The sequence below is a fragment of the Notolepis coatsorum genome (assembly GCF_963971535.1).
Source record: "Notolepis coatsorum genome assembly, chromosome: 20".
Lineage (NCBI taxonomy): Eukaryota > Metazoa > Chordata > Actinopteri > Aulopiformes > Paralepididae > Notolepis > Notolepis coatsorum.
In genome coordinates this window covers 8,224,960-8,297,048 of record NC_140184.1, presented here as the reverse complement: position 1 = coordinate 8,297,048, position 72,089 = coordinate 8,224,960, and the positions used below count along the sequence as shown (strand labels likewise).

The following is a 72,089-nucleotide window of genomic DNA, read 5'->3' as shown; positions in this document are numbered from 1 at the left end:
CGAGATGGGCTGGGGTTACTGGGGATGGACATTAAATGTACTGCGGAGGGTTGCGTGATAGCCGAACGGGAAGACCAGTACTATCAGATGGTACAACGTATTGACAGTGAACCACCAGAGATCTATTGTCTAGGGGGATTGGACCAAGAGCTACTTGGCCCCGCCTTACAATGGGAGAAATTTATCACTGCCAATATGCCTGAAGCAAGGGATCCAAAGACCCCCTATCACTGCACTCTGCAGTATCATAGAGATGCAGACTCGTCACAGACTAAGGAGTGGCTGAGGGTGCAACCTGACAAAGTACAGCTGAATGCTACCAATATCATATTGGGGCCACAGGGAGCAGCGTTACGTATTGCACGGAGTGACTATCTGAGTAAAGAGCACAGCATAATGGATAGTGTTCCCCATGTGACTTTGAAGGTAATCAGCTCATGTGATCAACAACACATAGGCGAAATGATGAAAAAAGCTGAAGGGATAGAATTTGAACAGATGAAAGAAAACAAACGGATCTGGATAAGCCCTGATAGAAGGTTTATTAAGATCATGGTTCAAGGCACAGGGATGGGTCATCCCCGAACTGTGCAATTATCCCAAGAGACACTGGGAGAACTCCCTAATGCATCAAGCCTCCAAGAGGACATGATGGAGGCGGTGCCTGAGACGCTGTGGGCAAAGAACAGCACTGACATTGGACTAATTAAGTCCGCTCAACCTGTGAAGGTGGAGCTTAGACCTGGGGCCACCCTGCCTTGGAAGAAACAGTATCCATTGAAGGAGAAAGCAGTGGCTGGAATCGAGCCACAAATTAAAGGACTTTTAGCTGCGGGAGTCTTACGGAAAACAACTGATCCCCAGAGCAACACGCCGTTGCTACCCGTGGAGAAGCCGGATACCTCTTACCGGCTGGTGCACGATCTGAGAGCGATCAACGAGGTGTTACTTGACTATCCGTCCGATGTCCCCGACCCCCATGTGCTATTGACATTTATCCCGTCGAAAGCCGAGTACTATACAGTTATAGATTTGTGTAGTGCATATTTTAGTGTGCCCTTGAGTGAGGAGTGCCAGCATTTTTTTGGGTTTACTTATAAGGATGAACATTATGAGTATACTAGGATCCCGCAGGGACTAAAACATTCGCCACACATATTCAACAAAATCCTAAGGGAGGATTTAGAGGGGTTGGATAAAGTCATGACCTCTAGGGTCATTCAGTACATGGATGATCTGATACTGTGCGCGGACGATCAGGAAACATGTCATCGCGATTCCGTGGTACTGTTGCAACTGTTGGCGAAAAACGGCCACAAAGTGTCGTTGAAAAAGTTGCAATATTGTAAACCTAAAGTGGTCTATTTAGGACAAACAATTTCACAGGGCCATCGGGCTATTTCAGAAGAACATTTGGTGGCCATAAGGACGGCACCCAAGCCTGTGACGGTACGACAGCTAATGGGATTTCTGGGTATAATGGGGTACAGCTCTCCGTGGGTCGAGAACTATACGGAAATAGTGAAACCATTGAGAGAGATGCTGAAAGAAACGGGCGTTGATAAACTGAGCAGTAAAGTGGTATGGACCGAAGATGGCTCACGGGCATTCGAAACAATCAAGTCCCGACTGTTAGAGGCGCCGGCCTTGGCGTTGCCTAACTATACCAAGAAATTCGTACTATACGTCTCTTCTTCACCAGATCAGAAGCAGGCGTGTGCGGTGTTGGCTCAGGACACAGGGGTGGGGGCGCGACCACAGCCGATGGCGTACTACTCAATTGCCTACTCGGAAGTAGAGATGGGGATGGCTCCATGCTACCGAGAAATGGCTGGAGTGTATACGATGTACGAAAAAGCCGCAAGTATTACGATGGGATATCCAGTGGATATCATGGTGAGGCATGACTTGAAGAGTCTGTTGGAGTCCGGTAAATATGCACTGACGATGCCTCGCATTAAACACTACTACAGACTTTTGGAACAGGAAGATGTGACGCTGGTCAGGTGTTCCGTAACGAACCCGGCAGCTGACATCCCTACGCCTGAAGATGGAGAGCCCCACGACTGTTTAGTCGAAGTCGAGAGGTACTCTAAACTCAGAGCAGACTTGCAGGCATTTCCATTTGACAGTCCAGATCTGGAATTATGGACTGACGGCTCTTGTTATCGTGTTGGCGAGGGACTAAAAGCAGGTTACTCCGTGGTAAGGTCACAGGGCGAAGGATTTGTGGTGGAAAAAGCTGAAGCATTATCACAACCTTGTTCAGCCCAGTTAGCAGAATTGGTCGCACTGACGGAAGCATGTAACATGGCAGAGGGCAGAACTGTAAATATCGTAACAGACAGCGCCTATGCACATGGTACCGCCTTCTTGTTTGGCACAGTGTGGAAAGGGAGAGGATTCAAGAAAGCCGACGGAAGCGCCATAAAACATTGTAGTCAGATTAAACTTTTGTTAGAAGCAATTATGAAACCAAAGCAGGTTGCGATAATCAAGTGTGCTGCTCATCAGTCAGACGAGTCCAAGATGTCTCGAGGGAACAGAAGAGCGGACGAAGCTGCCAAGGAAGTGACAGGGGCTGACAGAGCAGGCAAGGTATTGGTTATCACACACGGAGTTGAGTTGGAGGACAAGATAACCTACAAAGAGATTTTGACTTTCCAGGAGGAGGCTAGTCAGGTGGAACGGAACCTCTGGATAACCAGGGGAGCTAGTCAGGATGATTCAGGTTTGTGGCGCGACGCCGGTGGATTTGTGGTGGCTCCTGCTGGCCTGGTCGGACTGCTGATCCACACGGCGCACGACTTTTGCCATGCGCATAAAGGAGAGGTAAGGAGAAAAATCAGAGAATATGGCTTTTGGGCGCCAGATTTGGCCAGTCAAATTGATCATGTGTTACAAAGGTGTGTAATATGTTTGAGAAACAATATACGTAAGGGGATTAGTGTGTCACCAGGACATATCCCCACGCCCAATGGCCCAATGCGAGACCTTGTAATTGATTACATTGACATGATTAAGCCCATTAATCAGAGGAGATATATCCTTGTCGTTGTCTGTCGTTTTTCAAGGTGGGTGGAGGCGTGCGCCACCCGGCACAAGGATGCAGCATCTGTGGCTAAGTTCCTGTGCCAAGAGGTAATTCCCCGTTTTGGTTTACCAGATAGAATCTCGTCGGACAATGGAAAAGAGTTTGTTGACAAAACTGTACGTTTAATACTCCAACACTTAGGCATAAAACAGCGATTGGGGGCCGTTTATCATCCGCAGAGCCAGGGGTTGGTGGAACGCATGAACGGGACACTAAAAAACAAATTGGTAAAGATCTGTCAACACACAGGCTTGAATTGGCTAAACGCTCTTCCTTTAGCTTTGATGGCTTGTCGTTCGTGCGAACTTCGCGGTCTGCGTTTGACACCGCACGAAATGATGCTAGGTCGCTGCATGGTAGTACCAGGTTTGCGCGCGACAGGCAAAGGTCCGAGTTTGGACATCCTGGACAACGACATGCGTGAGTACGTAAAATACATGTCAGAGATACACAAAAGTATTCTGGTTCATGTCTCCAGTAGACAGGAGCATGAAACCGGGGATGAGGTGAATAGGCAGACTACACCTCAAATCATACCAGGCGACTACGTTTATGTCAAAGTATTTAGACGCAAGTGGTTTGGCGCGAGACGGGAAGGGCCATACAAAGTCGTTCGAGCCACTGAGAGGGCTTTACAAGTTGAAGGATCGCCTATGTGGTTTCACGTTACTCATTGTGTAAAAGCAACCAATACGGACCAAGAATGGGAACCTGAACCACAAGACCTTGACGGTAAAACCGGGGCGTCGCAACCATTACACGAAGGCGAAGTGAAGGCGGCGCTAACCCCAAACGATGGGGAAAACCCGGATGATTATGGCGAGCCAGACCGAGGGGGCCACGATTGGCCACCAGTAGAAGATGAAGGTTTTTTACAGGAACCAGACAGAGGAGAGGATTATGAATTGGAACATAATAACTTCTCCTCTGTGGACATGGAGAAGGTACCAGAAGAGCCAGAGGAACCAGTGCTTAGCACAAGCCCGGAACAAGATACTCGACCACAACGAGTCATCAAGAAGCCTAAACGATATACATAGGCAAAGGAAGGGATAGTGTAACTGATAGGCCTTGGAGAGGGCGTGTACATATTAATTTTTGATTTTTGGTTTTTCATTAGCTAAGCTCTCTCCTTTTTTAGAAATGTTTAGATAGTAAATGCAATGTAAGGTCTTTTCTTTCAGAGTGAATTGCACAAAACAGACACATTTGGATAAAAAACACATAAAGTATAGTCTAAAACCTGGTAATTGGTACGATCATCTTTTTGTATAAAGGGACGGACCTAGACGGAAGTGATATTGATATAACTGATAACATTGTATATAACCTGCAAAATGAGTGGAAATTGTTAAACGGTGTGCGTGAATAGAGAACTGTGTAAATAAAAGATGGGTCCATAGTCGGTCAGTGGGGGAGGGAGTAATGTGGGTGTTGAAAGCAAATGATACTAACAGATATGGAAAATGAGTCAGAAGGATTCTGGAAAGGTTTGGCTCTGAGCGAATTAGGTTAAACAGTAAGGTTAAGGTAATTGTAAACAGTTTGTTTGAGGAATTACTAACATGTATCTTGGGGATTATCAATCCCCAAACCGGGGAAACTGTAGTAGAATTCCAGCCAAACTGGTGTTTATTGTACTGTATATCATGAAGCACAGAATGGCGAAAACACAGAGGTAAAATACATACACGTTTCTTCCCCCGCTCCTAAAGTACAAGAAACGAGACACCTCTGACTTAGTAATGCAGCTGTTGGTTCAGGCTTCCTCAAATCTCTGTGGAGGGGGGTTGAAACAAGCAGACGCTTATTGAGTAAGAGATAGTGTCTCGTTTGATCCTTCCTGGGAAAGTCAATAACATGGGTGATTTTACAACCCAGGGCCCTAGGCCATCTGGTCCAACAAAGAAACTGCCATGGGAAGATGCCAGTTTGTCTCTGCTGAAAACAAAAGATGTAAGATCAAAAGAAAAGACCATTTGAAACCACATCGTGACGCAATTCGATGTAAAACGTCACGATAAGGAGTTAGCCAATGAGAATTGAGAGTAAGTGTCCTCCAATAGGAACACTCGAGGAGAGGTTGGAAAACGCCCGCTTGCCGTAACATTAGAGGCGGAGCCTAAATTTGATATTAGCAGACTCCGTGCTAGTAGAGGCACAACAACCGACCCGAACAGAGACCCAGGAAGCGACAAAGAACACACACCCTTTTTCTCCACAACAGACTGAGGAAACCACGCAGCAGAGAGACGGCCGCAAAAACCTACCATCTGAAGAAGCCGAGACGAGACATGCCCATAGATATTGAATATTTAGCCTAAAGTCTGGTGAACCTCGGCATAGTGAGGTCTTCCATCAGGTTTTATTGCAATTGTTCTTTCAAATCTTTGATTTGTATTGATTGAAATCCTTTTTATTAAACACGGATTCCTTTTCAAACTGCTCAGAACTCGATTTCTTCAACCGCCGCGCCGTGTTCTCTGAAGGTGTACGAGCAGAAAACCATCATATACATGGTTATCTGCATTTGTAGCTAAGTAGTACTTCAAAGAGCTTTTTAAGGTTTAAACACAGCGCAGAGTACGAAGATTAAGCTAGGAAGTTACTACAACTTGAATGAACATTTATTTAACTCTGTCTCTGCCCTTAAAAAACGAACTAAATAAACCGAATGGAAAATAAATAGTTGTATGGCACTTAACAGCAGCATTTATCAGGATACAGTAACATTATCATCTGATATAACATAAAATCATAAATACTTGTATAAATCAAAATAAATAAATAATGTTATAAACAAATGTGCACAGGTAATCAAGAACTGAATGAAAAATAAATGCACTGAACAGAGGCATATTTCAGTAGCAGCATCTTAGAGACTTAGAACAACAACAAAAAAAGGCTGAACGGTGGTGTAGTGGTTAACACACAGCAAGAAGGTCCAGGGTTCGATTCCTGCTTGGGGACCAGGTTTCCGCGTTGCTAGGTACCCAGGTGGGGTATCTCCCAGGCCTTTCTGTGTGGAGTTTGCATGTTCTCCCCATGCTCGCAAGGGTCCCCCCCCCCCCCCCCCCCCCCCCGATAAGAGAAACCCAATGGAAAAACATGCACAACAGACTGCTGATGCTTCGTCCCTGACGAAGACGGGCAGGAGCACTTGGATTGGTCCTCGGGCGCGGTACCTTGCCTGTCTGCTCCCGGCTGCCCTTGGGGAGAAGGACGACGGGATGGGTCAAGCGCAGAGCTCAATCGCATCGCCCCCTAAAAAAACAGTGCATGTGTGTGTGTCATCCATCACTGCATGTGATTGCATGCCGAATAAAGACTTCTGAGTTAAGTCCTGCATTTTTTTAAGTAACTACTGCAGCATGTCACCAAATAAGCAGCAACATTACGAGTAAACAACAGTAATAAAATGCATTCTTCAGTCTTTCTCAGCTCTATTCAGTCTCAGTTCAGCTCTCTTGTCTTCCTCAGTTTCAATTTACATTTTTGGTGCAATTATTCCTTTAAACCAGGTATGCCTACATATCTTTCACCAGGCCATACCCATATAATCTCTTCAATCCCATTGAATGGATATTTTAATTTCTTTTGCTAATGGGACTTTTGATCGACTTAGTTGAACCTGGTACGGGGAATAGGGCCCAGATAGAGAACATTTCAACAACAACAAAAATTAATATCTCTATTTTGACCTATTTCTGAATCCTGCAACGTTTTTGGCTTTTGTGAGGAATGTTCATTTCGGACACAATCCGACAATCCAGTACCGGTCCCGAAATGACATCTGGTCATAAATCAATATTTTTTATGATTTTTTTATGGCCTTATAAATACATTTGATTTGATTTGATTTAGAGTTGTAACTGAGGGGTACAATTCCCTGACTGTATTACTAGATATGATACTTACTACCACTACCTTTGTACTTAATATTCGGCCACCCAGTACTCGGCATAAATATATTATGATGAACACTGTCACGTAGATGAAACGGATCCAACACAAATGTACGAATTAGAAATAGGTCTTTATTTCTACACAGCAATGGTGTGTAGAGCAAGCACTTAATCAAATCAATCACATTTATGAATGGGAATTAGTATGCACTTTTATGGCAAGAGTATTCGTCGGTATATCAATAGAGAATGTCCAATCTCTGAAGGCGCAGGTGGTACATATACGACCTGGAATAGTTTAAGGAATAACAGCAATGATACTTTAATGATTACAGACTGGATACACTAGGGGGGGTTAATCCGGTCGCTTGTAAGCCGACAGGAGTAGGAAGGGGGGGGGGGGGTAGAGTCCGGCTGCCTCATCCGGCCAAGGGTATCCCAGGTGAACCCACTGTAGTGCCGTTCAATGCGCCGGCGATCCTTGGACCGCAGATGAAAGCAGATGGACTCTTTGTGGGCCGGCGTCCTCCGGTCCACGGAGGAGAGACGTGAAGCGACCTCGTCTTGCAGAGCGTCTCCTCACCTTGCGTCCTCTCCAGGGGGGGGGGTTCCAACACACGGCAGCGTCGGGGGTCTTTATCCATGGAATAATCAACGTATACAAAGCATAATCCGTGCCTGGGAAGGCGGGCTGTCGTCGGTAGAATAATCCGGTATACAGGTCCACTCGCTCGTCGGCTCTGGGGCTCCTCGGGTGCAATCTCACATGGGGTCGATCATCCTGGATAAGCAGCCAGTTTTCTGCCCGAAACGATGGGGTGCTGACTACGGTAGTATTCTCACCGCACGAAGCACTATATATTAACAGACTATTATTAGCTTAATAGACCACGTCCAACTCGACGATATAGTGCCAAATATGACTATTCAAATATTAATACACACGATGTCTCAATACCGATGGTAGGCCGAACTTGGCCTTACTCCCACACGTGGCGTCGCGGGGAGGCTTTACGTCTGTCACTCTATTGGAGGGTAAGAAACTGGACTGAAAAAAGGAGGTCCTACTTTAGTAGCGCAGTATATATACGCACTATGAACAAATAGTACCGTTAGTGGTGCGGTAGCCAGATTCCTACGCGGAACTAGGACTTGTTCGTACATGTTGAGCGGTACGTTTGAACTGGGTCTGGGGGGTATGGCAGCCTGGCACCAAGGTCTCGACCAATAGTAGAATGGAGACTATTATGGGATGTTCAGTAGGCTAGAATGGATATTCAATGCATATTGTACAAGGAATATACAAGGGATATCAGGGAATATTAGAGAATATACAAATACAATTAAATATATATATATAATAAATATATATATTCGGTTTAATCTGGCCCTTCACAACAGCCACCCCCTGATTGGTCCCAGACCTAATCAGTTAAGCAGAGACAGATTAATCGCGTTGTCTATTTACACATAAGGGTTTGCTGTAGGGGTCAGTCAACTTCACAAAGTCATAGGGTTATAGGGTCATGGTCATCATCGATTGTGTCTGGGAGTCGGGGCAGTTCTATGAGCCTCGCCACGGGACGGGTGTAAGTGCGACCCTGGACGAGCACTTCAGCTGCTCGGACCTTGCCGTCGGCACCGGTGATCACTTTGCTTACGCGGCCGGCCGGCCACATAGCTCTGGGCAGTGATTGATCAATAATCATGACGACTGTTCCTTCTGTCAAATTGTCTCTCTCCTTTACCCACTTCTGGCGGGTCTGTAGAGACGGTAGGTAGTGCAGTAGGAAACTGCTCCAAAACTTGTCGGCTAATACTTGGCTGTACCTCCACATTCGTCGGCCGTTCGCTTCTTCAGGCCGGTACATTGTCTGGGGTAATGCAGGATCTAGCCGCCCCATCAGGAGTGTGTTGGGGGTGACTGGGTCGATATCCGCCACATCACTGGAGACATATCCGAGGGGCTTCGAGTTAAGTACTCCCTCAATCTGTCATTAGGACTTCTTCCGCCACAGTCTGGGCCCCAAGTACTGCGTACAGGGCTGTCTTTATGGAGCGCACTTCTCGTTCCCAAGTGCCACCGAAGTGGGGTGCGTTTGGGGGGTTGAATTGGAAATCAACCTGTGCTGGAGCGAGGTGGGTCTTAAGTTCTGGGCCCATAGCTTGGAAGCTCTCTCTCAGCTCTCTTTCGCCGCCTTTGAAGTTTGTCCCATGATCGGACAATAGGGTAGACGGTCTTCCTTTCCGTGATGTGAATCTACGGAAGGCCATAAGGAATGAGTCTGTGCTCATGGTCGGGAGAAGCTCGATGTGTATCGCTCTGGTGGTCATGCATTTGAATACAATACCCCACCGCTTCTCGGTTCCTCTTCCTTTCTTTATGTGCAGCGGGCCAAAGCAGTCCATACCCGTTGAGTGGAATGGCTTGTCACCGATTCGGAGGCGACATGGAGGAAGGTCAGCCATCCTTGGTATGCTGGGCTGCGCGCGCCACTTGCGGCAGTCTAGACATGTTCGCTGGAAGCGTCGTACCGCTTCTCTTCCTTGTAGGATCCAGTAACGACGTCTGATTTCCGCGAAGACTCTTTCTGCTCCTGCGTGATGTACATCCTCATCGTATTTCTTTATAATCAGCTCTGTGACCTTGTGTTGGCTGTTCAATACGATCGGGTATTTAATGTCATCCGGTAGATTGGGGGCTCTGCGTAGGCGACCACCCACTCTGATGAGGGTATGAGCGTCGCTCTCGGGGGCCAGATGAATTAATCTGCTGTCGGATGGGACGGGCTTTCCTCCCTGTAGACAGGCCAATTCATCGGGGAACGAGTCTCTCTGGGCTCGCTGCAGTAGAAGCAATTCTGCTTCCTCGTAGTTAGCTGCTGACATATCAGCGGGGGACTTGCACTCCGGGTGGTACCGCAGGAATGTTCTTTGTTGTGCACTCTCTATGGACGTGCAATCGTCTATGTTAGGGTCGGTGGAGGCTACGGTGCTCAATACACAGAACACAGACTTCTTATTTTCCACCTCCTCTGGACTTGCTTCCCTCGGGATAGGCATGGGCCACTGTCCTTCCGGGAGTCTTAGGAATGCGGGGCCGTCACTGTAAGCATTGTGACGGGTGAGGTCATCCAGGGGCATCCCCCGGGTGATGACGTCAGCTGGGTTCTGTTTTGTATCAACGTAGCGCCACTCTGTTTCTCCGGTTAACTCTTCGGTTAAGTCTTGAATCTCGGTGACTCTGACTCCCACAAAGACTTTGTACTTGCATGAGTCCGATTTGATCCAGGCGAGTACTGTCGTGGAATCTGACCACAGGATTGTTCTAGACACCGGTATGGTGAGCTCACGTTGGATGAGCGTGGCTAGGTGCGCTCCGGCTAGGGCTGCGCAGAGCTCTAGACGTGGGATAGATTGTTGCTTGCGTGGGGCTATTCTCGAGCGGGCGAGGACAAATGCTGTGTAGATCTCTCCCCCCTTTTCTTGGGCCCGCAAGTAGGCTACTGATCCGTATGCGACCTCTGAGGCGTCACTGAAGACGTGTAAGTCCATTTTACATGTCTCTGGCCTCACCGTGGGTGGGAAGTAGCTTCGGCGCATATTAACGCCTGGGAGTGAGTGGAGCTCCATCTCCCACTCTCTCCAGGTGGATGCAAGGTGTGCGGGAATGGGGTCGTCCCAGCCCTGGTCCTTGTCCCACAATGCTCGTACAATCATTTTTGCCCTGGTGGTGTACGGTAGAATACATCCTAGTGGGTCATATTGTCGGGCGAGTGTTGTGTACACACTCCGTCTGGTGGTCGGCGCCGCCGCCGGCCTTCCCTGCTCCGTAGTCAGGGGCTTGTGTCTGTAGTGAAGCGAATCTGTTTTGAATCGCCACACCAATCCCAGGGTCATCTCCTGGGCTTCTCCCGGGATTGTAGCCATCCAGGTCTCGCTGCTGGCTGCCTTGTCCTCGGAGGAGAGGCTGCGCAGTACTTGCGGATCGCTGCTGGCCCACTGCCTGAGATCAAAGCCGCCTTTGATCAATGAGGCGCGGAGTTTAATCAGGAGAGCCTCGGCTTCTTCCTGGGTTGAAAGGCTTTGTAGACAGTTGTCTAGGTAGAAGCTGTTCTTTACGCTGTGTCGGACCTCTTCGTCCGCTGCTGGGTCCTCTGCTACATGTTTCTGTAGTGCAAATGTAGCACAGCAGGGGCTGCACGTCGTTCCGAAGGGGAGGACTTCCCATTGGTAGATGGCTGGGTGCTCATCTCCTGGCTTCTCTCTCCATAGGAACCGTAACAGGGGCTTGTCCTCCTCTACTAATCTCACCTGCAGGAACATTCCTTTAATGTCCCCGCTGATGGCCACCTTTTCCTGGCGGAAGCGGAGTAGAACGCCGAGTAGGGAGGGGCCGAGTGTGGGACCGGGCAGTAACTCTTTATTCAGATTTTGGGATCCGATCTGGTAGCTGCAGTTAAATACTATGCGGTCTTTACCGTTGTGATGGACCTTGTGGTGAGGCACGTACCACGATTCAGTGGTCTGGTCAGCCTCTTTAATGTCCATCTTTGTGACGTGTCCCGCTGTGATGAGCTTCTCAATCTCAGCGCGGTATACACTCTCTTGGGCGGGGTTCTTGGCTAAGCGCCGCTCCGTGTTCAGCAGGTACCGTTCTGTGGCGTCTGTCTTGGCGTGGAAAGTAGGCATTCCTTCTCGCCGCAGGAGTGGCGTGGCGTATCTCAACACGCCGTTGACCGGGACTCTCTTGGTCCCTGTCTCGAGGAGGTGAATGGCGTAAATGTCATCTTTAGAGCGAATGTCTTTCTTTCCGTTCTTAAAGGGCATTTGTTCCAAGGTCCATAGCCGCTCTACGTGTTGCAGGAGTGCGGTTTCTCCCTCCGTGACTCGGGAGTGGAGACATCTAGTGGCTGTACTTCGGTTGAGAGATTTGGCGAGCGGGCCTTGGAGAGTCCATCCCAAACGGGTCTCGACTGCTGCAGGACAGCCTCGGGGTCCGGTATGAACCCGGTCTATCGGGACAATGAGGTCTGCATGGTCGGAGCCTATCAACAGGGTCGGCATAGCATTGTCTATGAGCGGGATCGGTAACTTGCGCAGATGTGCATATTTCTCCATCAGCTTGGCGACGGGGTATGTGTACCGCGACAGTCCTATTTCTTGGCTGGTGAAAGCGTCTGTAATCTGGTACCGTCGCTCAGGCTGGCCGCTTGCTGCGATAGAGAATGAGACATTCTCGCCCTTTATCGTCTTCAAATCTCGTCTTATTGTCCGAATTGTCATTTGGGTTTCGCTTCCCCGCAGCCCTAGCTGGGCCGCAGCGGAGGCGAGCAGAAGGGTCTTCTCTGACCCATCATCGAGGATGGCGTAAGTGTCCAGGACTTTATTCTGGTAACTTAGTGTCACACACACTACTTTTAGGAGTACTCGGGCTCCACTGCTGCTGGCGGGATCGATGTACATGACGCTCGCTTTGCTGCTGGATGGTGCGGGTGAAGGGCGCCGTCTGTTACTGTCGTGAAGTATGTCCAGATGGGCTCCATCGCACTTGGTGCACCTTTTCTTTAAGCGGCATTCGGCTGCCATGTGTGAGCGCGCACAGCGAAAGCAGCGCTTGTTGGACTTTATCCATTGACTTGCTTCCTCCGCGTTCAGCTTGGGGAAGGAGTCACATTGCGCTAGCCAGTGTTCTTTCTCACAGTAGGGGCACACTATCTTCCACTTCTCCGTTCTGGAGGGGGTACTGTGGCTCCTGCTGCTCGGTACTGACTCCGATTGGTGCATCACAGTCACCGATCTTCTTCCATCATTTAGTCGTCTGGTTCCTTCTCTGGAGCCAGGGGTGCTCCGTCCGAATGTATCTAGCCGTAGGCTGCTGACTTCTCTCGCCAGGAAGTCTGCTAGATCGAGGAGGTTCGGTTCGGGGCCATTCGGGTCTCGGTGGTCTCTCTGCCGCCTAAAACGCTCCTGTCGAGCGGGCGGCAGCTTCTCCAAGATCCTTTCCACATTTGAGTTGGCGTAAAGTTCATGCCTCCCCTTCTCTCTCTGCGCTCCCAACATCCCTACCAGGGACTGCACTCTGATGGACAGGTCGTCCAGTGCTCGATTGTCTATTGCTGGGGGTAAGCGGTCGATGTGTCGGATCTCCTGGATCACGTAATCCCATATGCGCCCATACCTCTGGTCCAATGCTACCAGCGCTGCTGTGTATGGGGTGGTGGAAGTCGCGTAGGCGAGCGCTATATTATGTGCGCGGGGTACCTTTAAGTGCTTCAGTAGGATGGCGTATTTATGGCGTTCATCCAATACATCCACCAACATGGTCTCCAGACACATGCGGAGTTCTGTATACTGGGCCCGGTTCTCTTGGGTGAAGTCGGGTACCATAGGCGTGCCAATGTATGACGCTGACTGTGGATACATCGGCGAGCGTTGGGGGAGAGGCCTCCTAGGCGAGTCTCCTCCCGCTCCTTGGTATGGGCTGGTACCGGCAGTGTACCATGGCCCGCTTGTCCAGGTGCTGTTCCTCGGTGCGGGTCGTGCGTCGTGCTCACCCGTGTATAGAGTCGGGGGTCTGTAGCGCAGCTCCGCGGGAGTATAGCCTGGGCTGTACCGGACCTCCTGGTCCGGTAGAGTACTGTGCTGTCGTCGGGCGTGGTTCTCCTCCTCTTCCTCTTCGTCTTCAGTTAGGTCATCCAGTGCTTGTAGTCTCTGGTTTAGCCTCTCCACAGGATATGCTGCTCCTTCCCGGTTGCTAGGTCTCGCTTGGACCGGTGGGGGGAGGTGGTCTGTGGGGGGTATAGACCTCGTCTGTTGGTCAAGTTCAGGGTTGTTTACTCGGCTAGGGGATGCCGCCCTGGAGGTGTGTCTAGACGAGTTCCTGGAGCCTCTGGCGGAGGGAGAGGGTGTTGTCCGTCTGATCAGCTGTTCTATTAGTTGCGCTTGCTGTCTGTCGCGCTCTGCGTCCCGTAGAGCACCAGCAGCTGCTCGCTGGCTGTCTGCTCGGTCTCGGGCCACATTCTCTTCCCTCTGAATGCGTCTTATTTCTAGACGTATATGCTCTTCTTCGCTCCGCTGCTGGATCTGCAGTCGGTCGCGTTCAGCAGCGGCGTTCAGGCTGATGAGGAAGGCCTGCTGTAGGGTCCTCTCTGCCTCGCTGGGAGAAGGCAGTTGTATAGGGGAGCCTTCCCTCGGGGTACTCCTTGCGGAGCCTTGGAGCTCTATCTCCACGGTGCTCTCCCCGTCTTCTTCCGTGCCGAGTTCTCTCTCGGTAGCGTTGTATTCCTCCCGGGACTCATCGGGGACTACTTCTTCAGTACTGGCGGGGTGTGAAGTCATGTCTGGTTCCCACTGGTCCCCACCGTGAACTTGGTCAGTTACATTAGAACCCGTAGGGGCCTCTATGGTCGGGGTAGTCTGGGCGTTGGGGTTAGACATACTTTTACTTTCTAGTTTTACCGCGTTTACTGTTAGTAGAAGACTAGGTTGTTGACTGACAGCGTAAGCCTCTAAGTACTGAGGGAGCCGTCGTTCGCGCTGCGGGCGTTGGTTAGGAGGATCGTTTCGTGGAGTGTTCATCATAGGCCATTTCAATATTAATAACACTATATTAATATTACACTAATTACCATCCGGCTCGAAGGACCAATTGTAACTGAGGGGTACAATTCCCTGACTGTATTACTAGATATGATACTTACTACCACTACCTTTGTACTTAATATTCGGCCACCCAGTACTCGGCATAAATATATTATGATGAACACTGTCACGTAGATGAAACGGATCCAACACAAATGTACGAATTAGAAATAGGTCTTTATTTCTACACAGCGATGGTGTGTAGAGCAAGCACTTAATCAAATCAATCACATTTATGAATGGGAATTAGTATGCACTTTTATGGCAAGAGTATTCGTCGGTATATCAATAGAGAATGTCCAATCTCTGAAGGCGCAGGTGGTACATATACGACCTGGAATAGTTTAAGGAATAACAGCAATGATACTTTAATGATTACAGACTGGATACACTAGGGGGGGTTAATCCGGTCGCTTGTAAGCCGACAGGAGTAGGAAGGGGGGGGGGGGTAGAGTCCGGCTGCCTCATCCGGCCAAGGGTATCCCAGGTGAACCCACTGTAGTGCCGTTCAATGCGCCGGCGATCCTTGGACCGCAGATGAAAGCAGATGGACTCTTTGTGGGCCGGCGTCCTCCGGTCCACGGAGGAGAGACGTGAAGCGACCTCGTCTTGCAGAGCGTCTCCTCACCTTGCGTCCTCTCCAGGGGGGGGGGTTCCAACACACGGCAGCGTCGGGGGTCTTTATCCATGGAATAATCAACGTATACAAAGCATAATCCGTGCCTGGGAAGGCGGGCTGTCGTCGGTAGAATAATCCGGTATACAGGTCCACTCGCTCGTCGGCTCTGGGGCTCCTCGGGTGCAATCTCACATGGGGTCGATCATCCTGGATAAGCAGCCAGTTTTCTGCCCGAAACGATGGGGTGCTGACTACGGTAGTATTCTCACCGCACGAAGCACTATATATTAACAGACTATTATTAGCTTAATAGACCACGTCCAACTCGACGATATAGTGCCAAATATGACTATTCAAATATTAATACACACGATGTCTCAATACCGATGGTAGGCCGAACTTGGCCTTACTCCCACACGTGGCGTCGCGGGGAGGCTTTACGTCTGTCACTCTATTGGAGGGTAAGAAACTGGACTGAAAAAAGGAGGTCCTACTTTAGTAGCGCAGTATATATACGCACTATGAACAAATAGTACCGTTAGTGGTGCGGTAGCCAGATTCCTACGCGGAACTAGGACTTGTTCGTACATGTTGAGCGGTACGTTTGAACTGGGTCTGGGGGGTATGGCAGCCTGGCACCAAGGTCTCGACCAATAGTAGAATGGAGACTATTATGGGATGTTCAGTAGGCTAGAATGGATATTCAATGCATATTGTACAAGGAATATACAAGGGATATCAGGGAATATTAGAGAATATACAAATACAATTAAATATATATATATATAATAAATATATATATTCGGTTTAATCTGGCCCTTCACAACAAGAGTGTTGTATAAAAGTTGCGATATTTTTTCAAACATATTCAAGTATTAACATCATAAACATGTCACAACAGCATGTAGAATGTATATTATCATCAATAATATTAATAATAATAATAATAATAATAATAATAATAATAATAATAATAATAATAATAATAATAATAATAATAATAATAATAATAATAATAATAATTAAAAAAATCTAACCCTAACTAACCTTACTGTCATGCACTTGTCCTAATAAACTAACACTGTAGCACTCAACACTTTATGAACATTGTTACTCAGCTGATAGAGTTGTGCCCTTCCTGATGACTTGTCGTACAGAACTTGTAAGTCGCTTCGGATAAAAGCGTCAGCTAAATGACTAAATGTAAATGTAAATGTAAATACGTTAGTTTAGCAATAGCTTAAAAGTGTCATTCGATAGATTTAACTTTTCGATTTGGTGAAGTCTATTCCGAGAGGGCGACCATTTTGGAAATTTTGAACCATGGGAATTTTAGTCTTTTTACGGCCATTTTGTAATAGACATCGCTAGCTGTCGATCAGCATTGGAATTCTTCCAAACTACACTTCCTGAAGGGATCTATGGGGTTCAAGGTTCATAGTTCTGTATGAATTTCTTTAATAACTCTTATTATTCGGGATAATATAACACAAAAGGTAAAGTTTTTTACAAATATTGAAAGGCTTTCAAGTTTCTCTTCCCTATTGTTAACATGTAGGAACAATTAGATCTGAAATTAGTTTCAAAACGGTTGCACTGTGGGGGGGAAAAAAGTACAGTAGATTACAGTAGATTTCATTATCTGTTGATTATGCACGCCTGGTGATACTAAATCCAAATTGAACTCAGGCATTTGAAAGATAATATATGTATATACATAAATGTGCGAATTGGCTATAATGAGGTAATTTATAAGCCTCCTATTCTATATTCTATAATAATATTTCAAATTGCATTGGTCCGGATGGGAGAATTCAGTACTGTATCTACAGAACCTTCTGTTTAATCATCCTCCCTTTATTAATTTCCTTAGATTTTTTGTACACGTGATCTCAAGAAGGTACTGAATGAGATCAGTCGCAGTTTTTAATGTTTGGTCATTATTAGCATGGTGTTATTCACTGTCAAAGATGCAAAGAAAAATCATAATTCATATTCTCCTTTGTTTCATCACAATTTAAGCAAGCCTAGTAATAGACACAATATTTCCGACACTGTGAATACATTCCCTGAGGTCCAAAGATGTCTCTAGATACCAAGAATATGCAAATGGACCTTGTAGAAGTGGAGCAATATTCCATTTACCTAGGTATATATTTTAGGCGGATTTTCAGAAAATATTCCACAGGTGGAATAGGTTAAGGACCAGCCAGTCACTAGAACGGGTTCCATAGGTACCAAAATTCCAGTCCAATAATGATGTAGTATAAGTATAAGGAGGTAGCTTACCAATAAGGGCCTTAAAATACCTGTGTTTGATGCGCCTCTCCATCAGCGAGGACCAACCAATATTCTCATAAAGGACACAGTGATGAGTGTCATATCTTTCATCAGATAGTTGCACTAGTTGCACTGCGGGCGACCCTCTCTGATGAAATGCATATGTGTGGGGGGACTGTGTGTATGTGTAACTAGGAGGGATATGTGAAAAGAAAAATTTCAATTGCCTTGTGCACATTGACAATATACTAATCTTCTAAATCCGAACTATCCCTTTTACAATCTCCCCACAGCATTTTATTGTGATTAACAAATCCAAAAGATCCATTTTCACAAAGGACAAAGAACTCTTTGTCCCTGAACTGTGGGAACAATCAATCATGGATATCTTGAGAACTCTATTCATCTATTCATGTGAAAACTCTGTGAATATCTCATCTGTTACTTATGAACCTGAATAACTGCATACTTGCCAGCTGCATGACTTAGTAGAATGCACCTCGGTTTCACTAGTGATGGATGGACTGTATGGTAAATGACGTCATGTTTCCTTGTAGTAGGGTATATAAGGTTGGTGTTTATAAGGGGGCACAGTGCACTCGTACATGTTGCTTCAGAGGATCATGTCTCCTGTCACACTGTCGCTGCTGCTGCTGCTGCTGCTGCTGCTGGTTTCAAGTGTGGCTGGCTGGTCCAGCAGAAACACATACAGGTACTATGGTGGATCCACAACCTTTACCCCTAAAGGCATGAGTTCAGACGGGACATACGAGGTGAGTTTAAGTTTCCATATATAGCTTAAAAAAACGTTAAGCTCATTTTGTTTTGTCTTGTTTTTCTCCCATTGTAGAGATTTGGCACCTCTTTTCAGACAGTTGAACACTGTCATAAGCTTTGAATGAAATACCATGAAATAATAGTTTATTATTGAGAATAATAATATTATTATTATTATATTTTGATTGGATAAGCTATACTCCAGTATATCAGTATAAATAGGGTATTTATTGGATTTGCTAAATCTTCTGGTATACATAATACAAGATCACCATATAATATACATAATTCAAGATCACCATATAATATACATAATTCAAGATCACCATATAATATAAACACACCCTGCCCTTCCCTGACCCTATGGTCTCTCCTACAGTCTCTCCTACTCATCCTCCCAGTCCCACCCCCCAGTCCCACCCCAGCAAGCTACAACTGTCCACATATATATATTTATTCAAATGATTAATCCTGCACTGCACTGTCTTGGTCCTGTGTCTGTTGTTTTGAGCCACAGACCTTCAAAGACATGGAGCTGGTTTTCTTAACGATGCTAGCAGAACGACTTCACTACTTCAAGAATTGCATTCCAAGTTTAATTTAGAAGCGGAGGTCCATCTACTGGCTCACCTCACCAATGGTTCCATAAATCTGGGAGATTATGCCCTTTTTATCTAACGTTATGTCAAGAGATGGCAAAGTATCAACTGGGGTAGTTGGAGGCTTATTGGGAAAGGACTTATTGTTTCTTAACAGGATTCCTCACTTGTAAATATTGAAAGAAGAGGGCACGTTCATTTTAGGCAATCATGGTTAAAGCCATGTGACCTTCCACACAATCACACACACACACACACACACACACACACACACACACGCACACACACACACACACACACACACACACACACACACACACACACAATCACACACACACACACACACACACACACACACACACACACACACACACACACACACACACACACACACACACACACACACACACACACACACACACACACACACACACACACACACACACACAGTTGTCATTTCACATGTCATTTGCTCTCAATTACAGGTTGAGTCAATTACCGTGACCGGAAGTGACTTTAGCAAATTCTTCATAAAATTATTATTTGAGAAAAAAATGCATTTTCCTCAAAACAAATCCTAAAATCGGAATACTACATTTTTGTTTTTTCGCCGACTTCTTTACAGGTGGAGCTTCGCATCAAGCGGACACAGTTTCTCTGTCTCTTGGAGGGCTTCACTTGTTCCAGTGGAGACTGCGGGACCCAGATCAGCCACACCTATGTGTCTATTTCTGCTAATTCCTATCAACGCATGTGGTGCCATCAGGAGGAGGTCATGAAGAGAAGCCTGAGCAGTAACCTACCCTTCGAGATGAGGTGAGGAAATAGAATAGAATAGATAGAATATAAGTACTTTATTGATCCTGAGGGAAATTCAGCACTACAGATCACTCACAATAAACATTTAGGTAGATTAAAAATCACAAATAAGAATACAAATACAGTCAAGGATATACATTCTAAAATATGTATGACCATTCATTGATAATATAGGCCACATTTGATTTATGTTATAACGTGAGCCAGCTCTATTTTGTACCTGTACTATTTTAAATGTTAATAAAATCTTGACTACTTTTATCTTGCAGTTCAAGTTCAAGTTTTGTTTTATTTGCCACATATAAGGTACATGCACATTATAGTGAACTGCTTGGTTCTGTATGAGCCTCCTGAAATTGTACTATTAGGTGTATTGCAATGGCCCGTGGGTGAAGTAGTTCTGCTAGCATCGTTAAGAAAACCAGCTCCATGTCTTTGAAGGTCTGTGGCGTTTCGAGGGGCGCTCTGAACTGCAGGAACATTGGGATCCAAGTCAAAGTGGACCTCCCCCTGGACAGCTGTTCCTTAGTGAGGCCTCCAGGCTGTGCATGTTCCACTTTCAGCACGTCCTCTGGAATTGTGAACTGCATGAGACCTAAACGTTCACAAGTGGAGCCTGACAGTAGAGGGTGCTGGCTAGTCTTCACAATTTCAAATGAGAGTTTGTACATTTGGCCTCTCACCAGGCATGCGTTGTTCATGGGACGGGGTAGCACGGTGTGCAAGCTCACTCGCTATTTGCATATCAATAGCGCCGGTCGTCAGGTGTGTTAAATACGTTCTCAGACACATTCACACCTAACTTGTTGTGAAGACGTGTTACATTCCATTCGTAGAGGCAATTAGGCACTGTTTTTAGTCTGTGCCCAAGCGAGGGGACATTAAATGCGCATTCGCGGGAGCTCGCGTGCACGTGGTGCGTGTCACCCCAGATGATTTCAATAACGCACCACTGCCTCTCACTGTGCCTCATGTATTAAACTAAAAGTGAATAGTTGACTCTGTCATTTTGTAACAGTAGCTAACGTTAGCTCACGGAGGTCCTAGACTAGACCTGTGTTTACATGGGTGCGGGAGGGCTGGAGGAGGAGGAGGAGGAGGAGCAGACGCCGCAGTTCCGTGTGTCTGAGACAGAACTCAGCAAGTGAGATCTCCGCTAAGAATTGGATCATGTTTTTTCGATCGGTTTTGACGATCTGCGAAAAGAAAGCATTATCACCGATCACCGATCGCATATTTATACTGATTATCGGCCGATAACGATCGGTGGCCGATCGATCGGGGCATCCCTAATGAAAACTTCAATAAACAACATTTTGGAAAAAAAAACATTGATGAGAAACTGCTTCAAGAATCATTGTGAAATTGTGGGCGGCTGGGTGGCTTGTCAACGCAAGAGACACCGGGTTCGACTCCGGCTGTCTGCGTTGCCTCCGGCTTGGGCCGGCCGTCATACTAACTCAATTGGCAGAGTTAGCGGGTGGAAGTCGATGGGTGGTAATCTGGACGTTGTGGACAGTGACTCCAACAGGTTGGTCTGGAATGCCTGCACAGCAGAGACAGGAAATGGCGGGGGTAGTGTGAGCCTCCCACACGTTACACCTCGCCAATGAGAGTCCGCGCTGGCAGGTGAAAAGATGTGACAGGCTGCCTCCTCGTGTATCGGAGGGGACACGTTATGCACGGCTTCTATCCTCCCTACAACCGGCCAGTGGGGGGAATATGCGAGCAACGTTCAAGACAGGGGAGGGGAGAATTGGCACAGTGGAATTGGGATGGGAGAAAAATAGAAAAAGAAGTTAAGAAGGTTTCAAAATCGTTGGGCATTATAAAAAGGGTTAAAAACCATTTAAAAAAGACCACATTACTACAGTTTAATTTATCCTCACATCTCTTACTGCAATATAATTTGGGCCAACACTTACCCTTCTTAATTACAAGCAATTCACAGATCTCAGAAATCCATTGTAAGAATTGCAACCAACTCTTCTTATTTAGCCCCAACCAAACCATTATTTAAACAACTGCAACTACTCACAATTGATGAGGTCAACAAGTTATTATGTATAAAGTAATTGGTTTTCCTTAATCTTTACCTATTTTCTTTCAAAGTTATTTTGAGTATAAAAAATCGAACAGAAACATGTTCCACTTTAAATACATTTAAAAGCAAGCTTAAAAAATAACTACAGATCCTGTAGTCTTTAGTATCCTTGTGTAGGCTATATGTGAATAGTCTTTTTTTAAATGTTCTTCTATTTTTTCAACATTGTAATTGGTAATTGTTGTATAAGGTTTTATTTGAGATGTTCCGATAAAATTTTTTCCTTCCCGATCCGATTCCGATACCCAGTGATGCGTTGCTCATGGGACGAGATTGCACTCCGTGCAGCCAAAGATTTCAGGAATGCGCTGCACTCGCCAACTCGCTATAAGTACCCACCTGGGCTACTTTGCATATCAATAACGCCGGTCGTCAGGTGTGTTAAATACGTTCTCAGATACATTCACACCTAACTTGTGAATGATATGTGTTACATTCCATTCGTAGAGTCAATTAGGCACGGTCTTTAGTCTGTGCTCAAGCGAGGGGACATTTATGCGCATGCGCGGGAGCACGCGTGCATGTGGCGTCATTAGCGTGTGCGTGCAATCAGAGTTGATGTCAGGAACGCACCGCTGCCGATACCTAAGCTTTGGGTATCGGCCGATACCAATACTGATCCGATACCAGTGCATACATTTAAATTATTGCTGGATTATGAATAGCCCCAACTTTAGCCAAGGTAACGTTACAGCTAAAACGAGCTTTTCAGCTAGCTATTCAGCGAATGCTAATCACACCAGCAAGCGAACACATCAGAGCTCCCCGTCACACCACTGTCGGGACGATGGCATTTAAAGGGGAACTATCTTATAAATGGCCTTTTTGAGTGTTTAGCATTGTTTCCTAGCTATGTGAACTTATATTAATATGATCTATGTCTCAAAATTCTCATATTGGCGCATTCTTCCAATTCTCCTCTCACAATATTCACCCTCACTGAACTGAGTCATTTGAAAATGTGCCCTATATGTGATGTCATAAAGACACTGCTGCATGTTAATGTTCAGCCGGGGCCGTATAGCGCAGTGGTTTAGGAGCCCAGGCTCAAAACAGCTCGAGATCTTGAGGTAGAAAAATGCTGTTTTTGAGGACTTGATTAGAAATACAAAACAATGAATAAAAAAAAAATATATATTACAGAGGTGTTCCATAGACTCACAGGAATTGTGTAAAAGTGCCCAAATAGTGAAAGAAATAGTAAAATAGTTCCCCTTTAAGAAAGTATCTGCTGTTAAAATGACAAACAGCATTGACACTTTAATTCACGGTCGATTACAAACAAGTTTGTTTTATAATGCTCGCTCTCAGCAGGAGGATACTGCACGTGTTGTTGATAAATTATGTCATACGGTATCGGAGCATAGATTTGACGCATACTCGCTGATACCGATACCAGCATTTTAGGCTGTATCGGAGGCATTTCCGATACTGGTATCGGTATCGGAACAACTCTAGTTTTATTGTATGTATCTGTGTGTATGAGAGAGGGATATGCGCATGTGTGATTGCGCATAATGTGTGGGGGGAGGAGGGGATTTTCTGTGTAGCTATTCTTTAAGAGGGGGGCTCGCGTATAAGCCCTTGGGCTTTATGACCTTTCCTGCACATTTTAACTGTTTACTTCTTTTTATTCCAGAATGTATGTTTGTAAATGCAAATAACAATAATAAACAATAAATAAACTAAATAATACCGAGGATGGAACATAAGAGGAGAGAAACCTGAGATGATGAGAAATACTAATGAGAAATACTACTAATAAAGAAACTTGAACTTGAGATGATGAGAAATATGATAAATTCAAATGCTCTTTCGAATGACCAGATTTTGTGATACAAATAATTTTGTTGAATAGATATCCCAGATTCAGCCACAATGGCCGAGGATTCTGGATTGGAAACATCTATGGTTCATATTCTCGTTGGAGAACAACAACATATGTGGACCTGGGAACCCGATCTGATACTGGTGAATCCAACAGATCGCCCATCATGACTACTGCTCCTATGATCCGGTAATTATAAATTTTTTGTTTTGTTAGTGACCATTTGTTTTGGACTATTTTGGTGGCCTGACAGTGAACCAGGTTCACTAAGATTTTATGCAAAATTTTGTTTTTGGGGGCCCTATTTTGTGAAACTATGGTGGGGGGATTCCAAACCCTTTAAGGTGGGCATGCATTTAACATTTAAATGCATCAATCTGGTGCACTTTAAAAGGAAAAGAGGCTAGATCCGTGAAAAAAACGTATATATTTTTCTCACAAATTCAAATCAAACATCTCAAGTTGACCCCAGCAATGACAGAATATGATACTAAATAGGAAACACTGGGGCTCCCCTACATCAAGAAACTCCTGAAAACGTACAGGATTTACCGAATCTGCACTATAACTCCAAATTATATCTCCAAAATGCACATAAATGACAGATACTGCATTTTCCTTAAATTTCGGAATTTAAATGGAACTATTTAAGATAAAGTTAAAGTTAAATAAAGTTTGAAAATGCAACTACAGTAAGCTACTTATGTATTTCATTCAAGAAACGCCCACTTGCGGTCATAAGCAGTAGCCTATTGGTTAAATGTTTTAAGCTGATGATTTGTTAAAACATTTAATTTTTTTTTATAATATATTAAAAATATATATGATATGATATGATATGATATTAGCATTTATAATGCGCCCCCCAGCCAATCGGTCCGGGGCGCAGCCCGGGGGAAAAAAAGAATACGAATAAATGGACAGGACAAAGAAACATGGAACCAGGCAGATGGACAGACAGAGAACATAAGAACACCTCAGACACACAACACAACAGCAAAGTAACTAGTGATCATCCAGAGCGAAAAGGTGGGTTTTAAGCAAGGCCTTGAATGTCTGTGCGGTGTTGGCAGACTTGATCTTGAGGGGGAGCTTATTCCACAGTGTCGGCGCCATCACTGCAAAGGCCCGGAAACCCTTTGTCACCAGTTTGGCCCGCGGGACCCTCAGACACAGTTGGTCATTTGATCTGAGGGACCTGGAGCTGATGTGTTGGACCAAGAGTTCCTCAATGTAGGCCGGAGCGAGACCATTGAGGGCTTTGTATGTGAAAAGCAGAATTTTTTTTTATTGATTATCTTCCTCCAGTGGAGAGAGTCAAGGACTGGGGAGATGTGGTCCCTCATTCTGGTGCCTGAGTCCAGCCTGGCAGCAGCATTTTGAATGCGCTGGAGGGGGAGGATGGTTTTGTCTGGGAGACCAGAGTAGAGGGAATTGCAGTAGTCCAGTCGTGAGAAAATGAGCATGGTGATGACTTTATGAAGGTCGCTGGGGGAGAGGAAGGACTTGATTTTTGAGATGATGCACAGTTGGAAGAAACAGGACTGTACTACTGATCTTACTTGTTTATGGAAATTGAGATCTGAGTCAAATAAGACCCCAAGGTTTCTCACATTGGGTTTCACCAAGGAGCAGAGGCTTCCCATGTTTCTGGAGCTCTGAGTGACTGAGGTGGGGGTGCCAAACAGAATTATCTCCCCCTTGCTCTCATTTAACTGCAGGTGGTTTTGTGACATCCACTCCTTTATATTGCCTAGGCAGGTCTTCAGGCGGTCCAGGCCGGTGGAGTCAGCTGTTGAGTCAGCATTATGGCATTTTAGGGGGCCCCCTGGTGACTTCGGGGGCCCTATGCAACCGCATTGTCCGCATATGGGAAGAAACGGGCCTGCGCACCAGTGTAACTACATACAAACATAACAATGCCTTACTGGCACAATCTTGTTGTAACTAAGAGATTAGCTGAAAACAGTGTTTTCGCGCCTTGATTTCTAGACATTACATACAACTTTATCTTGAGCATTTCCTGGTTGTTAAACAAGGTAGTTAAATACTTCACCTACAAACACAATACTGTGCTTTCAGGACAGTATTGTGTTTGTAGGTGAAGTATTTAACTACAATATTGATGTCATTTTCTAGTACTACTATTTTCTTTTTACATTTTATAAAACAGGCAGAGCTAAAACATGGGCTAGGTTTTTGTCAAGAACAAGAACAGACTGGCTGCTGGCAGCACAGGGTTCATTGAGTAGGACACCATGGCTCAATGATTAGCCTTCTGATAACCGGTGGTCATTTAGAAGTTTTAAAAAATACTTCCAGATAATAATTATTGCAGCTAATTGTTTTCACAGCTAATCCTAGTCTGAGACTACAAATCTGTAAGAGAGAGTAAGGCTGTTATTAGATTGGATGCCTTTTTTTTCTCACTCAAACACGAGATGCGGCGGTGTACAAAGATAATTTAAAGTGCACGCAATGCGCGATACCACTGATTACCGTTGCTCCCTCAGCTAATGTTACATACTGTAAGTTACAAACATTACTACTCACAGGCACAGCCCTCCAGGCGTGGCTGTTCATATCTCGGTCATGGTAAGATCTGGTAGAAACTGCCAAAATGAGCTTCTCCTTCATTATATCCATTGGTTTGTTTTGCTGTCAATTCCTTTCTACTTGATTCAAATGTTTCCCACTTCACAGAGTAACACGGAACTGCCCAAGGAACTTCAATTTGACAGTTTTCGACCCTGATGGTGATCAGGTTAGATGCAGATTTGGATCCGGTGTAAAGGAGTGCAGATTGTGCAGACAAACTAATGGTTTCTCTTTAGATAAGGTAAGATTTTGGGGTAGGTTTCCCAAATTCTCAAAGGTATTTAATTGTTTAAATTTTTTTATCACTAGTTGATGAAATTGGCACTGAAGTGCACTGGTAAGCACGCCCTTGTTAAAATGTATTGGTCTATATGATCTCCCTCGAAATCTGCCCAAATGGTGTCCTTCTGTTCTTTCGTTCAGAATTCCTGTTCCTTATCGTATAACCACTCTCTTCATTATGGATACCATCCGTTTGAGCTGGTGGTGGAGGACTTCCCCAAAAAATACATCACTCTGTCCTACTCTGACGGGTCCTACACCGCAAAGGGTCCTCCTCTCGGGAAAGCAAGGCGCAAGCGCGCTGCCCCCGTTACATTCACGTTCTCGCCCATTACTACAACTGCTACTACTGATGGAATCACTGCTATTATAACAACAGCACGCCCTACTACTACAACTGCTGTCCCTACTACACCTGCACAGCCTACTACACTTGCTAGGCTACCTACTACTACAACTGAAGCCCATACTACTACAACTGAAGCCCCTACTACTACAACTGAAGCCCATACTACTACAACTGAAACCCATACTACTACAACTGAAACCCCTACTACTACAACTGAAGCCCCTACTACTACTACTACTACTACTACTACTACTACTACTACTACTACAACTGAAGCCCCTACTACTACTACAACTGAAGCCCCTACTACTACTACAACTGAAGCCCCTACTACTACTACAACTGAAGCCCCTACTACTACAACTGAAGCCCCTACTACTACTACTACTACTACTACTACAACTGAAGCCCCTACTACTACAACTGAAGCCCCTACTACTACAACTGAAGCCCCTACTACCACTACTACAACTGAAGCCCCTACTACTACTACTACTACTACTACAACTGAAGCCCCTACTACCACTACTACAACTGAAGCCCCTATTACTACAACTGAAGCAACCACTACTACAACTGAAGCCCCTACTACTACTACAACTACTACTACTACTACAACTGAAGCCCCTACTACTACAACTGAAGTCCCTACTACTACTACAACTGAAGCAACCACTACTACAACTGAAGCCCCTACTACTACAACTGAAGTCCCTACTACTACAACTGAAGCCCCTATTACTACAACTGAAGCAACCACTACTACAACTGAAGTCCCTACTACTACAACTGAAGTCCCTACTACTACAACTGAAGTCCCTACTACTACAACTGAAGTCCCTACTACTACAACTGAAGTCCCTACTACTACCGCCTTTTACCGTCCATCAATTGCTGCTTTAAGCAAGCTTCCTCTGCAGTTCACCATCTACGGTAAATTATTTACCCCTATTTACATTTCGGTAATCTTGTACACAATGTCATTATTTGCCATTTGAGTATTGGAACGATATCCAAATTAGGTTTTGTAACATTTCTCACAAAGGCTGACCAAAAAGGCTCGCCAGATTTGTCGCTATTTTCCTCTTTAATACTTAAAGGGGCTATAAATAACATCCACCCACTAGATGTCACACTGGAGTACCAGCATGTAATTTATCCAATCAGGTGCATTCCGTGTGGGGAAATGGGAAGTAGGGAGGGGATACATGCCTGCAACATGTAAACAACATTCATTTTGGACCCAGATATATTTTTTTTATAATACATTTATTAATCAATACTTTTTTTGGGGGGGGGGGGGGGGGGGGGGGACAATACTTTTATTCCGCACCTTTCTAAAAGCTGTGGATCTATTGTTTTTTAATGATTACTCTACATACAAATGTTATCTATAGCACCTTTAAGAATGACTGAAAAGTAGTGACCATCGCTAAGATCCATGAGTTGATGTCATTCATGATTAAGTGCTACGCGGTTACTTTCTGCTTTTTCACATATTTTTTAAATGACTGAAAAGGTTCAGCATAGCAGCCTCGCCTTTTACCTGAAAATTCCAAATTCAAATACATTATATTATGAATACGCGTTTGAATTATTTGGTACAGCCCTACATTTCAGCATTCAGATATTTTTTATTCTCACATGCTCTCTTGACCTTCAGTTGATTCGCACCACGCCCCATCATGTGTGGATGGCGACTACTTCCCTATCTTCCTGTCTCCGACGCCACTCAACGGAGTACATCTGCCTGCATACATCAATCGCACGCTCGAGATTAAAGTGAGAGGCAACGCACTATACGCCACGTAAGGACATTTTTACATTGAATTGTTTTCAAAGTCTACAATAGATTATTTTGTAGATTAGATTAGATTAGATTAGATTAAAATGTATTGCCATTATACAGCACAAGTACAGTACAATAAAAATACATTTGACAATCAACCAGAGTGAAAAGTGCAACAGCAATCTACAATGTGCGTGCAGGTGATTAAACTGGGTACAAAATGTACAAATTAGTAGTACTGAGTGTAATGCTGATCAGAGGTATGTACAGAGTTGTAGTATAATATGTAGAGTGATACAGGTATAAGGACAGTATGGTAGTAGTCATACTGACCAGCAGCGTAACTAGTAAGAGTAGCATATGTACAGATATAGAGCTAGTAAAGGACTATGTTCAGGTAAATACAGAGAGGTGAGGATAGGTATATATGTGGTGGGAATACATATATATCATATATATAGGTATATACAGCATTATAATACATGCTATCATACAGAGCTAAGGGTTATGTGCAGGTGTACAAGCAAGTATATAAATGGGTTATATTATGCAGGTATATTTAGACAAATATGGGTATATGTGGTAATATAAAGATATAAATTATATACTGTAGGAGAGTACTGGCCCCTGTAAATTCGAAACTGGCCCCTGTAAATGTCCTAACCCAACCCCCTCCAATGTACAGTAAATGTCCTAACCCAAAATACACGAGACCCTCTTCTTGGAACCAAGTAAGGTTTCGTCGATATTCCAATGTACAGTTTTGCTTGTACAGTTGTACAGTTTCCCCCCCCACCCCTCCTACCCAACGTCCCCCCCCCCCCACTCCACCACCTCCAATGTACACCCCCCCCCACTCCACCTACCCAACCTCCTCCAATGTACAGTTTCTACGTCAAATGTATATACTCTCTTTTGTAGACTCTTTTTGTATCACAAACAGTACTGTATTTGTAAATCTGGTATGTCATAAATGTATAGATGTAGCAGTACTGTGTCTATCTGTATGTTGTGTATGTCATATATGTTATGATGAATTGAAAATGGGGGACCCTGATGTAAACAAGACGAAAGTCTTTCTCTGGTCTGCATCCCCTTAAAGGCCCACTTGCATGTTGTATTTTTGTTCAATAAACAATGTGACTAGGCCAACGGTTACTTTCATGAAGAGGGCGGAAAAAAGAAATTGACCCAGTTTTAGCGTTTTTATCAAACATTTTGTCAGCCCAACCACAACCACCACGCACGTGGATATTTTAATCCATGGTTCATAACGTGCACGTGTCATCTTAATGATGACGTCACACCAGGTATCAGGGCAGCGAGGGGTGCTGAGAATCACAGGCAGGTAGTGGCAGGAAGCAGAGCCTTCTTGTTACTAGTACTAGGCTAGCCGAGGAGCTAGTATCTGTTTCACCTAACACTATTGCTCCGTGATCATAGCCATTTATCTCTAAAGCTAACCACTATTTGTAAAAGCCACAACCACGTTACCATATTTGTAAATACTCATGTAAATCATTGTGTCGGTGTACATATTGTGTATATAACGTTAGTAGCTAAGTTAGCTAGCTAGCATTCCCGAAACTCCTAACATGCCCCGATTTAAAATGGTTCTCTCCTCTTTGTATACCTTTGTCCTCACAAACAAAGTATTCTGCCAGGGAACTTATGGACACGACAGTAGTAAGTTAGTAGTTATAAGGTGTTTGAGCTTGTAACGTTAACGATAGGTTATGACTATAACCAAGTTCTGTTAATAGTGGTGACGCTCGGCGTCACTCATGCACTGTCCCCGCACGTGCACGTGCACTGAATAAAAGACCACAATGTACCTTTATATCCCAATATTTGTCTGACCACACCCCTATCAGCTTCCCATATAAGCAGGGGTGGGGCCACCCCCTCGCCTCCTTCCCAAGCTTTCACCACAAGGCGAGATCAAGGGCTGCAGCGGCGTCGGACGGCGAGCGTCACCACTATTAACAGATCATATCATAGTGGCTCCGCTCGGCGTCACTCATGCACAAGGGAGGCCAAGCGAGAGCCATAGGCCGACAAATATACCCCGCTGAGGACCCCCACAACCATCAGATCAGGGAGGACCGAGCCCCCCCGACCCCCCCTAATGGAGGGCACCCCCCCTATTGGAGGTCCCCGGGAGGGCGACGGACCCGACCGTGCGAAGAGGCACTCAAGCAACTCAACGCACAGGGTGAGCAGACCGTGGCCTGACCCCACGACTACACACACGCACAACCCGCATGCCACCCGGGAACGAACGGAGGGAACAACCTCGTTACTGCCCCCAGAATCACGGGGTCAAGGGCAAACCCAACCCCGTGGCAAGGCCGTAGCAGCGGAGCGCGAAGGAAGACCCAGACCCACTGAAGGGACTGGATCCCCTGGAAAACGGGGGCCCGGAGAGGTCAATGACGCCAGGCATCAAGACCCCACCAGGCGGTCACTTAGTGACACCGCCCCCCACATCGCCAGCGTATTCGGATAAGGCCCCTCTTCTCCAAGAGCGGGCCCTTTCCCCCCAATAGCACACCGCCTGGCACACTGACCCTGCAGAACAGGCAGTCAGCATGGCCGTAAGCACACAAAAAAGGTTAACCAACGGAAGCAGGCAGCGCACCGGGGAAAACCAGGCAACAGGCTGTAACCTGAGCCTGGAGCACTGCGGACGAGACAGGCGCCAAAGGAGTCAGCTGAAAACAGCCGCCCCGGTGGAAGGGGCGTATGCTGGCGTTGTTGCATGACCAAGCCTCCATTTAAAAAAAAACCCACCCAGAGGGGTTGAGGCAGAGAAGGCTGACACGATTGGCAGACGTCATGAACGTGCAGGGGCACCCTCAACCGGGTAACCCGGGAGTTGACACTGCTCCAACAAACCAGGGAATCAACCACCTTGGTGTTACCCAATGCGGTGGTTGTTCCTATAACCCCTCAAGAAAAGACACCAAAACATACACCGGCTATACCGCAGTACAAGTGTTTCAGTTTTCAAAAAAGGGTTATTCCAGGCCTACGGGTCGACGAACATCACTTCGGACCGGGCCTGGCGGCACGGGAAGTACACAGGATTACCAGAGGAGGTCCAAGACCACCCCAACAGGCCCCTCTTCGCCACGCGTGAGAGAGGAGCGAAAAGAATGGAGAACCAGCCCTAAGCACACCGCACTTGGTATTCCCAGGCGGTCTCCCAACCAAGTACTAACCAGGACCGAACCTGCGTAACGGCCGAGATCCGACGAGATCGGGCGTGTACAGGTTGGCATGGCCGTAAGCCATTACAATAGTGCAGAGTACAATATGTACCCAACAAGGGTCTCCATAGCGCCTAACCCTGTGACACCCGGACCGACCTGGCATTTTAGCCCCCGAAAAAAGCACAAGTCCCTCAGGGTACCAGAACAGCAGATCTGCATCCCTGGCGGACAACGGGTTAACTGACCTGGACCAGCGTGACCAGACCAGTCCCGTGTCCTAACCACGCCAACATGCCCACTCCAGAAGAGGGGGCAGACATGCGTGTCGATCTAAAACATGAAAAGAGGGCGCCACCCAGACGGTCCCCATTCAGACCGTGCTCAGTGGCCCACCCCAAGGGCGTGAGACCCCTCTACATATGTTCTGATCTATTCCGTTAACATCCCCCAGATATGAACGAGAATTCATCGAGACAACCTAGTAAACTGGCGCTCGGAAGAGACAAAACTCCATCCCAGTTGCCCTACAAAAATGCTGTTTCAACAAGCAACCAAGGCGCACGTAGCCCCTGTGTGATCCTGTAACAGAAACACACCGAGCCAGCACTATGTATGCGTCGAGACCCAAACACATCAATGGATAGTCTATCAAGACACCAAACATTGTTCCTCCAAGTCGCCTGGGAGAACGACACGGAGCCGTCGTGCTTCACGTACCTTCCTCTTTTTATTCAAAAAAGAAAGAACACAGACTGACATGAATCCCTCGCGACGCAGGCTGAGGTTAAAAATTGTGTACATTTAGGGGTGCTCCAGTAGCACACCATGTTACCGCGCTCGCGCGGGACTCCGTGCTGCGTCACGGATCTGGTTGACTCCGAGTTCGATTCCCGGACCCGCCGTCATTTGCCGAATGTCTCCCCCTGCTCTCTCTCCCGTTTCACCCTGCAACTGTCGGTCATGCTTGACCAGGAAAGCGATAAACGCTAAAAAATAAAGTTAAAAAAAAAAAAAAAAAAAAAAATTGTGTACATTTTTACATCCCACCACCCTCCCATAGGGAGGAGACGGAATCCCCAGAGAGACTTCCCACGCGAGCTGTATAGATTGAAAAGAATATATTGCCATATTGAGCTACGTAATATTGGGGTTAGGGCTCTCCGAGGAGGAGGCACTGAACCAATACACACTCAATACTCAAAGTGAATCGAATACACACACAATAGAGCAGAACTCCTTTTTGAAGTTCTACTCACCTTGACAATCTCAGGAGGAGGCTCAGAACTCTGAGGAGGCTCCCTCACAGGGAAGGAGAGTCCTAACTCACAGAAGGCCCGAGTAGGAGTTTCGTGAGGAGGAGCCCTGACCACTCCCTGAAACAGATCCATCATATGGACCTGAACAGCACACGGAAGCCTTACCAACAGAGACGCGCACAGTGACGTACTCTGTGGCGGGGGAATTTCTGCGGTGCACACGCCCAATATTCCAGGGCGTGGGACCAGGAAACTCCCTCCACCTCCCCCTCACCCTGTAACGTGCCGAACAGCAACGTGACAGGAACCTTGAAGGACAGGTGGGTTTACCCCTGACCAACAGAAAATAGGGGGAGGAAAGGTTACCAGTTCACCCCTTTACGACCCCACACCCATGATACGATGTAATGACAAAAAGAGTATGACGCAGTCATAGTCAGCCCCATGTAGCGTCTAACAGCTTCACACAGCGCATGTGCCAACCTGCTATCTGATTTTTACTAAGGAAAAAACACAGAATAGAGAGGGCCCTCTCAAGAGCCCCGGTACCAGACTTACACATGTGCTTCTGTGGCCAGCCCAAACCAGTTGTAGGTCACACGACACACACAACCCATTATCACCTACAAAAAATGGCAAAAACACTCTACAGAGGAACGCCGTTTTTCATAATGAGAGAATACACAATTCTCGATTAGTATCGGCCACAGGCCTTGCTAAGCACACACGAAAAAGTGACCAAACAATCTTTTCTGTAGGAAAATAAAGTTTCTCAAGCGGTTAGCACAACCCCAACAACTAAGCTAAGGGTTACATCGTATCCCTACCACACAGTGACACAATATAGTGTAACAACATGTCTGAGAGGAGGATGAAGAAGTCCCCAGGGAACCGGGGGGAAACACAACCCTCCTACTTTACCCTTAATACGGCCAGTTAAACAGGTAAACCTGTTAATATGTGAACACACTGTTCATTGTCATTACAGGCTGAGAAAATAATCATTATTTACTCATATGTCACTAAGCATAGCTTTATAGGTTAGTTTAACCCCCTTAGTTGTGAGTACACGGTACATGAACACACAATGTGTCTCAACACAACAAACCAGATCATTTTCACATCTGTAACAATAACCCGATTTGCATGGAGACCAGTGACAAGACAATTCACACATAACTCGCGTTGTATCCTAAATGTAGTGCAGCAACACTCGTTTTGGAAAACATCGTTATTTACAAAACATTTAGAAGGGAAAGCAAGAAGAAGTGTTCAAGGTCTGGTCAGGACCTTGCCTACCGGGAGCGCAGATCAAGCGAATTGCAGTCTCTAACATGGCACCGAAGTAAACACAGCCTCCTGTGTTTGACGACACGGGCAGCTCGCTGCTCCAACCCGCCGCTACGGTGCTCCTTGTTGACGCAGTCCTCGCCGGCCTGGCTCAGGGCAGGTTCGACGAACATCCTCTGTCAAAGATGACGTCGTAGTCAAGAGTGTTTAAAACATGTTATAGTCACAGAACATTCAACAGTGTAGCATTAAGCTAACGGCCGCTCTCGGCCGATAGCAGCAAGCTAACGTTACCTAGCCTAGTGACACAACAGGCTTGGTAAACACAGCGAGCTAGCGCCGCAGCTAACAGCTGACTGGCTAACACAGTAGGCCACAACTAGCACGCAAGCTAAGCAGCTACCACCTGAACTCGTACACAACGATACAACAAGTCACACTCAGACAGGCCGCCGTTCTGAAACCCTCCTCACCTTTTAAGAGAGAAGAGAAACGAGATGTTAACACAGTTTTACAACGGTGCTTTTACCAACATCCGGCCTAAGGACCCTAATCTGGGGCCGGTTTTTGCAAACATTGTCAGCTAGCCCCCATAGCACTAACAGACAAGTGGAGCTCGCAAGCAAAACATTACTCACCAACCTGGAACCCACCGCTTCTCACAACAGCGGCGCGTCCTACAGTCCAGCTGTGTCGCTGGAAGGTTTTACCGCAACCAGCCACAGCAAGGAGGACTGCAGTTGAGAGGCATGTAGCGGCATAAACTCCCAATACGAAACCCGACGGAGGTGTAGAATGATCATCATCTTCCAGACACTCCAGTACGAAGACAATATCGCCGTATTTTCTCGAATATAGTGAGAGAGAAAATAAAGATATGATGTCAACGTATCTCTTGTTTTCCAACTCTTCTCCTACTATCACATCACGTCAAGTGGGGATCTACCGAGGCACTTCCTTGTGGTGAAAGCGAGAAAGGAGGCGAGGGGGTGGCCCCACCCCTGCTTATATGGGAAGCTGATAGGGGTGTGGTCAGACAAATATTGGGATATAAAGGTACATTGTGGTCTTTTATTCAGTGCGTGTGCACGTGCGGGGACAGTGCATGAGTGACGCCGAGCGGAGCCACTATGATACAGAACGTTAGTTAGCTATCGTGGTAGCCCGTTTCGTGACCGAGTGCATCACAGTCATGAAAGGGGCTACTATCGTATCAACATGCCGTGACGTGTAGCTTGCTAGCCGGCATGATGTGTGCAGTGCTTTGCCCCACAGGTCTGAGAAGAGGACCTGCACATTTTACTCGTTCCCCAAACTCTTTTACATGCCCCGATTTAAAATGGTTCACGACAGTAGACATAATGCTAACATTAGCGGGGTAACGTTAATGTTAGCCAGAGCCATATAGCCAGCTTGGTACTATGACCCGGACGGGCATAAGGCATAAGGCGACAGCCTAACAGACCAATAGCGCTGCTGTACTGAACATACATACATACGGTACATGTAGTTCTTTTTTTACGACATTAAAAACCTTAATTCAACCAAAAATGCAGTTGTAGCTGGTCCATCAAAGTCTCTCCGACGATTAAACCCATTTGCGTCTTGTAAGGCGTCCATTTGGATCAAGGAAATGGCTTTCTGCACCCGTAAAACTCCATTGTAGTGGATCAGAAGTAGGGGAAAGTTAACCTGCAGTGACGTCATGGCACTGATAGCGTCTGATAAGCTTTTTCATTGGCTCCATACATGTTATTCGTGCGTGGACCTTTTTAACCCTTTCTGAGTGGAATTTCCGGCGTCAAATGGAAAAAAATAAATAATGAAATTAGATACCAATGGTAAACTACCCATAATTGAAGAGTAGGGTTTAACCTGCAAGTGGGCCTTTAACAATTGTGTGTATTGAGCTGTACTGTATTGTACCCATTCTGCAATCTGTTAATAAAGTTTTAAATTAATCAATCAATCAATCAATAATTTTCTCAAAGTATTGTTCGAATTGGTGTTGCTGTTTTTGTTATTTACTTACTACTGTCTCTCTTGTAGTATCCGTGACCTTATTATCAGTGGGCCACAAGGAATCATCAAACAGAGAATGTCCACAGATGCATTTGTCCTCAAATGGACGCCAACTGACAATGAACTGAATGACCACTTCCCCATTTGTTTTGTTTTGGAGGCAAAAGACAGGTGAGTTTTGTAACCATATGACCGTAACGTATAATATAACTGATATGGCATACAGACCCTCATCTGCACCTTTGATTACACAGCTTACTTGCTCATATGCTTATATCCATTAATTAAGTTAATTATATTGTTCATATTGTTAATTATACTGCTTATTTTTATCTTTACTATAATTGTATTGCCTATATTTATGTCCTCTACTATTACCATGCCCATTTACCCCCTCCCCCACGCTGCTATGACGCCTGTATTTCCGCCAAGGGGATCAATAAAGGAATACCTTATCTTGTCTCATCTTATCTTATCTTACCTGGAGTGCTATATCCATCCAGATAGTTTCGGTGTGATCTGCACAGTTCTGGAGATATCTGTCGTAGAGATGTCTGCCGTCACTCCAATACAATGGAGCTGAATGACACTTGGCTTGTGGCACGCAATGCACCATGCTCACGATAATACACTGGCCTTGTCGTGAGCAGTTTCATGCCCATTGGGAATGTGTGCCTATTCGGGAAGCCTGAATACTTTTACCAACGGATTTCCAGTTCCGCGTTCGCGTTCTGCGCTCTGATTGGCCACTGACGTTTCTGGTCGCGCCAATCGTGTGGGGCGGGGCTAGGGGGTGGCTACTTGGGCTCAAGCCCCGAATGTTTTCTGAAAAGCCTCGAATCTATTTAATTTTTTTTTTCTTTTTTTTTCTTAATCATTGTTACATGAAAATATGTTTGCACCAGATTTAGCAGAAGCTAATTTCCATCTGTAGTCTATCCAGCTGCTAACTGTATTTGAGTGAGTTAAGTCTTGGTGTTATGGTAGACTCAGACCTAAGCTTTAAATCACAATCAACAAATTGACAAAAACATAATTCTTCCACCTTAGAAAGATAGCTAAAGTACGGCCATTTATAAATCAAAAGGACGCTAAAAACCAGATCCATGCCTTTATCTCAAGCCGACTCGACTACTGTAATGCACTCCTTACCGGCCTCCCGAAAAAATACGATGATAACTATTTTATTGCAATGCACTATTGCATTATTTTATTCTATTTTACTAACTATTTTATTGCACTGCACTATTTTACTTTGTATCAGTGATAATCAAACCGTAAACAAAGACGCATATTAACACTTTCAGCGTTTCAGCCTTTTAACATGGGGATACGTGGCCGTGTTTGCAGGCCTAAAGCTATATTATATATTATAGCTATGGATCTAATAATGTAGTTGATTGTCATTGAGTTTCTTCCGGTCAAGATACAAAAAACAGATCATTTTTCCATCCATACATTTCCGTTTTATACCGTCGTGAATATGAGTGTAGTTTCAGGGTGGTCTGGTGTCATTTCCAAAATGACAGACACCAAGCCACATCGTTTCAAATGGAGTGCAATAGCGGCCGCAAGGTGTTAGGCGGCGGTATTGGACTTTTGAGATCTCAGACCCATCCCCAGTGATAACACAGGCTGCCGGCATGTCTTTATGAATGGAAATATCGAATAAAAGAAACAACAATGCGGTCCTGGCGCTCAACGTTCGGCGAGTTAACCCTAGATCTTAGATCCTAATATGAAAAACGATGTGATTTAATGTTCTATGTCTTACCTTGACTTTGTCTATTTTACTGCTATCTATTTTATGCTTTATGTCTGCACTTTATGCATTGCTCTTGATCTGCCAATGTTGTGCTCATTTTATGCCTGTCTTTTTGTACTGCTGTGAAGCACTTTGAGCTGCAATTCTTGTATGAAAGGTGCTATACAAACACAGTGTATTATTATTATTATTATTATTATTATGATTATGATTATTATGATTATGATTATGATTATGATTATTATTATTATTATTATTATTATTATTATTATTATTATTATTATTATTATTATTATTATTATTATTATTATTATTATTATTATTATTATTATTATTATTATATAGTTTGCTTCATTAATTAAAGGGTGTGAATTTAAGTGTTCTCTAGTGCATTTTGTCCGCTTTAAGGTGGTGGTATAAGTTAAAGGTTGTGGTGTCGAAGTAAAAAAAATCCGTGCACGCTAATGCGGGCACCTATCTGGGCTAACCCCCGGATCTCCTACAATCCTAAATCCGCCCCTGCGTGTGATGCCTTTTTCTTTCACCGGTTGAGCTTAGGCACTCTTTCGAAGTTGGTTAAGGTTAGAGTTTGTCTTAGAGCAGGGCGATAGAACACCAGCCAACACATGCCTTCTCTACTTGAACGACCACATCAAACAAGAGGTGGACGCGGGCAAATACTGCGGCATGGTCATGCTGGACCTACAAAAGGCCTTCGACACTGTCAATCACACCATTCTGATTGACAAGCTAAAAGCAATTGGTTTTGATAGTTTATCAGTGAGCTGGATACAATCCTACCTGGAGGGGAGGGAACAGATGGTGGAAGTAAACGGTACCCTATCCCCCCCCCTCACAGTGAGCTGTGGTGTTCCACAAGGAAGCATACTAGGACCGCTACTATTCCTAATTTATGCAAATGACATGTCGTCAGCTTGTGACTGCAACTTGTTCCTGTTTGCGGACGACTCAGCCCTGCTGGTCTCTGACAAGAACAAGTTACAGGTTGAAAAAGCCCTCAGCTCGGAACTAGGCAAAATCTGCATATGGCTCGCCGACAACAAACTATCATTACACATGGGCAAAACGGAGTCCATTCTCTTCGGTTCAAATAACAAACTCAGCAAGACTGACGGCTTCTCGGTTACAGTGGGTGACAATATTGTCACAAGGAAAGATGAAATTACCTACCTGGGTTCCATCCTAGAGGCTAATCTTTCCTGTGACAAAATGGCATCCAATGTAATAAAAAAAGTCAACCAACGAACGCGATTCTTGTACCGGATCTCCTCTCTGGTAAACAAGAATACCCTGAAGACTCTAGCAGGAGCACTCATTCAAGGGTACTACGACTATGCTTGCACCTCATGGTACCAAAGCACCTCAAAGGCACTAAAAAACAAATTACAAACATCTCAAAACAAGCTAGTCAGACTACTACTTGACCTGACTCCTAGAACCCACCTCACCCCTGCCCACTTTGACAACCTAGGATGGCTTAGAGTAGACGACAGAGTACAGCAACTTGCAATGGGCCTGGTCTACAAGATACACTACGCGACCAAGGTACCCATGTACATGTCAAAATACTTCCCAAAGGTCAGTGAATACCACGATCACAACACCAGAGGGAGCTCCACAAATCATGTAAAACCCAGATTCGGCTCAAACAAGGGACTAAACACGTTTCGCAATTATGCCACATCAATGTGGAACGCCCTGCCTAAAGCTGTAAAGGAATGTGAATCACTACCCACCTTCAAAAACACTCTCAAAAAACACCTACGTGAGACTGCAATTCGAAACTGGCCCCTACAAATGTCCTAACCTAGTTGTACAGTAAATGACCAAGTAAGGCTTTGTCAACATTCCAATGTACAGTGTAAAATGTGTGTGTGTCCCCTACCCAACCCCCCCCCCCCCCCCCCCCCACCTCCAATGTACAGCCCTCACCCAACCCACCCAACCCCACCCCACCAACCTCCTCCAATGTACAGTTTCTACGCCAAATGTATATACACTCCTTTTCTGGACACTTTTGTATCACAAACAGTACTGTATTTGCAAATCTGATATGTCATAAATGTATAGATGTAGCAGTACTGTCTATCTGTATGTCATGTATGTCATATATGTTATGATGAATTGAAAATGGGGGACCCTGGTGGAAACAAGACGAAAGTCTTTCTCTGGTCTGCATCCCCTTAACAATTGTATGTATTGAGATGTACTGTACTGTACCCATTCTGCAATCTGTTAATAAACTTTTCAATCAATCAATCAATCAAAGCCCTGATTCCATACTCTAACCTTAACAAACTTCGAAAGAGTCGCCTAAGCTTAACCAGTGATAATCTAGGTGTTAGGTAGTTTGCTGCTGTTCGAGGCGGAAATAGGCGCGTCACGCGATTGGGCACACATGTCACATGACCAGAAACGTCAGTGGCCAATCAGATCGCACCAGAAACGTCAGTGGCCAATCAGATCGCAGAACGAGAACAAGGAACTGGAAATCCGTTGGTAAAATAATAGACACATTTGGGAACTGGCCGAATGATTGGCCCCCGGAAGTGCCCGTCTGGAGGGCGTGTCCGTGTGTTAAGCGTAGATGTTTGGACCTGACCGATTGATTGTGCCCTGGAAGGTGCTGCTTGCAGCGTTGCGTTCAGCGCGTACCGGTCTGGAGTGCGTGACGATACACCCACGAGTCAATCAGGTGAACGGTTAGATATATGAAGTATGAAGAAGGAGTGAAGGAGCTTTATTATTATGGCTATTTAAACTCATGGTGCTGCTACAGCGCCACCTATTGGCCAGATGGCACCAACGTTGTCAGGGTCACTCAAAAATCATATCTATGTACTGTATGTCCATCAAATGTGGTTCAGGAGATATGATTTAATTTTTTTTTTATATATATAAGCCATGCCCAGCATTTGAGGTCCCAGCTAGCAAAACTAAGGAATATCATCTGATCAATGGCCAGAGATGGCCTGTACCAAATTAGGTAGGAGGAGTAGCAAAAAAACAAAAACACAGACAAAAATGTGAAATGGCGGAAAATATATCTAGACGCCGCAGTGGAGCCGATAATAATCAATTATGCACATGATCAGGTCTCGATGGTTGATGCTAATTTATTAGTAAAGCATTAGAAATAAAATTACAATGGAGATCAATGAGCTATGGCAGAGGGGTCTGTTGTCAGGGCCGTGGGAGGGGTGTAAAGACAAAGGAGGGGAGAGGGGGTGCTCTCCCTTAGGTCCTCAGCAATACATGCATGAAGTCGACCGGATGAGCGGTTACACGAGATATGTGTGTGCCAGGGACACACAGACACACATACACACAGACACACAGACACACTGAATACCTGCTCTGGTGTGTTGTTTCAGATACAGCAGGATCTATCACTCAGAGATGCGATGTGTGATTGCTGACGTTGGACATTACGGTTAGTCCGTTGATTACACTTGTGTAACTCCTCTTTTTTTATGGACAGAATACAAGAATCATACACACACACACACACACACACACACACACACACACACACAAACAAAATTATCAACAAACAATCAGACAAAGCAGGAAAACAAAAGTACAAGACAACCACAGGTTGGAAGGAAATGGTCAGGACGTAGAGCGGTTGTCTGGTAATTGCTCCCGATGAGCAGGTTGGCACCTTGCATGGTCGCCTGCGCCATCTTGTGTGTGAATGTGTGAGTGAATGGGTGAATGTGAGGAACAAAAATGTAAGTAAGTAAAGCGCTTTGGATAAAAGCTGCTATATAAATGCACCATTTATCATTAATTTACCATTTACCATTTATTTACCATTCGGTAGCACTTTATAATAACACTCAGTTATAAGACCTTTATAAGGTATTTGTAGATAATTAACTAATCATGAACAAATCATTTATATACATTCGTAAATTATTATTAAATCATTTATAACTATATTTGTATAACATTTACAAATTAGTTCTACATTATTTATAACTCATTATCAACATTGTTTGTACTTGATTTGTTCATCATTAAATAATGTTGTTTAATGTGTAGTAACACATTTGTAGATGCTTTGAAAAATGGATATGAAAAAACGACTATACTGTACCTCCATTTATTTGTTCATGTTCAACAAATGATTTGTTAAGACATTCATAAATCATTTGCAGATGCTATTGTGTGCCCTAATCTGAAGTGAAGCCTATTCATCATTAACAAATGTCTAATACCGTTAATTATTTGTTAACTTTTTCATCACCTGTTACAAATGTTGTAGACAGCTTTCGGATACACCCTTCTTTGTGACATCAAACAGTGACAGAATTAGGACTATAGAATGCAATTTTATTAACATATAAAATACATGTGCATGACATATAGTGTAACGTGGGGGCACTCGGACCCAGGAGTACCTTGGCCAGGGATTGAAAGAGTATGTAGACGGAAGTCTCACGCGAGTGAGACTTGACTTCGATGTGTGTTGCCGTCTGTTGAATGGAAGCATGATACATTAGCAGAGCCAAGTTATTCGTGCTGCCCCACGCTTTTTATTAAGGTATGAGCAGGCTAAACACCTTTTTTGTTGGTAAATCTATTCCATAATTTCCGATCTACAACTCTTGTTGTGTAGACGTACTTGATGTGGTGGGTGCTAACGTTACATTTGAAGTATGTGTTTGTTCCTAATGTGTGCTCAGTATATTGCGATATGTGATGATGACACGACACACAAGGGTAATAATTATTTGTATTTTCAGGCTGTATAGGCGCCGATACAGCCTGAAAATACAAATAATTATTACCCTCGTGCAATATACTATATATATGAACAAATAAATGGAGGTACAGTATAGTTGTTTTTTCATATCCATTTTTCAAAGCATCTACAAATGTGTTACTACACATTAAACAACATTATTTAATGATGAACAAATCAAGTACAAACAATGTTGATAATGAGTTATAAATAATGTAGAACTAATTTGTAAATGTTATACAAATATAGTTATAATTGATTTAATAATAATTTATGAATGTATATAAATGATTTGTTCATGATTAGTTCATTATCTACAAATACCTTATAAAGGTCTTATAACTATGAGTGTTATTATAAAGTGTTACCTACCATGCATTTACCATTTATTTTCCATTTACCATTTATTTACCATTTATTTATCATTTATCATTTATTTACCATTTACCATGTATTTACCATTTACAAATAATATGATCTCTTCCTGCTTAGACACCGTTGTTCACTGCAATGAGACCACGATTATAGTGGAAGTGGAGAAGTCCGATCTCATCAGACGGAATGAGGCCAACTTGCACCTGAAAGGCTTCAGCGAAGCTAACTGCAACCTGTCAACCTACTCCAACAGCACCCACCTGGTCGCTATCATGTCACTGAACACCTGTGGGACCACACTAGAGGTACAGTTTGTAACAGTCACAGATGTGCCTATTATAGTTTTGTGTTATAATTTAGTTGCAGTGCCATGTTTTGGTCACTAAGTGGCGCTCCATTGTTTGTACCTGATGTAGCAACAGGTTTAATTTGATTTAACTTGAGCCAGTGACTCACTTCACTTCCTGTCCACCTGCCGTCCGGCACAGCATTAACCTTTTCACTACCACGCTACAGACGGTTAACCGTCTGTAGCGTGGTAGTGAAAGGGTTAACATTATGTAGTGTGGTAGTGAAAGGGTTAACCTTCTGTATTGTCACAGTGAAAGGGTTAACCATTTGGTAGTGTGGTAGTGAAAGGGTTAACTTGTCTAGTAACGTTCTCCAGTTCAAGTTCATGTTTTGTTTTATTTGTCACATATAATGTACTGGTACATTACAGTGAAATGCTTGGTTCTGTATGAGCCTCCTCCTGAGATTGATTGTGCATACTGTAATTTTTTTTTTTTTTAAATGAATGATGTGGCTGTGAAATCTATTTGTTGTATCTACATGTATGATATGGTCATAGGCTTAAAACCACTTATGCATCGGGCAAAAATGGGGCTATTTTATCATTTGTTTTGACAATTGCATACCCAAAGTAATTTGCGATTTATTATACTACTTTATACTTGCATGCTACATGCATGAGTCTGGTCTCTTTTGAAAGGTAACATTCTGAAGTTTCTTACACAATAAAGGAAAATCATTTTGAGTGCTAATGAAATAGAGTTACAGAGGTTTGAACACACAGAAGTAAACATTTTGTGTACTTACATTTCTGTTTACTTGTTGCCAGATGCCTGTTTTTAAGTTCCAACTGAGAGGTAGGAGCTGGAAAACATAACCGTTCCATAGCCTGAAGTCTTATAGTCATACAGGTTCAATGTTTATAAAATTCAAAGGTTTTTGTAATGTGTGTAACTCAATAATTCAGTGTGATTATCCAAAATGGCCGTCTGCTCCCTTTCATTCAGAGGCTCTCGTCAAAACAATGGACTTCTTCATCTTCTTGTGTCACCTTCCCCCACTCTCAGCGCTCGTCTGGGATCGCTTTCAGAGCAGACGTTCCTTGGCTACAAAGGCGGTCAATCATTTACACCGTTGGGGGTCATTGGTCCACTCAGGACAGGGGCAAACCGGACGCGGTCACTCTTCAAATGACGCTCGTTGGATGGTTCGTCTTGTAATTCGAGACTAGAAGCATGCAATAGGTTGAGTGTGGTGACGATCGAAAGGCGGCAAATTCAACTTTACAACAATGTATTGGTTGATCGGCAAAAACGCAGCCCGGAGCCGACAGATGACGACAAAGTGCTGCGACGTGCCCACAAGTGCGTGGCAGCCCACCATCGGGCCGTACGATGCTTAACTCATTCTGCGCCATCGCTTAATCCGTAAGAGGGCGATAGAATGCCACCGCTTTAATCATTGGGGGGACTGCGAGATTATCAGTGAGTTGCTTCCAGTCAACACGTACAAAACGGATTTCCGTTTTATACCGTTTTGAATATGAGTATAGTTTTGGTGATTCTTAGTAATTCCAGGAAAAGACGCGATAATAGCCCTTTAGTGGAATACACTAAACACGTTGTCATTTTTCGCCGGATTATCGAATCTTCCTGAAATCAATGCTAGTTCATCATTATTATCCTTCCTCAAGTTTCTTTAATAGTTGTCATACAGAAGTACAGAATACTTTTATACAAAATGCTTCTTACTGTTACGCTCCAGAGACTGTGCAAGACAAGATAAGTATGAAATAAAATAACATAGTATAGCATGTAAATTAGAAGTAAAAAAAATTAGGTCACAGTGTTCAGTATAGACATATGTACAATGTTCGATGCAGAGTAGACGTAACTGAGTTACCATATAATATACAATACTGTGTAGTGTACTAATATACAATACTATATAGTGCAAGGCAGAAATAGGATGAGGTGCAATTTAGGTACAATTTACAGTAGGTGTACGAGTTGTAGTGCAAATCCTTTATCAATAAATATAAAGTGTGTTTGTGTGATCTAAAGTGTGGAGAGTGGGTGCTGCAGTGTGTTGTTTGTTTAAGTGAGTGTGTGCGTGTGGGTGTGTGTGCTGTGTGCATTTGATGGTTGTTGCATAGTGTTTATTGTTCGTTTAGCAGCCTGATGGCCTGGGGATAGAAGCTTCTTCTGAGTCTTTCTGTGCTCGCCTTAAGACTCCGGTATCGCTTGCCTGACCGCAGCAGTTCAAAGAGGCAGAATGAAAAGAGCCCTGGACCGCGGGGCTCCCCCGCCACCTAACGGCACACAGCCACACACACACACAGAGACAGCTTCGATCGGGGTAGAAAGACATATCAGATCAACGCAAGCTTTTATATATAGTGTTCTTACCTGGTATCTGATGTAATGCAAAAGAAATAATCCAATTATCTGATCGCCATTCCAAATACTGCTCGTGGAGGTCCGTACCACATTACGTTACACACGAACGGGCGGGCGGGGTTACTGTTCCATACTATCGTTGCAAAGGCCTACCTCGCCTGAGCACCTAAACCCCGCCTGCACGGCTCGGATCGTCCCAGAAAAGAAACTACACAATTTATAATGGAGTGCAATACCAGCTGGAAGGCTGTAGGCGGCGGTATTTGCCCTTTTGCAAGCTCAGACCCATTCCCAATGATAACATCATGCTGGATGGATGAAAATGAATGGATATAGCTAATATATATAGCTATATATATAGCTAAGAAATAACGATTGAAACCTGACTATACTCGTGATTGGCGCTCAAGCGATGGCGAGTTAACCTGAATATACTCGTGATTGGCACTGAATGAGTTAATAGGTTCTAACCTTATGTTTTTAATAATAAATGGGTGTGTCCTGAATCCCAAAAGCGACAATGTCTGATTAGCTACTTGCTAAGCTAAGCTATCCTGGTGCCGTTATTTCATGCTGACAAGCTAACGTCACACAGCCAGACACCTTCCATGTTCAGGTTACAGAGGACACTAAACTGGAGCACCTGTAGTGTATGCTGTTTATATTTCCGTCCTGGGCCTCTTCTTGCTTCGTTGCCTGGCATTTTTGACAACCAGCTCGACAGAACTGAAGGTGTCGTATGATGTTCAGCATTCATGCTATGGCTGAGGTGTCTATTATTTCTATGGTTACAAGACGGCAAGAATCGAGTATTCACCCAGGCCACGGTATAATAAACGTTATTCATATGGGGCATGGTGGTGTAGTGGTTTTCACAGCTAGAAAGTCCAGGGTTTAGGGCGGTCGGGTGGCGTAGCGGAGATTGCGCTTGTCACCAATGCAAGAGGCTGCGGTCTCGACTCCCGGAGTCAGCATTGCCTGTGGCTTCGGCCGATCGTCATACTAACTGTTATGGTTTGTAACCGACCCCAATCGCACAACACAAGACAGGTATGAGAGTAAGCCAAAACAGGGCATTTATTTCTTACATAACAAAAAGCGGCACAGTCCCTTTAAGGGAGAACAAAAAAACACTAGAGTCAAGGAAAATATGGAAAATGCGGCACTGTGCCTTTAAGAGGCGAACAGGCTAAGGGACTAAGGCTAAGGGCCAGGGCTAAGGACCAGGGCTAAGTGTCAGGACCAGGACCAGGGGCACTGGAGAGGGGGACAGGGACAGAGGCCCGGAGAAGCGGGCTGGAGACAGGGACAGAGAACAGGGTTAAGGCCTTGGACAGGGCGAGGGCCAGAGCTGCTTACAGGGATGAGGACAGGGTTCCGACGGCGGAGGCCTGGCACGGGGACAGGGGCCCGACGGCGGAGGCCTGGCACGGGAACAGGGGCCCGACGGCGGGGGCCTGGCACGGGAACAGGGGCCCGACAGCGGGGCCTGGCACGGAGATCCTCCTCCTCCTCTTCGGATGGACAGGAGCACTTGGATTGGTCCCCGGGCGCGGCCCCACGCTGCAACCCATGTCTGCTCCCGGTTGCCCTTGGGGGGGAAGGACGACGGGATGGGTCAAACGTAGAGAGGAACATTTCATCGACGACCCAAACATTTCAAAAATTGCATGTGTGTGTATCTGTGTGTGCCGCCCATCGCATGTGTGTGTCACTGAAAGGTTAACCTTATATATTGTGGTAGTGAAAGCTTAACCTTCTTTAGTGTGGTAGTGAAAGGTTAACCTTCTGGAGTGTGGTAGTGAAAGCTTAACCTTCTGTAGTGTGGTAGTGAAAGTGTTAACCCTTTGTACGGTGGTAGTGAAAGGGTTAAAGAGTAGACAGATGTGCCCTTATGCCAATAGAAGCATTGTACAGACATCGGGTTACATTTTTATTTTCTTCCATTTCCAGGAGGATGCCAATAACCTAATTTTCAAGAACGAGATCACGTCTGCCGACACAAGCAAATTAATCTCCAGGCAACATGCCGTTGAGATTGCATTCTCGTGCGTCTATCCCAAACGAGCCAATCTGACCCTGGGATTCATACACAAGAACCCGTACGCGTTCACGGAGAGAGGCTTCGGTGCTTTCAGCTTTCAGTTTGAGTTCTTTGAAAGTCAGCGATTCAGGGAGCGGAAGGACCCCGACACGTACCCAGTGGACGTGTACCTCAAACAGATGATCTTCATGGAGATGGAGGCAACCACCTCCATTCCCAACACCGAGTTGTTTGTGGACTCTTGCCGGGCGACCCCCTATGACAACCAAAACTCTCGTATCACCTACACCATCATCGAAAATGGGTAAGAGAATGATCTGTGATGAAATATTTTAACTCAACGTGTCATTCATGTCAATTCAATAATGTACCTGATACATTGATTACTGACTTTCCCTCTGGATTAATAAAGTACTTCTATTCTATTCTATTCCACCGTGTCACTTAACACTTTGATCGCCGGGGTTAAATTCATAATTTACCATCCCTCGCCAGCCCTATTTAACATGGAGAAGTTCCCCTTCTTTGCAGGGCTATAACTTTTTAAATTGTATTGCTAAATTGACATTACTATGGCCCATTCAACGTCCTACATCTATTGTTCAGGGTGTAGCAACATTATACTTTTTCATTCACATATTCATACTAAAATACGGTCTAAAGTATAAGTATGTTTTTATCGTTTTCTGCAGCTTTCTCCAGAACTTGATTTATAGCCCCAAATGCATTATATTGATGATCAAATACAGTTTGATAGGAATCTGTGCGAGAAAAAAAATTTCAACTGGACGTGCTTCTAGGAGTTACTAAGTATGATCTGATGTTGACCGGATGGGCGGGGGGTCGTTTATAATTCCGTGGGCAACGTTATATCATTCATCTAGTGTGGGTGATATGATCATTAGAGCAGTTAGTAAAGAACACGTTGAAAAATAGCGCTGGATCTTACCGTATCTTCCTCGCGCCATTGGACGATGAGCGTGGAACTGAAATATTCCTATTATGGGATGTAGAAATACCCGATCCATTTCCAGGTTGTATAATAGTATATACGTCCAAATCATGTTGTTTATCGAGTTATTTGCAACCGATCGACATCCAGTGTGTCAAGATGGAGTCCTGCTAACGATAGCGAGTGCCCGGACGAAATATGGGTGAGCACCACTTCATCCGCATCACTTCCTGTTTGGGCGATCGGCCGATCGGCCACCAGATGGCGCTCTTGAACCGTTGGAGAGTTGAGAGGGGCTCACCAGTACATATAATGTCTCCGGGGGAGAAACATGATTTCGATCACAGATTTTTGAAATATTGATATCAAAGACGCTGTCCAGCGTCTTCGGCAGAATAAGCATGGCGGGGAAAGACACTGCACAGCGTCTTCGGCGATTAAAGTGTTAATAATGGTAAATGGGCTATATCCAACTTTGCAACTTATGCCTCACATTCACCAATTCACTCACATTCACACAACGGCATGGGGAAACCATGCAACCAGTGCCGACCTGCTCATCGGGAGCAGTTAGGGGCAAGCCAGAATCTTAACCTGACACATCAGACCCCTGGAGCTCTGGTGGATTATGATTTATGAATGATTCCGTAGTCAGATCTTAGGCTGATCAAAATAGATTTAATAGTAAAAACAATTATTACAAAGTACAAGTGCGTTAAATGAGCTTTGGAGTGCTCTCCTCATGGCCAGCTAGGAAACACTGAGAGAAGTGCTCTGATCGTGGCCAGCTAGGAGACACTGAGAGGAGTTCTCTCATCGTGGCCAGCTAGGAGACACTGAGAGGAGTTCTCTCATCGTGGCCAGCTAGGAGACACTGAGAGGAGTGCTCTCATCGTGGCCAGCTAGGAGACACTGAGAGGAGTGCTCTCATCGTGACCAGCTAGGAGACACTGAGAGGAGTGCTCTCATCGTGGCCAGCTAGGAGACACTGAGAGGAGTGCTCTCATCGTGGCCAGCTAGGAGACACTGAGAGGAGTGCTCTCATCGTGACCAGCTAGGAGACACTGAGAGAAGTGCTCTCATCGTGGCCAGCTAGGAGACACTGAGAGGAGTGCTCTCATCGTGGCCAGCTAGGAGACACTGAGAGGAGTGCTCTCATCGTGGCCAGCTAGGAGACACTGAGAGAAGTGCTCTCATCGTGGCCAGCTAGGAGACACTGAGAGGAGTGCTCTCATCGTGACCAGCTAGGAGACACTGAGAGGAGTGCTCTCATCGTGGCCAGCTAGGAGACACTGAGAGGAGTGCTCTCATCGTGGCCAGCTAGGAGACACTGAGAGGAGTGCTCTCATCATGACCAGCTAGGAGACACTGAGGAAGGGAAGGAGACTATGAGCTTAAGTATAGAGAGGGGTGGGGGCTGTAGCCCTTAGCCTCTCACCTAGGTGTGAACTAAACTATTGTTTGGGGCAACCAAAGGGGATTCTACTTTTTAATTATTACTATTTCATTATTATTACAGGTGTGTAATGGACGACACAGTGCAAATCTACCCAAGCTCCAAGTTACAATTCAGGTTTGGAATGGAAGCTTTTGAATTCATCGGCGCCCATGAGAAGGTAAAGTGAAATGTAGAAGCATTTTGTTCAGCAATGTGTAAATAAATACATGTGTAAATACACGTGTAAATATATTCTTGTGGTGTGATTACAATGACAGAACATTACCAAAGAGGTCTATAATATATTGTCCGTTAGGGGAGTGTCACAAAAATGGAGATAAAATAAACAGAAGGTATCATTTATTTCTTTTGAATTAGAACCTAGCAAACGTAATTGTGCGTTTGCATAAACAACAGCGTTGGTATGGATGATGGCGTATCTGTCGGTTGCAAGAGTTCATCCTCTCCAAACCTTTCTGTCCGTTAATAAGGATACAAATCTGGTGACTCATCGTCAGCCCTGTCCGACAAACGGATACTCTAATAATAATTACATTTACATTTAGTCATTTAGCTGACACTTTTATCCAAAGCGACTTTCAAGGTCAGCCGGAAGGGTACAACTCTGGGAGCTAAGGGTAAGTAACATTGATCATTGTCGAACTTGAGTGCTACAGTCTACAACGGAAGATTGGCTGTGGTGGGAAGTTTGTTAGGACCGATGGTGGAACAAAGTTCCCACCACAGTCAGGAGGACAGCTGAAACCACCACAGTCAGGAGGACAGCTGAAACCACCACAGTCAGGAGGACAGCTGAAACCACCACAGTCAGGAGGACAGCTGAAACCCACCACAGTCAGGAGGACAGCTGAAACCACCACAGTCAGGAGGACAGCTGAAACCCACCACAGTCAGGAGGACAGCTGAAACCACCACAGTCAGGACAGACAGCTGAAACCACCACAGTCAGGACAGACAGCTGAAACCACCACAGTCAGGACAGACAGCTGAAACCACCACAGTCAGGAGGACAGCTGAAACCACCACAGTCAGGAGGACAGCTGAAACCCACCACAGTCAGGAGGACAGCTGAAACCACCACAGTCAGGACAGACAGCTGAAACCACCACAGTCAGGAGGACAGCTGAAACCACCACAGTCAGGAGGACAGCTGAAACAACCACAGTCAGGAGGACAGCTGAAACCACCACAGTCAGGAGGACAGCTGAAACCACCACAGTCAGGAGGACAGCTGAAACCACCACAGTCAGGAGGACAGCTGAAACCACCACAGTCAGGAGGACAGCTGAAACCACCACAGTCAGGAGGACAGCTGAAACCACCACAGTCAGGAGGACAGCTGAAACCACCACAGTCAGGACAGCTGAAACCACCACAGTCAGGAGGACAGCTGAAACCACCACAGTCAGGACAGACAGCTGAAACCACCACAGTCAGGAGGACAGCTGAAACCACCACAGTCAGGAGGACAGCTGAAACCACCACAGTCAGGACAGACAGCTGAAACCACCACAGTCAGGACAGCTGAAACCACCACAGTCAGGAGGACAGCTGAAACCCACCACAGTCAGGAGGACAGCTGAAACCACCACAGTCAGGAGGACAGCTGAAACCACCACAGTCAGGAGGACAGCTGAAACCACCACAATCAGGAGGACAGCTGAAACCACCACAGTCAGGACAGACAGCTGAAACCACCACAGTCAGGAGGACAGCTGAAACCACCACAGTCAGGAGGACAGCTGAAACCACCACAGTCAGGACAGACAGCTGAAACCACCACAGTCAGGAGGACAGCTGAAACCACCACAGTCAGGAGGACAGCTGAAACCACCACAGTCAGGACAGACAGCTGAAACCCACCACAGTCAGGACAGACAGCTGAAACCACCACAGTCAGGACAGACAGCTGAAACCACCACAGTCAGGAGGACAGCTGAAACCACCACAGTCAGGAGGACAGCTGAAACCACCACAGTCAGGACAGACAGCTGAAACCACCACAGTCAGGACAGACAGCTGAAACCCACCACAGTCAGGAGGACAGCTGAAACCACCACAGTCAGGAGGACAGCTGAAACCACCACAGTCAGGAGGACAGCTGAAACCACCACAGTCAGGACAGACAGCTGAAACCACCACAGTCAGGACAGACAGCTGAAACCCACCACAGTCAGGAGGACAGCTGAAACCACCACAGTCAGGAGGACAGCTGAAACCACCACAGTCAGGAGGACAGCTGAAACCCACCCAATCTTCTGTCATCGACTGTTGCACTCAAGTTCGACGTCGACTAAAAACACACTTCTTTAACCAATACCTGAAGTGAAAAAAATAAATAAAAAATAAAGGAAATACTAACCTTGTAACCTTGTACTAGTATACCTACCTTGCCTATTTTACTACCTACTATGCTAATATACACTCAAGCCTGTAGCACTCAAGTTCGACACTGTTTGACGAACCATGTTACTTAGCTGCCAGAGTTGTACAGTACCCTTCATGCTGTTGTAATAATAATAATAATAATAATAATAATAATAATAATAATAATAATAATAATAATAATAATAATAATAATAATAATAATTAATAATAATTAATAATAATAATAATAATAATAATAATAATAATAATAATAATAATAATAATAATAATAATAATAATAATAATAATAATAGTAATAATAATAATAATAATAATAAATAATAATTAATAATAAAAATAATAATAATAATAATAATAATAATAATAATAATAATAATAATAATAATAATAATAATAATAATAATAATAATAATAATAATAATAATAATAATAATGATAATGATAATAATAATAATGATAATAATAATAATAATAATAATAATAATAATAATAATAATAATAATAATAATAATAATAATAATAATAATAATAATAATAATAATAATAATTAAAAGCAAACATAGACTGACGGGGTCCTTACAGTGTGACAAGCTCCAAATGATCCAGGGAGGGAGTGACCGTGGGGCCCGTGTGTCTGTAGGTTTACATCATTTGCGGCGTCATCCTGTGTGAGATCGGCGTCCCCGGAACCAGGTGCTCTCAAGGATGCATGAAGTCCGACACAGGGCTCCAGCGCCGCAAGAGAGAAGCCACCATCGAGACAGCCAGGCACTCCATTTCCCAAGGACCTCTGCACCTGACAAGAGCCTCTGACAGCCCAGGTACAATATACTATATATAGACATTACACTCAACAAACAGTTTAACAATTGACTTTCGACACTTTAAATGCTTTTAACACTACACTATATTTATCGATTTATTACAAAAAGATTTGCACTACATCCATACCTAATTTGAGAATTTAACATTTTGTACCTCATTGTTAGCATTTTGTACTTCATTTTGTACTTTAGGTTGTACTTTAGTTTGTATATAGGCTATTGTATATTTTGTATAATGTTTGGACTTTATCCTTTAAAAATGTTTTACTGTATGAAGCACATTCTCAGGGGGCTCATACAGAACCAAGCATTTCACTGTAATGTACATGCACTTTATACGTGACAAATAAAACAAAACTTGTACTTGAACATTAGGGCTGTCAAAATTGGCCTAAAATGACATTAGACTATTCCTTCTTAAAAAAAGAAAAAGCACATGGGTTTGAACCATTATTGTGCATTATGTAAACAAAATAAATTACCTTTGAGATAAACATACCCCCCCCTCCTGCCCCCTCTCTGTGCGTGAGGAGAAATTGGTGCTAGATTGAGAAGGGGCTGTCTCTCGGATCGAGATCAAATGGATGAACGTTTTACTGTATATAGAACATTCATACACAGCAACGCCCCTCAGAGCAAGGTGTGATGAACATGAAACGATATGTGTTCCTTGGCATGAAACAAGAAATAGTAATCAAACCATTGCGTGACGCTTCTGTCTCCATTAATTTATTACCCTGAGGGATGATTTACAATAAAGTAAACTAAAAATGTAATTTATTCATTAGAATATTGAATATTTGTTGACAGTCCTAATAGGCATATACATCTCCTTCACTGAAATGTCTTGCTATTTGAAATTCCCTAAGTCTGAGTCCTTTGAAGCCTTCTTCACTAGAGAGGGAATTGCCTTTGTGTGTGTTGAAGAAGATTCATTAAGATATGGTTTGTAGAAATAGTGAGAAAGTAACCTGAGACTAAGAGTTACGTTTTTCTGTCTCTACCAAGCCAGAATAAGATTAAGGAGGGGAACCTAACCTACACAATGTGTGCAGACACACATCTTATGTCCAGAATCATAATACACACCACACATGGTTTCCCTCTCCTAGAGGTTAACATTTAGTTTCGTTTAGGAGTGACCTTTACCCTCACACACTAAACTGCATGTGCCAGACACACACACAATGTGCAAAGTAGAGTGCACGGCAATACACACCAAAAGCATTCTTAAAAGTTTCTAAGGCGAGGATCGACAATGTAGATTCTCATCTTGTGAGGCTCCCTGGTACCAGTCTGAAGAGAGCTGTAAAGTATGTTGTACCATTGTATTAGTGATATTGCAATCCTTTTCGGTAAAACTTGGAAAAAACAACATTTTGTTTGTCTTCATCTTCATTGAACTCGACCCATCAGAACCAGTGTTTTTTTAATCAAAGTGAAGTGGTAAATTCCTCCAAAGTGTGTGAGAGATCTTTTTGGTTTTTTCATGTTTTGCTTCTTTTCTAGTCTCTCGCCTGAGCCTGAATCTGGGCCTGAACGTCATCTTCATCGTCGGCTGCCTCCTGGTGTCCGGAGCGGTGATCTACCGGTTCAGAGGCTCCAGAGTCAAATACCAACCACTGGCAACCTCTGACTTCAACTGAGGACACAAGGCCGTCCCGGCACACTCACCAGGAACAATCAGGAGGAGTGACATGATGATAATAATATGATGACACTGTCTATTTTTTACTGAAATGTTTTTGGTATAGAGGGTCTTTGTGTACTCGTCTGAATCTTTACTAAGCTAAGGGTGAATTGAATCAAAGTTTGAGAGAAGATTTTATTATTTAGGGCATGTATTATTATGTCAGAATGAGATTTTGTATTGGGAAGGTAGGCTTGTCATATTTACATAATGTACATGTAATCTTATATTGAAAGGTGACAATACCAATTTTGTACAATGGTTTGTACAATTTGTGCCCAAATGCAATTTTTTTTTCACTCGGGTCAATCATCTATTCATTAGCAGCGACTATGATTAGGGTGGACATTAAAGTATGTACACATGCCCTGCACTTAAAGGAACACGCCAACTTTTTGGGAAATTAGTTTATTATACTACCCTGGAGTTAGACAAGCAGATTACATACGCTTTTCTTCTCTGTGCCAGTGTAGCCTAGTTCCCAACAGTCACGAAATACACTCCAAAACTTTCCTGTAGGCTAAACATGTTGTGACCTGTGTATTTACCAGAAAAAATATATATATATTGACATTTTCAGATATTATACTCTTATATATATATACTAAAAAAATGTTGCCTGTTAAAGTTAGAGGTTCTATGTAGGATTGTTAGTAACTGTCTAACTGCATATATAACTGTTTCCACTAGAGGGCGCTCTAGGCGGAGCCACTCATGATACCACCAGGTGGCGAGTATAAATAGAGATGTCTCCTCCCCCTCTACCTCTTTCTCCACCAGCCTCTCAGTGAGAGGAGAACTCATGTGCTGCTGCTCATACCATGTGAATGAATAAACCACGCCGTTTAAAGGCTAAAGATAGAAACCATGCCTCTTGACCACATTATTGTCACCCCATAGCCAGATTCTGTCAACACGAACCACTGCTGCCTCGGCGCAATGATTTCATCACCTCAAAATCACTGTGCATTTTATTTCATGTGCTTCCATGTTGTTTCTGTGACATCTTGGCATATCCACTGGATAAACACATACCCCTGCTCTTCTTGGGTTTCTATATTTAGACCGTTGCAATTCAGCCTCACAGGAAAAGAAGTCTGTACAGCTTGATGGCTACCATCACTCTGCCTCTATACTGCACGTCAGGGGCGGATTTAGGATTGTAGGAGATCCGGGGCTTAGCCCAGATAGGTGGGCGCGTCAGCGGGCACGGATTTTTTTTTACTTCGACACCACAACCTTTAACTTATACCACCACCTTAAAGCGGACAAAAGGCACTAGAGAACACTTAAATTCACACCCTTTAATTAATGAAGCAAACTATAATATAATAATAATAATAATACACTGTTTGTATAGCACCTTTCATACAAGAATTGCAGCTCAAAGTGCTTCACAGCAGTACAAAAAGACAGGCATAAAATGAGCACAACATTGGCAGATCAAGAGCAATGCATAAAGTGCAGACATAAAGCATAAAATAGATAGCAGTAAAATAGACAAAGTCAAGGTAAGACATAGAACATTAAATCACATCGTTTTTCATATTAGGATCTAAGATCTAGGGTTAACTCGCCGAACGTTGAGCGCCAGGACCGCATCGTTGTTTCTTTTATTCGATATTTCCATTCATAAAGACATGCCGGCAGCCTGTGTTATCACTGGGGATGGGTCGGAGATCTCAAAAGTCCAATACCGCCGCCTAACACCTTGCGGCCGCTATTGCACTCCATTTGAAACGATGTGGCTTGGTGTCTGTCATTTTGGAAATGACACCAGACCACCCTGAAACTACACTCATATTCACGACGGTATAAAACGGAAATGTATGGATGGAAAAATGATCTGTTTTTTGTATCTTGACCGGAAGAAACTCAATGACAATCAACTATATTATTAGATCCATAGCTATAATATATAATATAGCTTTAGGCCTGCAAACACAGCCACGTATCCCCATGTTAAAAGGCTGAAACGCTGAAAGTGTTAATATGCGTCTTTGTTTACGGTTTGATTATCACTGATACAAAGTAAAATAGGGCAGTGCAATAAAATAGTTAGTAAAATAGAATAAAATAATGCAATAGTGCATTGCAATAAAATAGTTATCGTATTTTTTCGGGAGGCCGGTAAGGAGTGCATTACAGTAGTCGAGTCGGCTTGAGATAAAGGCATGGATCTGGTTTTTAGCGTCCTTTTGATTTATAAATGGCCGTACTTTAGCTATCTTTCTAAGGTGGAAGAATTATGTTTTTGTAAATTTGTTGATTGTGATTTAAAGCTTAGGTCTGAGTCTACCATAACACCAAGACTTAACTCACTCAAATAATTTTTAATATAGAGTGTATCACCAATAAACTGCAATCGATAATCTATATCAGCAGTTCCCAAACTGTGGTGCGCGAGAGCCCTCTTGGGGGTGCATGACATGAAAAGGCTAATGGCGGTGCTATGGTGTTATTTTACTAATAAATATAACTAATATACATTATTTCAAATGGGGATTTTCACTGTGTAATTCATGAAATTTACGAAACGTTTCAATTAAAAACGTATGTTTTAATAATAATTAAAATAAAGATGTATCCAAAATGCACTTTACTTCCTGTGGGCTATTATTGTGGCAGCGTATATTATGTGTTTGCCTAAACTTCATGCGTTCTTGGAGGGAAACAAAGTTGTCATGGGTGAACCTGTAAAAAGCCTAATAACAGAACACCTCAACCAACTCGCTGAGCAGCTACGGACATATTTCCCACCTGGATGCAGACGTGGATTCAACCCATTTGAAGTTTCCCCTCCTGTCCCACAACTGTCACTACAACTGCAGCAACAGCTGATCGACCATCTGACGGAGCAGATACCCAGACCTGGCAATGCAAGCTGTGAGGATTTAAATGCCCTTCACCAATACCTATCTATGCGAGGCTGGATTCTCTGCACTTGAAAATTCATGAAAATGCGTATTGGCCAATCTGTTTCTGAGTCTACGCATGTAATTCTCATTTTGTTCTTTCGTGTGGTGAAGTATTTTATTTGTTTGTCATAGGCCTACTGCACTTTGGTATGTGTTCTTATTGGATTAAACCTGATGCCTTTAGTGCACCTATGAATAGACTGTGTTGTCTTTTTTATGTTGGGCATTGGGGGGTGCGTCAGCTAGGTCGGGAGGTGACGGGGGGTGCATGGCCAAAAAAGTTTGGGAACCACTGATCTATATTATGCGTTTAGGCCTATAACTAGCATTCTAGGAATTACTGCAAAAAACGATAAAAACATTTATATTCTAGACGGTATTTTCGTATGAATCTATGAATGAAAAAGTATAACGTTCCTACATCCTGAACGATAGATAATCGATGTTGAATGGGCCATAGTAATGTCAATTTAGCAATACAATTAAAAAAGTTATAGCCCTCCAAAGAAGGTGAACATCTCCATAGGCTTAGAGTAGTGGCAGAGAGTGGTATGAGAGCGGCAAACTATGTGGCAGTTAATGTGTTAAGGGGATGCAGAGAAAGACTTTCGTCTTGTTTACATCAGGGTCCCCCATTTTCAATTCATAGACATTTATGACATACATGACATACAGATATACAGTACTGAGAGAAAGAGATCATAAAAAATTATATTCGAGGGGGAAGAAACTGTACATTGGAGGGGGTTGGGTTGGTGGATGGTGGGGTGGGGGGTTTGGACATTTACCGGGGCCAGTTTCGAATTGCAGCCACCCATAGGTGCTCTTTGAGAGCGGTTTTGAAGGTGGGTAGGGATTCATATTATTTTACGGCTGTGGGTAGGGCGTTCCACATTGTTGTGGCATAATTGCGAAATGTGTTTAGTCCCTTGTTTGAGCCGAATCTGGGTTTAACATGATTTGTGGAACTCCCTCTGGTGTTGTGGTCGTGGAATCCACTGACCTTTGGGGAGTATTTCGACATGTACATGGGTACCTTAGTGGTGTAGTAGTGTATCTTGTAGACCAGGCCCATTGCAAGTTGCTGTACTCTGTTGTCTACTCCAGGGGTTCCCAAACTTTTCAGGCCGCGACCCCCAAATAACGGTGTCAGAGAGCCGCGACCCCCACTATTATAGGAGGTAAAATAATAATAATAATAATAATAATAACGCACATGTAACTGGTCTAAGGCCACCCTCTTTAATGTCATCCGGGTCACGGCACCACTGTAACTGGTCTAAGGCCACCCTCTTTAATGTCGTCGTGTATGGGAAGTGAAGAGACAGGCCGTGATCCATTTCAGCATTTAATTCTGTTGAAACATCCCAGATAGGCACATATTAACATTGGCCAGCAGATGGCGTCAACAGCTCACATATGCCCTGTCAGCATTCCAGATAGTCTGAAGTTTACAATCATCCACTGAGATATCACATTAAAATAAAATACCCAATGAAATAATACAAAATAAACAATAAGACATCTCAAATTACCTGTTGAAGACATTCAAGGAGGCACATATTAACACTTGGCCAGCAGATGGCGTCTACAGCTTACAAGGCTGCAATGGGGAAACATGTCACGCTGTCAGAACGAGGCCTACAACACATTGCTCAACCATTTACCACTAGCTCAGTCAGCATGTGTCATACAAGAGTTCGCCACCACAGCTAAACCACATTACAAAAAGTGCAGAATTGTTCATCATTAACACAGTTACCACTATATACAACTCTGGTTCATTGCCCGGCAACTTATTTACACAATGTAAGGCCAGACTGAACGGGAGAGGCACGCACCAAAGTAAATACGTCACTTCGGGAGGAAGTGACGACGGTTTCAAAATAAAAGACTATGAGAGTAAAAGATAATAATAAACAAATTAAAATAAAACGTTAGGGAGGGATTCTTTGTGGAATACATATTAGTATATTCTATATATACCTGCTACACACACACACTAATAAGCATTGGAGGCTTTTAACCAGGGCCGGACTGACGAAATCATTCAGGCCAGGAAATATAGTGCAAAATATAGCCCGTCAGGCCACTTTTTAAGCAGGGGGTCTGGGGGTCCCCCACCAGAATTTTTTTTGTTACAAAGACCCCGACTTTGGGAACCCCTGGTCTACTCTAAGCCATCCTAGGTTGTCAAAATGGGCAGCGGTGAGGTAGGTTTTAGGAGTAAGGTCAAGCAGTAGTCTGACCAGTTTGTTTTGTGATGTTTGTAATCTTGTTTTTAGGGCCTTTGAGGTGCTTTGGTACCATGAGGTGCAAGCATAGTCGTAGTAGCCTACCCTTGAATGAGTGCTCCTGAGTCTTCAAGGCATTCTTGTTTACCAGAGAGGAGATCCGGTACAGGAATCTTGTTCGTTGGTTGACTTTTTTATTACATTGGTTGCCATTTTGTCACATTTTGTCACAGTAACCTCAGTAATCATAAGGCACCTTGCATGGTTGCCTCCGCCATTGGTGCGTGAATGTGTGAGTGAATGGGTGAATGTGAGGAATCAAAATTGTAAAGCGCTTTGGATAAAAACGGTTATATAAATGCACCACCATTTGTCAAGTTTGGTGTAAGTGTGACAAAGCATTCATAAACACATCACTTCATTAAATAGTTACATGCATCTAGGATAAAGCACTAGGTGATAAGAGCACAGTGGCATCCCTTCAAACACAATATTTATTTGAATGTATAATATCAACAAAGGCATTTGACCCTCCTGTTCCTGCCAGGCTGTGGTCCTTTGCTTAGTCCAGTAGATGGCAGCATTTAGCCATTTTTAACACACAGATGGACGGTGTTGAAATTGAGTACAGAACATAATATTTGTACTGTCAACATTCCTCTTATCACAGCACAGGGTTGGGGATTATGTTGTTCTAATCTCGATGACACTGGATAAACAAAGTATAAAATGTCAGACAAAATCACTGTCACTCTTTCAATCAGATAGGGACCAATTAGATGACTTACAAATGGCGGAGGGGTTCATTGATTGGAGGTCAGTTCCTATGAGTGAATTGGTTCTATTAAGAGATTAATTTTATCTCACAATTTTTATGGATCCCAGTCGTGACCCAGCTAAACTCTTCAAACGCAGGCGGGTCACAGAGACGAACGATGTACAGCATTCCAGATGCGTGTGATAATTACACATAATGTTAAAGTTATTAGGAGTGGCGCATGCCTGGTAACGAAATGAATGAATGAATGAAAACTTTATTTAACAGATTGCAGAATGGGTACAATACAGTACGGCTCAATACATACAATTGTTAAGGGGATGCAGACCTGAGAAAGACGTTTGTCTTGTTTCCATCAGGGTCCCCCATTTTCAATTCATATAGACATATATGACATACATGACATACAGATAGTCAGTACTGCTACATCTATACATTTATGACATACCAGATTTGCAAATACAGTACTGTTTGTGATACAGAAGGAGTCAAGAAAAGGGAGTATATACATTTGACGTAGAAACTGTACATTGGAGGAGGTTGGGTGGGGGGGGTTGGGTACATTGGGATATTGACAACCATACTGGGTAATTTACATTGGAGGTGGTTGGGGGGGGGGGGGGGGGGGGGCGGGGGGCACACTGTATAAACAAGTAACACTGTACATTGAGGGGGGGGGGGGGGGGAGACACTGTACAAACAAACACAATTGTACATTGAACTATTGACAAAACCATACTAGGTAACTGACTGTACATTGGAGGGGGTTGGGTTAGGATATTTACAGGGGCCAGTGTTGAATTGCAGTCTCCCGTAGGTGTCCCTTTAGAGAGGTTTTGAAAGTGGGTAGTGATCCACATTCCTTTACAGCTTTGGGTAGGGCGTTCCACATTGATGTGGCATAATTGCGAAACGTGTTTAGTCCCTTATTTGAGCCGAATCTGGGTTTAACATGATTTGTGGAGCTCCCTCTGGTGTTGTGATCGTGGTATTCACTGACCTTTGGGAAGTATTTTGACATGTACATGGGTACCTTGGTCGTGTAGTGTATCTTGTAGACCAGGCCCATTGCAAGTTGTTGTACTCTGTCGTCTACTCTAAGCCATCCTAGGTTGTCAAAGTGGGCAGGGGTGAGGTGGGTTCTAGGAGTAAGGTCAAGCAGTAGTCTGACCAGTTTGTTTTGAGATGTTTGTAATTTTGTTTTTAGCGCCAATGTATTATAGTTCATATTAAAACTTTTTTTCTGATTGATTGATTTAAAACTTTATTAACAGGTTGCAGAATGGGTACAATACAGTACGGCTCAATACAAAACAACTGCTAAGAGGATGCAGACCGAGAAAAATACTTTTGTCTTATTTACATCGGGGTCCCCCATTTTCAATTCATCAGGACATTTATGACATACAGATATACAGAACTGTGTAGTAAAAAGAGATCATAAAAAAATATATACATCCGAATGGGAAGAAACTGTACATTGGAGAGGGTTGGGTGGGTGGGGGGGGGGTTTGGACATTTACAGGGGCCAGTTTCTAATTGCAGCCACCCGTAGGTGCTCTTTGAATCAGATTTTGAAGGAGGGTAGGGATTCACATTCCTTCACGGTTGTGGGTAGGGCGTTCCACATTATTGTGGCATAATTGCAAAACGTGTTTAGCCCCTTGTTTGAGCCAAATCTGGGTTGAACATCATTACGTTACCATTGACTACTGTAAAGTGCTCGTTGTCTTGTCAATGAAACATAATATGAAACGGTAGCCAAAGTAACAAAAAGATGTTTAATTATAATTACCATGGTTTTAAAGGTTAAGGGATAACATCAAAATAATAGCAAACAATGGACGGGACTGCACAGACAGGATCAGCCACCACACACGGGGGAGAACAGAACACATATTCACAAGGGGATGATGAGAACAAGAAACACCTGGGCTGATTACAAATGGATACACCTGGGAGGGAAACGACAAAGAACTACAAGACCAAGACAGAGGACTACAACCAGACATCACACATCACACTGGGGAACACCTGATCAGGATACAAACACACCCCCACGTAACAAACATGATTTGTGGAATTCCCTCTGGTGTTGTGGTCGTGGAATTTACTGACCTTTGGGAAGTATTTCGACATGTACATGGGTATCCCAGTGGTATAGTGTATCTTGTAGACCAGGCCCATTGCAAGTTGCTGTACTCTGTCGTCTACTCTAAGCCATCCTAGGTTGTCAAAATGTGCATGTTCTCTCCCATATTTCCCATTCAATCGACTTGGGCGCTGTGTATAAGTCTTATAACGGCAGGGAAAACACTGTACTAGTGACCTAATGGATAACAAGACAATTGTTAATATTCTGCCGATTTTCTCTTCCTTAGGGCTTAGGCTACTGTTAAGAGGCAAAGAATTGCACATAAAGGGGCACTGCCAAGAACAATGCTGGTTTATTTTGCACATAATCTCACACACATCCAAAAACTCTGAACAGTTTTGCACACATTCATTTAGTTTGACAGTTATTGAGAGTAAATTGGTTTTAATATGGCCCACATGTCATCGGGGACATTGAATCCTTGTATTGTGTTAATTACAGCTCTGTGAAATAATTATGTAGATGAAGAATAGCATGTCTTATAGGGACTGCTACCTTATCATTTCATTGAGCTGTAATTAACACAACACAAGGATCCAGTGTCCCTGTTGACATCACTGGTGGCCACATTCAAACAAATTTACTCTCAATAAGTGTCAAACTAAATGAATGTGCGCGCACCCCAGTGGCGAACCACATAACGCGCTGAGTCGCGGCACGGCCGACCCGGGTTCGGAACCCGTCGTTATTTGCCGAATGTCTTCCCCCCACTCTGTCTCCCGTTCCTCCTCTCTCTCTCTCTACTGGACTGCCCAGTAGTAAAAAGCGATAAACGCTTTTTTGTTCCGGGTTTTTTGATATTGATCACTAAGTGTATCTGACTCTTACCACCTAAACTGCACTGACTACAACGTATAACGTATGACTTATATCATGCCAGTTAGGGTACCTTATGTATACTGCACCTGTGTATACTGTATACTTTACTTACTCATAGTATATTATTCAGATTCTAAGTGTTATTGGCCATATTTATTGTAATGTATAATATAACTGATAGGGCATACAGACCCTCATCTGCACCTTTGATTACACTGCTTACTTGCTCATATTCTTATGTCCTGACTTAATTATATTGTTTACACTGTTTATTTTTTATCTTTACTATAATTGTATTGCCTATATTTATGTATTCTACTATTACCATTCCCATACCTGTACACCGCCCATGCTGTTATGATGCCTGGATTTCCCCAAGGGGATCAATAAAGGAATATCTTATCTTATCTTATGTGTGTGAGATTATGTGCAAAATAAATCAGCGTTGTATTTAGGTGAAGTGCTCCTTTAATTTAAAGGGTAACATCGCAGATTTCCAACATTGAAATATGTCTTTTACTGACCTTCGGGAAGTAAAATGATGAGAAAAATAAAGTTCAACTCGGTTCCAGAGCCAAGATCCGTTCTCACTGCAATGCAAAGTCATTGAGAGTTTAAAGTCCAAGACGTGAGCTGCATGATTTGAGGGCAACATGAGAGCTTATTTCAGTGTTTCCAACTGAATGAGGCAGAGAAACACAAATAGTTTGACAAAGGTTATTGTGAAACATTTGTGAATACCTCTTCTACCTCATTTTTGCATTATGTACATTTCGGTTTTGCATATTGTATATTTTGTATATTGTTTGGTCTTTTGCTGTTTTATGAAGCATAATCTCAGGAGGGTCATACAGAACCAAGCATTTCACTATAATGTACCTTATATGTGACAAAAAAAAGTCACATAAAAGAACACTAACCTTACTGTCTTCTACTATCATGCACTCTTCCTAATATACTAACATGTCTTTCCTGCTATGCACTCAACACAGCAGCACCCCAGCTTCCACACTTTGATGAACATTGTTGCTCAGCTGATAGAGTTGTACCCTTCCTGCTGACTTGTCGTACAGAACTTGTAAATTGCTTTGGATAAAAGCGTCAGCTAAATGACTAAATGTAAATAAAACAAAACTTGAAACTTGAACTTGATTCATGTATATTGTCTGTCTTTGCACTGTCTTCACTGCTGCGATGTTATTGGCTGGCGCATGTCCAGTTATGAGGGACAATCCTAGTTCAACATGAGGCAACGATCCTAAACATCCTAATTGCCCTTGTTATATTTATTTATTTGTCTCACGTCTCCCATTCAAGAACTAGATGAATACACTTAGTAGAAATGTATCACCTGAGCTGTTAGTTGTACAGTCCCAATATCTTCTGAATATTCATGACCCCTAGAGGAAGAAACCTTTTGCTTTTGGTTACCCTAATGACCTTTCATCGTGTGCCCACATCAGGCCAAAGATTTCATGAACCCATTCATGACCCCTGTTGCATGTGAAAGTAAATGCAAAGTGGGGAGATTGTTAGGCCTTGGCGGAGGACTCTGTAGGCCTACTGTGTAATCCAGTAAAGGTCACTCAATTCAATAGGTTTCTCCCTCTAGGGGTCATGAATATTCACAGCAAAGGTTGTGATTTTCGACGGGGCACCGGTTGAGAGAGTCAACAGCTTTAAGTACCTCGGAGCCTACATATCCGAGGACTTGACATGGACCACACACATTGACAGTGTTGTGAAGAAGGCACGACAACGCCTCTACTTCCTCAGGCGCCTAAGGAAGTTCCAAGTCAGTCAGAAGATCCTTAAGAACTTCTACTCATGTACAATAGAGAGCATCCTGACTGGCAACATCACCTCCTGGTTTGGGAATAGCACTGCACAAGACCGAAGCAGACTACAAAGAGTGACACGTTCAGCCGAACGCACAATTGGAGGGGGGCTCCCCACCCTCCAGAACATTTACAACAAGCGTTGCAGGGGCAAGGCTAAGAGAATCATTAAAGACTCCAGTCACCCGAACAACTGCCTCTTTGAACTGCTGCGGTCAGGCAAGCGATACCGGAGTCTCAAGGCGAGCACAGAAAGACTCAGAAGAAGCTTCTATCCCCAGGCCATCAGGCTGCTAAACGAACAATGAACACTACACAACAACAACCATCAAACGCACATAGCACACACATCCACACGCACACACTCACTTTAAACAAACACACTGTAGCACCCACTCCACACACTTTATAGCACACACCCACTTTAAACAAACACACTGTAGCACCCACTCCCCACACTTTATATTTATTGATGAAGGATTGCACTACAACTCGTACACCTTACTGTAAATTGTACCTAAATTGTACCTCATCCCATTTCTGCTTTGCACTATATAGTACTGTACATTAGTACACTGCATAGTATTGTATATTATATGGTAACTCAGTTACGTCTATTCTGCATCGAACATTGTACATATGTCTATACTGAACACTGTGACCTCATTTTCTACTTCTAAATTACATGCTATACTATGTTATTTGATACTATCTTGTCTAGCACAGTCTCTGGAGCGTAACAGTAAGAAGCATTTTGTATGAAAGTATTCTGTACTTCTGTATGACAACTATTAAAGAAACTTGAGAAACTTGAACTTGATTGTACAATGGTATGGTTAAGTAATGGTTAAGTTTACATTGCAGTGTTACTTAAGGGATACCTTAGTTAACATGCACACCATTAGTAAATTATTACTAGTAGAGACATTAGTTAAGTAATGTTGAAGAATCACCCAACGTACAGTGAAGTGCCTTAACCCTTTCACTGCCACACTACCAAACGGTTAACCCTTTCACTGTGACAATACAGAAGGTTAACCCTTTCACTGCTGCACGGCAGCATGTTAACCCTTTCACTACCACACTACAGAAGGTTGGTAGTGAAAGGGTTAAAACTGTTTAACACACACCTACAAGTTGACTATTCTGGTTATACCATGGTCATTTGTCATCAATATCAAATAAAAGCATTAGCAAATTCCTGGTGAAGGCTTTGCACTTTGCCTTTTAGTGGGTTTTCGTGTGAATGTGTGAGTGAATGGGTCAAATGTGAGGCATAAGTTGTAAAGTGATTTGAATAAAAGTGCTATATAAATTCAGTCCATGTAACATCCCACAAGTGTATGGACTGTTCTCCCCTGCTCTACCTCTCCCCATCCCTGTATGTGTGTTCCTTGTATTGCTGTCCCTTAGTGTTCTTTCTCTTCTCTCTCTCTTGCTCTCCCTCTCTCTGACTCTTCTTCATGTTCCTCTGTTAGTCTAGTGTTACTGTCTTGTATTAGGTTCTCCGTTTAGTGTCTGTAGTCTGCTTGTTTTGTCCCAGTGTCTGGTGTTTGTCTTGTCGTCCATAGTTGTAGTTCATTGTGTTGTTTCTTGTAGTTATTTGTCAGTCTGTTTCCCCTCCCAGGTCTCTTCAGTTGTAATCATCCCAGGTGTTTCTCGTTTGTCATTTGTTCCCGTGTATTTGAGTTCCTTGTTTCCTCTTCTCTATGTCGGTCCGTTGTCTCTGTTGCACTGTCTATGTTGTCTATGTCTGTCTCTGTTAGCAAGTAAGTGTTCCTCGTGTTTGATGTTCTGAGTTTGGTGATAATTGTTTGGTTTTCCCTTTTTTCCCCTCTTCCAGTGTTTACTGAGAGGTTTCGTTTTTGTTGTTTCGTTTTTTGTTCTGTTTATTATCCTTATGATATTAAAAAACCCTTGGACTCTCTGCTCGCCTTCGTCTTGTCTGCTCCTGGGTTCTATCCCACCACACCATATCGTGACAGTCCATTTATAACGAGCAAGCTTGGACAGCGGTGCTCTTTAATTTTCCTATGGCCACAGGTTGGATAGTGGATGAATTTAGAGCGGTGATTAAACTTGAGCCGAACTACGTGTGCATTAAACGGTTTTAACGCACACCTGCCGGCTAATCAGAAAATAGTATTCACCCAGACCACAACTGTTAACAAATGCTTATTATCAACAAGAAAACCACGGAGCGCACAGTGGACTTCCAAAAGACCAAAGCTGACACACACACACGCGCCCCCATCCGTATCGATGGGACGGAGGTTGAGCGTGTCTCCAGCTTCAAATTCCTGGGTGTCCACATCTCTCTTGGACCCTGGTCAAGAAAGCTTAACAGCATCTCTTCTTCCCGAGGAGACTGGGGAAAGCTCGCACCTGTGTCTTCAGATGCTGGTGAACTTTTACCATTGCATCACAGTCTGGTATGCCAATGCATGCATCATCGGTACACCACTCTCTGCAATTGAGACTTGTGACTAAGAGGAAGGCACGCAGTATCGCCAACGACACCTCTCCTCTTGACCACAGACAGTTTGCCCTCCTCCCCGATCAGGGGTGTAAATTACTTGAGTAATTGTACTTTGTTACAATACTTAAGTACTGTTTTGGGGTATTTGTACTTGTACAAGTATTATTAGGTTTGTATACTTGTACTTTTACTCAATTACATTTCAGAGAAAAAAAACATACTTTTTACTCCTTACATTTAAAATGCAGACCTACAAAGTACAAATCTTGCAGGTCCAATAATTTGTTTTTTTTTATCAACTTTTTCTCCTAATTTCTTCTGAGATTTTTTTTCTCCCCATCCCAATTTACCTCTCGTACCAATGCTCCCTCCCCTGTCCTGATCGTTGCTTGCATATGCCCCCCCCCTGGCCGGTTGTAGGGAGGATAGAAGCCTTGCATCACATGTCCCCTCCGATACATGTAGAGGCAGCCTGTCACATCTTTTCACCTGCCAGCGCGGACTCTCATTTGGCGAGGAGTAATGTGTGGGAGGCTCACACTGCCCCGCCATTTTCCTGACTTTGCTGTGCAGGCGCCCCAACCGACCTGTAGGAGTCGCTGTTCACAACGACCAGACTACCACCCTTCGACTTCCCACCGCTAACTGATTTAGTATGACGGCCGGCCCAAGCCGGAGGCAGATTCGAACCCGGTGTCTCTTGCATTGGTGGCGAGTGCAATGTCCACTGCACCACCCAGCCGCCAAGGTCCAATAATTTTTATTAGTATATTTGTTTCTCTGGCCGAACTAACGTTAACGTTATTAATGCTGCGGCCGCACTTTATTTAAAAACAGCCAATCAAATCCCCATCAATGGAAAATGAACCCGCCCATACTCATGCTGATTGGTCCTTGTGCAAGACTAGAAAGCGGGGATCTTTGATTAAACACCTGCTATCAGAAGAATAGACAGTCAGAAAAAAAAGTTTTTACTTTTACTTTTGAGTACTTAAGTACATTTAAAAGTAGAAACTTTTTGACTTTTACTCAAGTGTGTTTTTAGCCAGATACTCTGACTTTTACTTGAGTACGATTTTGAGACAGTACCCATACTTTCACTTAAGTATAATTTCTGGGTACTTTTTATACCCCTGTCCCCGCTGCTTGTAGCTGTTCCGCAACCGTTGCTATTTCCGGGGTAGGCCTGATTGGCCCCGACAGGCACGTGACCCGCCGCGGCCACGCCCCGCGGCAGCCCCAGCGGCAAGCGCGCTACTGCTTGAGTTCGCTTCGCCTTTCACATCGATGCCGTTGGCGAAAGCAGGATGAGAGGCGAGAGCGTAGATTTCGCTGTGTATCATTTAATCATTTAACATTTGAAAGGCATACATTGTTGTCATACAGAAGTACAGAATACTTTTATCCAAAATGCTTCTTACTGTTACACTGTTAGAGACTGTGCTAGACAAATGAATGACTAATTCGGTCAGAAATAACGTAACTAATAACGTTAGTAAGCACTGCTTATATGCTTATTATGTCTGCGGGGTACAGTAAACGTTTCTCCCGGTACATTCTGAAGAGCACACCGCTGTATGTTGGAGAACCAGCGGTCTTCCGAAGTTCCGCTCCTCCTCACTCGAGTGAGACTAAAGCCACAGCTCAGCCCTGTGAGACGCGAGCAGGAAGGAGCTGGGAGTCCTTCCAATCGGAATATGTTGTTTCTTTACACATATGTTGGATTATGAATATGTCTTTATAGCTACAAATGAATGACTAATTCGGTCAGAAAGCAGTAACACAACAGTTGCAATGTTGTGTTACTGCTGTTCTCGGCATAAGCCCCAATAAGACCGTGACCAGAGCTCAGCGATGCCGCTCGCGTGAGCATATTCTCCCCGCTATTTTATTTCATACAACAATGTATGCCTTTCAAATGTTAAATGATAAATGATTGCATGACTGCCGACTGCGGCGCGACGCTGTACATATGTCTCTATACTATTTTATTTCATACAACAATGTATGTCTTTCAAATGTTAAATGATAAATGATTGCATGACTGCCGACGGCGGCGCGACGCTGTACATATGTCTCTATACTATTTTATTTCATACAACAATGTATGCCTTTCAAATGTTAAATGATAAATGATTGCATGACTGCCGACTGCGGCGCGATTATTATGACTGATGACTGCGATGTGAAAGGCGCCGCAAACTCCTTCCTAATGCTGCGGGCGGCGTTGAAGGCGGAAAGCGCCTGTGAACCACAGCAGCCTCGTTGCCGCGTCCTGAGGCTGCCGCGGGGCGTGGCCGCGGCGGGTCACGTGCCTGTCGGGGCCAATCAGGCCTACCCCGCAAATAGCAACGGTTGCGGAACAGCTACAGGCGTCCCCGCTATAGAAACCTCCCAACCACAGACTGTTTGCCCGCCTCCCCTCTGGGGGGCGCTATAGAAACCTCAGTTCCAGGACCAGCAGGCTCAGGAAAGGTTTCGTCCACTCAGCCGTCATCTCGCTGAACTCTACTCCCGGACTCTCTCTCTCCCATGTGAACTCTGAACTGTTGCCTATACACTCAATCCTCTCATCACTACCTTCATTACAATACAGTACACCATTTGTTTTCCTAAACGATAATGTATGAACACTGACACACAAATAAGAAAGGAGGCATCATTTGCAAACACTTGTCCAACAGAGCTTTCTTTCTTGTAAACAGCTCAATATGTATTTATATTCACATTTTCCTACCTCATACAACCTCTGCAAAGTCCATTTTGTTGTTTTCTTTGCTCTCACAATCTTTTTATCCCATCATTGTGTTAAGTTTCACTTTCAATCTTGGCGAATGTCACAAGAAAATGTATGAGAGGCAGGGGCAGACGATGCTTAAATGACCAAACCGGTCCTTTATTAACAGAAAATTGGTTTCAATAAACAGAACACAAAAACACCTTTGTCTGCCCAGTTCATGAACAAATGTGAAACAAAAACCAATTTAAAGAAACCGAGGCATTAGAGCAGCGGTTCTCAAAGTGGGGTCGCAGGTAGGTGACAGTGGGGTCGCGCATTGGCAATTTCTTTAAGAAACCGAGAGAAAACCCGACTAGCCCAAGTCAGTTTGAGTTTTCCACTTGGAAGCTGTTTGTATTTGCCATGTCTCGCCCCTTCAGCACAGACACAGCATGTTTTTTTCCGAGAAAACTTGTCCCCTTCACATCAACATACATCTGTGAGGCCGGATTTTGGGCACTGACATTAAAAAATAAGAGTAGAAGTGGATCTGCGCCTCTTTCTCAGCACAACGCAGCCACATATCGTGGAATGTTCAAATGTACAAGCACACCCTTCCCATTAAAAACCTGTTCCACCCCAGGTGAAAATCTGCATAAAATGTATACCTAGGTAAATGGAATATTGCTCCACTTCTACAAGGGCTATTTGCATATTCTTG

The 72,089-nt window shown here is 44.1% G+C and overlaps 2 protein-coding genes across 2 annotated transcripts; both read left to right on the top strand.

Annotated features, from left to right (window-relative positions):
• Nucleotides 1-18,147: 18,147 nt before the first annotated feature.
• Nucleotides 18,148-27,670, top strand: LOC311247285 (uncharacterized protein; the record flags this gene model as incomplete). The annotated part of the gene is made up of 7 exons (XM_084337644.1): nt 18,148-18,315; nt 19,544-19,734; nt 23,700-23,858; nt 26,373-26,508; nt 26,691-27,245; nt 27,481-27,542; nt 27,652-27,670. 7 exons carry the CDS (start codon nt 18,148-18,150, stop codon nt 27,668-27,670), a joined length of 1,290 nt encoding a protein of 429 aa, XP_084193770.1.
• Nucleotides 27,671-27,695: 25 nt separating this feature from the next.
• LOC311247120 (CUB and zona pellucida-like domain-containing protein 1) lies at nt 27,696-56,293 on the top strand. Its single transcript, XM_084337435.1, has 9 exons — nt 27,696-27,831; nt 28,562-28,706; nt 36,498-36,641; nt 41,631-41,689; nt 43,499-43,686; nt 48,025-48,419; nt 50,587-50,683; nt 53,555-53,735; nt 55,248-56,293. The coding sequence occupies exons 3-9, from the start codon at nt 36,547-36,549 to the stop codon at nt 55,382-55,384; spliced, it is 1,152 nt and encodes a 383-aa protein (XP_084193561.1). The 5' UTR covers nt 27,696-27,831; nt 28,562-28,706; nt 36,498-36,546; the 3' UTR covers nt 55,385-56,293.
• Nucleotides 56,294-72,089: the final 15,796 nt, after the last annotated feature.

What these genes read in the sequence shown, in the direction of transcription:
- LOC311247120 (XM_084337435.1), top strand. Translation starts at nt 36,547, where the DNA reads ATGTCCACAGATGCATTTGTCCTCAAATGGACGCCAACTGACAATGAA. An exon ending in TGCTGACGTTGGACATTACG is followed by an intron (nt 41,690 to 43,498) that starts GTTAGTCCGTTG and finishes CTTCCTGCTTAG; the next exon opens with ACACCGTTGTTCACTGCAAT. An exon ending in CCTGTGGGACCACACTAGAG is followed by an intron (nt 43,687 to 48,024) that starts GTACAGTTTGTA and finishes TTCCATTTCCAG; the next exon opens with GAGGATGCCAATAACCTAAT.